Source organism: Vigna angularis, chromosome 8 (assembly GCF_016808095.1).
Source record: "Vigna angularis cultivar LongXiaoDou No.4 chromosome 8, ASM1680809v1, whole genome shotgun sequence".
Lineage (NCBI taxonomy): Eukaryota > Viridiplantae > Streptophyta > Magnoliopsida > Fabales > Fabaceae > Vigna > Vigna angularis.
The window spans coordinates 4,454,143-4,522,472 of NC_068977.1; the positions used below are offsets into that span (position 1 = coordinate 4,454,143).

General features: G+C 32.3%; 7 protein-coding genes across 10 annotated transcripts; 5 read left to right on the top strand and 2 right to left on the bottom strand.

Moving 5' to 3' along the window:
• Positions 1–1,323: 1,323 nt before the first annotated feature.
• On the bottom strand, positions 1,324–2,711 carry LOC108345231 (uncharacterized). The gene has a single exon (XM_017583814.2). The coding sequence runs from the start codon at positions 2,029–2,031 to the stop codon at positions 1,525–1,527; it is 507 nt and encodes a 168-aa protein (XP_017439303.1). The 5' UTR covers positions 2,032–2,711; the 3' UTR covers positions 1,324–1,524.
• A 12,141-nt stretch (positions 2,712–14,852) lies between these two features.
• On the top strand, positions 14,853–18,965 carry LOC108345736 (serine/threonine-protein kinase PBL34). The gene is made up of 6 exons (XM_017584460.2): positions 14,853–15,618; positions 16,267–16,637; positions 16,741–16,876; positions 17,054–17,190; positions 17,275–17,398; positions 17,879–18,965. The coding sequence occupies exons 1-6, from the start codon at positions 15,429–15,431 to the stop codon at positions 18,385–18,387; spliced, it is 1,467 nt and encodes a 488-aa protein (XP_017439949.1). The 5' UTR covers positions 14,853–15,428; the 3' UTR covers positions 18,388–18,965.
• Positions 18,966–27,880: 8,915 nt separating this feature from the next.
• LOC108346163 (hypersensitive-induced response protein-like protein 2) lies at positions 27,881–30,971 on the top strand. Of its 3 annotated transcripts, none has more exons than XM_017585185.2 (6): positions 27,881–28,030; positions 28,902–29,099; positions 29,429–29,549; positions 29,736–29,827; positions 29,957–30,053; positions 30,385–30,971. In XM_017585185.2, exons 2-6 carry the CDS (start codon positions 28,911–28,913, stop codon positions 30,747–30,749), a joined length of 864 nt encoding a protein of 287 aa, XP_017440674.1. In that variant the 5' UTR covers positions 27,881–28,030; positions 28,902–28,910; the 3' UTR covers positions 30,750–30,971. The 3 variants fall into 3 exon arrangements, with proteins under 3 accessions (XP_017440674.1, XP_017440675.1, XP_052722779.1); XM_017585186.2 differs by having other exon boundaries at positions 27,923–28,030; positions 28,886–29,099; XM_052866819.1 differs by lacking the exon at positions 27,881–28,030 and adding an exon at positions 28,059–28,157.
• A 4,231-nt stretch (positions 30,972–35,202) lies between these two features.
• On the top strand, positions 35,203–41,215 carry LOC108345964 (FACT complex subunit SSRP1). The gene is made up of 16 exons (XM_017584840.2): positions 35,203–35,479; positions 36,523–36,708; positions 36,906–37,011; positions 37,638–37,774; positions 37,974–38,057; positions 38,129–38,223; positions 38,362–38,470; positions 38,611–38,697; positions 38,780–38,872; positions 39,066–39,263; positions 39,361–39,506; positions 39,590–39,737; positions 40,000–40,098; positions 40,192–40,365; positions 40,505–40,583; positions 40,674–41,215. Exons 1-16 carry the CDS (start codon positions 35,426–35,428, stop codon positions 40,799–40,801), a joined length of 1,923 nt encoding a protein of 640 aa, XP_017440329.1. The 5' UTR covers positions 35,203–35,425; the 3' UTR covers positions 40,802–41,215.
• A 4,151-nt stretch (positions 41,216–45,366) lies between these two features.
• On the top strand, positions 45,367–46,837 carry LOC128193572 (uncharacterized). The gene is made up of 2 exons (XM_052867332.1): positions 45,367–46,294; positions 46,375–46,837. The coding sequence occupies exons 1-2, from the start codon at positions 45,368–45,370 to the stop codon at positions 46,678–46,680; spliced, it is 1,233 nt and encodes a 410-aa protein (XP_052723292.1). The 5' UTR covers position 45,367; the 3' UTR covers positions 46,681–46,837.
• Positions 46,838–47,397: 560 nt separating this feature from the next.
• Positions 47,398–52,466, bottom strand: LOC108344553 (uncharacterized). 2 transcript variants are annotated; one of them, XR_008244953.1, is made up of 3 exons: positions 52,313–52,466; positions 52,105–52,185; positions 47,398–47,669 (listed from the first exon to the last, which is right to left on the bottom strand). XR_008244953.1 is itself a non-coding variant. In XM_017582986.2 (2 exons), the coding sequence occupies exons 1-2, from the start codon at positions 47,914–47,916 to the stop codon at positions 47,409–47,411; spliced, it is 438 nt and encodes a 145-aa protein (XP_017438475.2). In that variant the 5' UTR covers positions 47,917–48,020; the 3' UTR covers positions 47,398–47,408. The 2 variants fall into 2 exon arrangements, 1 of the variants encoding a protein (XP_017438475.2); XM_017582986.2 differs by lacking the exons at positions 52,105–52,185; positions 52,313–52,466 and adding an exon at positions 47,740–48,020.
• A 2,195-nt stretch (positions 52,467–54,661) lies between these two features.
• On the top strand, positions 54,662–56,287 carry LOC108344552 (pectate lyase). The gene has a single exon (XM_017582984.2). It carries the CDS (start codon positions 54,799–54,801, stop codon positions 56,116–56,118), a length of 1,320 nt encoding a protein of 439 aa, XP_017438473.1. The 5' UTR covers positions 54,662–54,798; the 3' UTR covers positions 56,119–56,287.
• The last annotated feature ends 12,043 nt before the right edge of the window (positions 56,288–68,330 follow it).

A 68,330-nucleotide genomic window follows, 5' to 3' on the forward strand; every position in this document is an offset into this window, starting at 1 on the left:
TTGTCACTATGCGGTGGAGGGCGACTTCGAGGTAAAGTTTGTGGATGTTAAGTGCTACCTTGTTGAACCGTTTCACTAACTTTTGTAATGACTTCTCCTTTTCTTAGCTATATTAATCAAGGCTATAAAAGTAAGATGATAAGGTCTACTTATGGAAATTTGGGTTCCAAAGTGAGCGACCAAGGTGTTAAAGCAGTCTATGAAGAAGGGGGGGAGCTTTTATAAAAAAGTGAAGGTTGTGCCTTTAAGGAAAGTGGGTTTGCACATAACTATGTCTTTAGTGGAATACAAGTTAACCTGGGTAAGGTAGGCATGTATATGGTCGTCCGGGTCAGTAGTGCCATCATATTTGTCCATTTGGAGTGCCTTCCATCCTGAGGGAGAGGCGTCTCTATGATACCATCTATGAAAGGGTGTCTCCTTGTAACTAGGATCATTGTGGATGTGTTACTTGTGTCAATTGTGCATTTGTTTGTCCCATGCACTACTGTTTCAGAGTAAGTTTGAGGTTGGCCTCCTCCTTCTTTCTTCTCGTTCCTAAATCTCCTTTTTAATTATGGCTTCGATGTCTTCAGCACTACGCTTCCTCAATTCAGTCAATTCCTCTTGTAGTTTAGTGATCATCGCCATAGGGTTCAAACCCACATTCGTGTCATTATTACGTTTATTGTTGGTCATGTTGTTAGTGGACACATGCTTGACGATGCAACTCGGTCTCATAATGGACGCCAACTATTCTTGCTAAGTCGAGATATTCCTCGAAGTACACAAGTCTTCTTACTAGGTAAAGGTGCAAAAATCTCCCGTGTCCATTCTACTTATTTTTTCAGGTCTATGTGCCCTCTACCGTTGATATTGATGTGTTCTTTTTCAGTAAGGTGGGATGATCTTGGCGAGGAGCCAGCAAAGATATTTTGTCGCTCAAGTTAGTTGCTAGTAATAAAATAGTAAAGTTATACTAGTAACATACATCGTGAACCATGATTATATATAGTAACTGGATGAGCTATGGTCATTGGATCTAATGTTCGTAGGATTACCTTGTTTCAAGATTACTTAATTTATATAATTATCTTTAATATTTTTGCGATCTATCTTATTGTTTAGATGAGTTCGTAATATGAGATTATTATACCAATATTTGATGAACCTCTGGTATCGAACAAGATATTTTCGATATCTCTAGATTTTGAAAAGATGTCATTCACGTATCAAGATATCTCGATTTTTTCATGTACAATATATATATATATATATATATATATATATATATATATATATATATATATATATATATAAAATACAAAGTCTCAACTCATTAAATAATATTTATATAAAAAAATATATAGTATTTGTATTTATATTATAAAAGTATTTCCCTTGTTTTCTTTTTAATACACAACCAAGTAGTTGATAACACGGTATACACTTTTTTGCTTATAAACAAACACACGTAAAACGAATTTATTCATATCAAAACAGAGACATTGCTTCAACCTAGTTCACTCTCTGGTGGTACCTTTATCACACTTCATCGACAACCTTAACCTCTGTCAATGGTTTACGCTCACAACAATCATCACTGTTGCAAGCACTACCACCACTCTTCTCACTGTCCCAAATGAAGTACACATAGAACAGATACGAGTTGCCACTGATCACAAGGCCAAAGAAGAACACAGACTCAAGAAAGCCCATAAAAGTTGAAAACTCGAATGCAAACCCCAACATGATGGAACTGATCAAAACCCAGATCACGACCTTAATGTTGTGAGAAGATGGCGAAGATGGGGGAAGAGAGTGGTACAAGCGGAAGCAATAGTCCAAGAACAAGGATCCGAAGTAGACGAAAGCCACGAATACGATGGTGGGAGTGTCGTTGTTTCTGTGCGCGCTGTAGATCGTGACCATGCTGCTGATCGTCATGTTGATGAATCCAAAGAAGGGTAACACGCTTTTAAGCTTTTGGAGTGCTTCATCGAATGAAGAAGCTGTCAGAGGAAGAAGGTGAAGTGATGATGAAGCAGTCATGGTTTTTCTGTTTGGAGAATAAGGTTTAAGAAAATGGTAATTTTTAACAGTAGTATCAAGATTTTGGTAGTGTCTGCTACTGGAAATTTGACTGTAACAATTTCAAATTTATTGAAGTGCCTGCAACTACAGTTTCAGCTGTAGCTTGAAGATTCTTGAGATGTTCAACAGTGTCAAGATTTTGGGGTGTCTGTGACTGTAATCTGAATCACAGTTCCAATATCTTTGCAGTGTATGAGACTGTAATATGGATTACAATAATGTCAAGATTTTTGTAGTGTCTGATGACTACAATCTTGAATGTAGTGTTATGTGTACGTGACTGCAAATTTAACTGGAGTGACAAAATGTGGGGAAAGACTCTGAGTTCAATTTTGACACTGGAATCAAGGTTTTAGAAGAGTTTGCAAGGATAATTGACTACAATCATGAGCATGATATAAAAAAATGGGAAAAAACTGCAATTCAACAACAATTTGGAACAGTGTTGTGAGATGATCAGGGAATGGGGTTGATGATGTTGGTGACGGAAGATGTCGGAAATGAATTCACTTAAATTTGGGTGCAAAGAGGAATTTCGTGGAAAGTAAGGTGAGGATTGAGATGTTTCTCTTGTGTTTCTTGGAAACATTGGAAAACAGGTTCTGAGAAAGTATCTAAGAACTTTACGTAAGATTGACAATGCGAGAAAAGAAGTTTCTTGGAAGTTTCGGAGGTCCCACGTCGATTAAAAGTACTCAATTACAAGGTGTTTTTCTTGGGTAGGTTAGTTTGAATGAGACATACAGTAGGAATATAAATAGCTTACTCATCAAAGCTGTTCTGAATTTCTTAGGTATTTCCACAACTTGTATTAAATTAATTTTGATAAAGATAAGTCCACTCACATTAACTGATTCTTTATATAAATATACAAATTAAAAATAATTTATAAATATCTTGTTATATAAGTTTGTAAACTGATTTTTGATTTAATATCATGTTTTGATCAATTCTTTATTAACAAATCATCATTGATTATAAAAAGTATGAATATCGAATTTCACTACAATAAAGATAGCGAGTAATATCATTAACTTAAACTTAGTGTGTAAAAATCACCACACTATACTATACAAATTTATAAATTCAAAAGGTAAAAATGGTGTTTTACAAAGTGTAAAAATCAAATTTCACCATAATAAAGGTATTAAGTTGCAACATTAAGTTATACTTAAGATAAGCATGGTGTTGTACTCAATCAAGTAAAAAAATATTAATCAAAAGAAACTGTCCATATTTATTCCACAAATAAACATATTTGGACAAGCTTTTACGATTACACTTCTAAAAGAGAAAACAAAGAGAAAAAATATCTCCATAAGTTAAAAACTAACTTATACAGAAATAAAAATAAAGATTTAAAGAAATTGTATGAGATAATTCAATTAACTACGAAAAAATGATTTTAATTTATGAAAAATAGTTATTTATTTGTTTTTCTTAATTATTTTCTCCCAAAAATAACAACACTTAACGAAAATGCTTTTTTTCCTACTCAAAGAGGGTGCAGCTTCTAACATTATCAAAAGATATTTTATATTGTGTACATTATAATATAGAGATTTGTATTCAGAATATTTAAGGGAAAATAACAAACAAATCATAGAATAAAAATAGCGAAAAGTTGGATGGAAATTGCATGGTCCTACTATTGGGACAACTGGGCCAATTTGGGCTAGTGAGAAAAAACATACATATAAAATACAATATAAATAAAAGTGATTTCTTTTTGCACCCCATGTTTCTTTTTTTAGTTAGGTTTAATATTAATTTAGTTTTTATTTTCATTGAATTTATTCAATATGATTTTTTCCTTTTTTTTCCGTGATTAATAATATCTCAATTTTCGTTAATTTAGTCTTTTTTGTTAATGTCATTTAAATAATTAACAACATATAAATATGATATGTCATGTGTTATTTTTTAACTTTTCTTTTTTTTATATATATTTTTTTTTAATGGAAAAAAATTGTCCACGTGTCGAGTCAATACTGTGTTACATAGAAATAATAGTGTCACGTCTTAGTGTTTATGCTATATGTCAATCTCTTATATTCCATTTAGTTCCTATATTTGTTATTTTGATTCAATTCAATCTTAATTTTAAAAAAATGAAGCAATTTTGTCTCTTTCCAATTTGAGACCAAATTTAACTTTTTTATATAAATGTTATATTAATATTTTTATTAAAATTAAGCAATTTTGTTCTTCTCTAAATTGAGATGAAATTTATTTTTATTAAAATGTTATAACGATATTTTTATTAAAATTAACTATATTATTATAATATAATTATTAGATTTATGTAATTCTTCGTTATGTCAAAAAAATATGATTAGAGTTAGTTTAAAATTAGAATGAAATTTTTTTCATTATTTTTAAACCGACTCTAACCCTATATTTTACATGTAGTAAAATCAAGGCTTAATTACCTACTTAGTCCCCATGTTCAGAGGTAATTTGTTGTTTAGTACCCGGTTTTAAAAATGTAGGCATTTGATACCTATGTTTTGAAATTTGTATCAATTGAATCCTACCCACTTAACGCCGTTATAAATCTAACGTTTTTCTGACTGTGTATGTGATTTGTGGACGAGCGGTTATGGACGAGCGTTCGCTTCGTTGGACGAGCGTCCTCTTCTGCCTGACTGGGCGTACGCTTCGCTGGACGAGCGTCCTCTTCTGCCTGACTGGGCGTTCGCTTCGCTGGACGAGCGTCCTCTTCTGCCTGACTGGGCGTTCGCTTCGCTGGACGAGCGTCCTCTTCTGCCTGACTGGGCGTTCGCTTCGCTGGACGAGCGTCCTCTTCTGCCTGACTGGGCGTTCGCTTCGCTGGACGAGCGTCCACTGAACGTACTTGCGTCCACAGGGCGAGCGTTATCAATTGCTCGTCCAGCGAAGCGAACGCCCAGTCAGGCAGAAGAGGACGCTCGTCCAACGAAGCGAACGCTCGTCCATAACCGCTCGTCCACGAATCACATACACAGTCAGAAAAACGTTAGATTTATAACGGCGTTAAGTGGGTAGGATTCAATTGATACAAATTTCAAAACATAGGTATCAAATGCCTACATTTTTAAAACTGGGTACTAAACAGCAAATTACCTCCGAACATGGGGACTAAGTAGGTAATTAAGCCTAAAATCAAATATAAATATAATAATTATTTTATGATAATATAGTTAGAGTTAGATCAAAAATAATTCTAGAAATATTTAATAAAAATGAGAATTTTAATAAAAATATCAGTATAACATTTATGTAAAAATTAAATTTGGTCTCAATTTGAACATGGACAAATTTGTTCCATTTAAAAAATAATGGGATTGAATTAAATTAAAATAACAAATATAGGGATTGATTAAATATAAGACACTGACACGTGACACTACTACTGTCACGTTGCGTGATGCTGACTTGATACATGGACATTTTTTTGAAATTGAAAAAAAAACACAAAGTGACACGTATCATACCTTGTCCACATGTTGTTTTGAACTTTACTGACCACGAAAAAAAAATGACCGCATTGAATAAACTCAACAAAAATACGAACTAAATTAGTTTTTAAACCTAAATAATAAAATATTTATTTATCTCTATATAATAAGGTCTGAGTCGAGAGTAGAAGAAAAGATTACTTAACATTTTAAAGAGCTTATTTTTAGGTGAAAAATAAACACGATTTCTTATAGTGTTAGAAAATCACATGAAGACACTTAAAAATAAGATCACAAACCAACATGATTTTGTAAGTATACTTAAATTTTTCCACATGTTGATGAAAAATTCTTACATTGATATTTTTTAAATTAAGTATAAGAATAAGAATGTGTATATACATATTTGTCCCATCTTAGTCTTCATACTCTTGTCAATACATGTCATCATTCTCGTATTTATTTTTGTTTTAAATTATTAAAATATTTTTAATTTATGGTTTAATCATTTCGGAGGTCCATATTTGTGCAGATTCGTGTTAATTAGGTCCCCGTATTTTGAAAGAGCTCAATTGGGTACCTTTTTATGTAAACTTGAATCAATAAAGCCCCTACCGTTAAATTATGTGGACAACATTATATGTGTTTTCTGGTGGCATGGTGAAGTGGCATTTCATAACAACGTGGCACATAAATTAGATTGAACCAGATTTTGCCAAATAGTAATGGGTTCATCTGTAGGCGATTCGCGCGATTGGAGTTGCGCGAGGTGGAAGAAGACGTTCGCAATCTACAGTAGCGGCAACATTTAGGGTGTGGTCGAATCTTGGTTTTCTGCAGATCTGCTTGTGGTTTTCTGGTTATTGATGGTGAATAAGATGATCTCGTCGCTGTAGATGATGCGACGACGACGACGACAAAGTGGTTCTCATGGTGCGGCCTGGTGCAAGTAGTGGTGGAGGCGGCTTGTTGAGGATTGGTGGTGAGGATGGTGGCGATGCTAGAGTTTGGCGGCGTCAATGCAGGATTTGCGGTGATGGTGGAAGATGACGACGATTTGTGGTTTTTATGGTGATGGCCATGGAGGCTCGCGACTGGCGGTGAGGTTGAGGTGGTGGAGATAGGGTTTGGCGGTGTTAGGATGGACATTATGGCGGCTTTGTGACGCAAATTAGGGTTAGGCGGCAACCTTGCGGCAGCATAGGACGGTGATGGTGGCGGCACAGCGACAAGGATCAGGGAATTAGGGTTTTTGTGAAGAGGATGATGATGTGACAGTTGACATGGCAAGGATGATGATGTGTTAGAATTTAACTGGTTCATTATGGTGTGTTAGGATCTGGGACACTTGGCAAAATCTGGTTCAATCTAATTTATGTGTCACGTGGTTATGAAATGCCACTTCACCATGTCACCAGACAACACATTTAACGCCGTCCACAGAATTTAACGGCCGGGACTTTATTGATTCAATTTTACATAAAAAAGAACATAATTGAGCTCTTTCAAAATACGGAGACCTAATTGACACGAATCTGCACAAATAGAAACCTTCAAATTGATTAAACCTTAATTTATTGGATAATCTAACAAACTTTTATAACTTTGGTTAGTTTTCTAACTTATTTCTATAATAGATATTTGATCATCATTACTCTTTTTTATAACTATTTGATATTTATTCAATTATCATGCTTTTATTTTATATTTTCCTAATATTTGATCTAGGAAAAAATAAGATTTTTATTATTTTTACATTAAATACTATATAGTAACATATTTTATTTATTATAGTATTTAGTTTAGGTAAAAAATGTTTAATTAATGTTTGAAACATGTATGAAGATAATGAGAACAATCCAATACTGAGGATAAAACAAAAATTTTATACTCATTAGTTATATAAAAATGAGAACAAATATTTTAGATTGCACAATCTAAAAAATTCTCATCCCAAAACATAGTTCCAAATTAAATAATTTAAAAGTCATTCTCATATGTTCTACGATTTGAAAATTTTTGGATCACATAATTTAGAGTATCCACAAAACTAAGGTCTAAACTTAGGATCTTTCTTCCTGCACCTCCAATTTTTCTTCCTACAGCCTCAATTTTTTTAAATCCCTTAACTGACCCTTTATATTTACCCCACCCACCCACCACTTCATATCACTTTATTTTCCTAACCCTAGCATCACACTCTTTACTCTCCCACGTTTGAAGAAGGTCGTGTCCCCAACAACGAACAAAGTACACATTAACATTTACTATATATTAGGGATAATAGAAATTTATATGTGTTTTGTTGAAATGGATGTCGAAAACGTAGGTAAGAAATGCATTTGAGGACTTAGGGTTACGAATTTGAAAATTTAAGGTTAAATGTCGGATTTAGGATTATATAAGGAGAGTCAAGAGAAGAACTACAATTAGGAACGTACAAGGTTAAGTTTGTCTTTTAAACATTTCATGGGGTGCAGAAGGAACCATTGAGGTGCAAACAATAAATATTCATGAATATATATTTCGTTGGACTGTAAATGTGATCCACTAGAAGCAAAGTAGAAAATAATAACAAAAGGAAAAGTTCAAATAAATAATAATAACAATTTATAGGGTGTTGCTCCCTCCACCACCACACCTTTCTTCCTCCACCTCCCCTTTACTATTTTGCCCTTAAATAAAATTTTATTTTTAGGGTTAATTTTTTTAATTTTACCCATTCATAACCTATTCCACTAATAACCTATTTTAGTTCCTCCTACATGAGTAAAATATTTTTCTTTTATTTTAACATTATTTTTCTTCATCTCTTTCTTTTGTCGCGGTGAGATACTACAAGTTGTAAAGGTTGGTGGTAGTGGAAAGAATTATCAAGTAGTCTCCCTCTCGTGGTGCAGTGTCGCTCTCGTGATGCAGTGTCGCTCTCGTGGTCCAGTGTGTGGAGTGGTGCAGTGCGTGTGTTGCTTCCTTAAGGTGTGTTTTCGAATAAACCTTCAAATAAAACCCTAAAATAAAAAACGTAACTTTTAAACGGTGACATCCGTTCTTTCCATAAACGGATGTTGACATCAGTTCTTTCCTTAAACGGACTCCGAGTTACGTTTTTAATTTTAGGATTTATTTTATTAGTTTATTCTTTATTTTGGAAATATTTTAATAATTTAATTTAAATGTTTTGATTTATTATTTTTTAATATATTTTTAATGTATTTTAATAATGTAAGGAAAATGAAGAAGAAAGAATCGTATGAGGAGAAGTGAAACGGAGAAGACAAATGGAGTTGTAAAGTAAAACAGAAGACAAATTGTTAAACGAAATTGAGAGATGGAAAGATTGAGTGTAGGGAGTAAAATAGGAGAATTAGGTTTGGAATAAATTAAAATAATAAAAATAAAAAATTTTAATTTGAGGATATAATTGGAATTAAAAAAAATTGGGGAGGTGGAGGGAGAAAGGTGTGGTGGTGGAGGGAACAACACCCCAATTTATAATACTAATAACGATAACTAGATTAAAAAAAACAAAAAGGTAAATATTGATGTATGAATTGGATACTAAAGAATCGAAGTGGATAATAAAGAATCGAAGTTGCAACAATGAGTGCCAAAGGCAACATAGGCAAAATGAATAATGAAAACAATAAAATAAATGTAGGTAGCGTGTCTAAATTCTATGGGTGGTAGTGCTAGTGCTCCTAATAAGTTTTGAATTACATTGACCAAAACAATTATATATTAACCAATTGTGGTGCACCATCATAGGCTACCAAACCATATTCTGCATCATAAAACAATATTCTATTAATTATTTGTCTGATTTTGATGAAGGTTTTTCTCATAATAAAGTCAATCAAAATTACGTTTTGATTTATATAATTGAGATTTTTTTATTAATATAAACAAATGTTTTTCATTAGCTTACGGTAGTTGAAGGATTAGTTTTATATATATAATAGAATTTACTTTTTAATTGACATTATTGGAATTACTTTTCTACCAATTTAGATTAGAGACGTCAAACTTATTTTTAAAATATTAGTGAGGATTTTCTTAGCCAATGATGATATTAATTTTTGGTTAATGTAAACCGAATTTTTTATAGATATTTGAAATTATTTTTCTAGTGACGAGTGGGAAAACTTTTGATTACCTTTAACTATGACTATTATCAAAATAAATTCTTTAACCAACACTAATAAAAAAAGTTGACAAAAAAAAATATTGGTCAACAACATTAAAAAATTAATCTTAACTGATGTTAGACAAAATAATTGTAGCCGATAAAAAAAATGACATTAACTAATATAAAATGAAAAAACCCTTTATTGATACTACTTGAAATTATTAGGAATTTCGGTAAAAAGTAGTCTATATTAATATAATATCAACTAAAAACATATTTAAGCAACATTTTATAATTATTAAATATTCCTTTTGAAAAAGATATATTTGGATTAAAATGCTCAATTCAAATATAAAATATAATTTTAACAAATTTATTAAAAATATTTAAAAGTAAATAAAATTTAATATATTTTAATTTTCTTAAAATTATGAAATTATATATATAAACAAATATTTTCTTTGTTAGATAATAAAATACATTTGTTATAAATTGTTACATTTAAAAATTAGTAATGATTGATATGCAAGATAACCATGTATGTTAACTAAATGAATTAAATATGTTTTTGTTTTTCAACTATTACAAAAAATTTTAAATGGTCCTTTTTCAAAACTTTGATTCTGTTTGGTCCTTTTACTTTGAAAAACAATTATTTTAGTTTTTCATTTTAATAGCGTTAAATTTTATTTCATGTGACAACTGATGTTCTATTCAGGTTATCATGTAGAGTGACATATAACTGTCATGTGTTGAAATTTATTATTTTTGAAAATTAAATTATAAAATCCAACTCAAATTTTTTAGCGTTTAAAATTTTTTTTAACTTTCTTCCATTTTCTTCACCAACATTTTTATCTTCAATGTTGAGCACAATAACACCAAGAGTACACATTTCATCACAACTTATTACTTTCACTTATCTTCTCCATCCACTATTTTCATCACCAACATTTTTATCATTTCCATCAACACAACCGTGAATCAACACAATATCTTCCCTTTGCCCCTCCATCATCTTCATCCTTTTTATTCACACTATCTTCATCTCTTCATTTCCAACACCAATAAAATAGATAAAAAAACAGACACTCACAAACACACATTTTCTCTTCTTTACCTCTCAATAACCATCAATAACTTTAATTCAAACTCCACCTAAGAACTTCCATTTTTATTCTTTGTTTTCCTTTATTTTCATTCATCTTCTATACCTTTATTTCGCCAATTAAGCTCCACACATACACAATTTCATAAAGACCAAATTTCACCTCTCCATCATGTTAATCCTTTTTGTTCACGTTATCATTCCTTAGTTTATTCATCCATCACATTCATGTTCCATCTTCATCATCACGGGCACAATCTTCCCACACAAACACACTCTCATCAACATATAGAGAAATAACTTTCAATAGGCAACCAATTCTAAAAGTAATGAATTTCATTTAGAGATTTCATACATATATTTCATTACCCTCTCATTCAACAATTCAATATTCCAACCCAATACAAACAAAAAATTTCAATTTACAAAACAACTAGAAACACAAAAGGGAGGAGAAAGGTTGAATGGTGGTAGAGAAAGACGAGCCATTATAGTTGCAGTGTTAGCAAAGACCCTAGTTGTAGGTATAACAGTTCAGCTCGAGTGAGACTTGGAGAAGTGTGACGAATTCCCTTTGTTTCCCTTTAATATGAAGATATGGAGGTTTGGAGGAGAAGCCTTTGTGTGTGAAGAAGAGAAGGGTTTTGTGCAGTGGTTGATGCAGTTAATGTCGATGACTCCTCTGACAACAACCTTGGCAAGCAAAGATGTGCAAGGACGAGTTATGATTATAATGTTGATATCTCACACATTGGAAAGGAGCAAAGGAGGAGATCTCTCATTGATGTAAAACCCATGAAAAATATTTACCTTAATAGTAATAATTTCATTACTAGTAGTAATAAATTTATTTGTGAATGGAAAATATAATAAATTTATAAAATGTGGAAAAATTAATAAGAAATTTTGGTAGCTTCATTTGTAAGACTCATAAAAAATATTTATAATAGTAAATTTTAGCATTTTATTAGTAATAATAATTTTAATGGATAGAAAAATGAAAATTTTGGATATAAAATTATAGTAATTTAGAAGGAGAGGTTCAAATTTTGATAACTTATTTAAGAAATTTTTTTAAAAAATTGAATAGTAAAAAGTGAATAGTGAATAGTAAAAAGTGAATAGTGAATAGTAAAAAAAAAATAATAGATTAAGAATTTCTTAGCATGGAAGAAATTAGGATTCCTTAGCATGGATGAAATTAGGTTCAGATTTAATCAAGTGGCTAATTAAAATATTATTTTTAAATAATATTAAAATAATAAATAATATTAAAATAATTAATGAATAGTAAAAAATTTTACCTATAAATAGCCATGGGAGGGAAGGGTATTCTACACCAAGAAAAGAGGAATTAAGTGAGAGCTTGAGAAATATAGAAGAAAGAGTTAGGGAGAAATTTTTAGTTGCAAGAAGAGTAGAGGTTCTGAAGAGTTTTTGGGGAAACAAATTCGGAGCAAGAGATTAAGTCTGGAATAGAGGTAGGGGAGCTAACTTTTCTAAGCTTTTATATTATGATTTAGTACTGTTTTATTACTATTCATGTCTTGAAATTATGTGGGAATATTGGTAATGCTTACTGTATGTTTATCTATATTGAAATTCGGTGTAAATATTATATGTTGTTGTTTTGAATCTGTAAATAAGAAATTTGTTAAAAACTAGTTGAGGAACGCTTTGGCTAAGGAAAGATTTGGTACTTAAGTTGTCCATTGTGACGCACCTCTCTTTCCTGGAAGTCTACTCGACAAGTTTTTAACTTAAATCCTATTGAACAGATTATGTACTGTTAATTTATTTTGTGATATATTCAGTTTGTATGATTTCTAAAATGATTGGATTTTATTACATTTGAATTATGCATCTGAACATGGTTGTGAACTATAATGATGTGATTTATATGGGAAGTATGTGAATGTATGTGATATGTTGGATTCATTGTGATAATATGATAGTATCTGGTTATTCATGTCTTGGGTTAAGTTTCAAAGTGACAGTATGGTTCATATACGTAATTCCATGATCCTCAAGGAGAGGATACATGGTGGTGATTTGGGGGTGTATAGAATGATTGCATGGTAGCTCAGTTTTGGGGGTCATCCTGAAACTCCAATGGTCTTTCTTCTCATGTAGAGAGGATTGAACCATGTGGTGGGAGTAGCAGGAGGTCCTAGTCTTGGGTGCTTCCATATGATCCAAGGTGAGTGATAACGGATTAACCTCGTGACTGTGGTCGGGCGGTAGTGCCCAAGTTTCATAAGACGGTAGTGCCCAAGTTTCATAAGGCGGTAGTGCCCAAGTTTCAAAAAGCCACCACGAGTGCAAGACCCGCCATAGCTCGGTAATCATTCTAGTCCGGACGAGTCGGGGTATAAAGTAACAAGTCTTGTGATGTCATTTTATCATGTGTATCAAAGTAATAGATGAATATGTATGTTGTGATTGTTGTATGATGGTATGAGTATGTATGACATAATTATTATGAGGTTTGCATGCATGTTTTATAAATGATTGGTTGCATGTTAGCTCACCCTACTTGTTTGTGTTTGGGTATGTGCGATGATCGCATAATTCGTTATACGGGAGCAGATGAAGGAATGTCGCCTCACACAGTGCCAAGGAAAGGGAGGAGTAGAAGAACTATAATTAGAACCTTTTTACATGTATAGACTTATATCAACTAGGAAATTTTAAAGGGTGAGATTACGGGATGTTACCGTAAATGTAATGTTACATTAATGTGAGAATTTGAGATGTTACAATTGACACTGGCAAAGGCTACATTTGTCGACGACAACATCGCCAACGTCTTGGCTGGGTAAGATAGGCACTAGCGTAGGTGGAGGAGGTGTAGCTTCTAGGTGGCTGGAGGTTTCTTGTAGCACCATCTACTGTATCACCACTAAAGTCCTTCACCCATCACTCCACCTCTTCGTCACCAATAGTGCCAAAACAAATCACATCAACCTTCATGAGTTTTACCGTCGCGACATCTCGGTTGTTTTCGTTCATGGGTAGCCTTTGTTGTTACAAATGCAAAAAACCTTAATCAACCCTTGACAAAGAAAATTTGTTTTTTTCTTAAAGTGTTAATAAAAGTTTGTGTGAATTTGATGAAATATATAATTTTTATTCAAAATAATGAACTTCAACACATGGCAACCACATATCAGTGGATGTGATAACCTATGTGAAATGTCATTTGTCATGTGGGATAAAATTTAATGCTACTAGAAATGAGGTACTAAAATCATTGTTTTTGAAACAAACATAATCAAAGTTTCGAATATGATCTATTTACAAATTTTTGTGATAATCAATAGAATAAAAATATAGTTAACCTTAACCAACTTAAGAAAGATTGACTTTATATTTCAAAGAAAAAAAGGACAAAATAGCAATAAGAGATGGAGAAAGGTGAAAGAAGGAAAAAAAAAAACCAGAAGTAAGATATCTAAATTCTAGCTTATGAGATTGCAAAATTGCAAATGACATTAATGCTTGGAGAGATCAAATTAATTTTATTTAAAAAATAAAAACTTAAATAAATAAAATATATAAAAACATAAATAAATAAAATATATAAATAACTCAAACTTAAAAATTAAATCTATTTTTTTTTATATATTATTATACTTAATCATTTCAACCTAACAAACAACAAAATGTAATCATTAACTTCATCACAAATCGCACCCACAACCAAAAATGAATACATTTGATCTGTACTTTCTTACACCATAATATTTTAAATATTTTAAGTTGAAAGTTATATCTTAAATTACTCATCAAATTCATGCCTTTCAAGTTCTAGCTCCCTACGTGGCCTGAAAAATTTACTTCAACCAACCTTGATATTCTAATTAAATGAAATTATATCACACATTTTTTAATACTCAATTTAGAAGAAACCAGAAAAAGAAAAAAAAGAAAAGAAAAAAGAATAGTTGGAAGAGCATGTACGAAGCAAAATGAGGATAGCCTAAGGATGACCCTTTGCATAATGATTTTCCACAAGGAAAAAACAACGTTATCTGTGGAATAATTTAGAGAGCAAAGTGAAAGTCATATGTCGTAGGTTCCAATTTACCAAGTGGCACTGTTCTGTGCTGTTTTCAAAAAGCAAAAAGAAAAATGCCTGTCACTTTCTCTCTCTTGCCCGCACTGCCCCACTTCCCCACTTTTCACGTTTTCAAGCCTGCCCGACCTGCCCGCTGTGGAAAACCTTTCCCTCTGTCACAAGCACTCCCCGCTTTCCTCTTCATTCTTCAACACAACACCAACTCCCTCCCTCTCTTTCTTTCTCTCTATCTCTCTCTCTCTTCCACTTTGCTTTGGATTTTAGACTCACTTCACAACTTGGTTTTTGTTTGTGACTTTGTTTTTGTGCTGTGTTGGTCTCAGTCATTCATCTGTGTTCATGTGTTTGTTCATCTTTTAGAACATTTAATGCCATGCAATTGTTCTTTTTCTCTAGCTCCATATTGTTCAATCAGTAGTTTCTAGCTTTGTGTCTAACATTTTTTTGAGAGATTAGTCTCTGACTTTTGACCCAGAGATATATCTTGAGTTCACCCAAAGGAAAGTTGTTCAATTATTTCTAGCTTGAAGTTGAAGTGGCTTTGTATAAAAATTTTGAGACTTTGGTGTATGGAGAGTTGTTTGTGAGAGTTTTTGGAAGATGGGGTTTGGGAGCAATGCAGTTCAAGCAGGGAGTTTGGATGTGGACAAGTCAAAGGGCAGGAAGAACAAGGAAGGTGGTGCGAAGGAGAGAAAATGGGGGTTTAGATTTAGCATCTTTGGGAGTTGCATACCTTCAAAATCAAAAGTTGATAGCACAAAAGTTAGTGGCACTAGTGCCCGTAGTAATGGTAATTTTCTTTCCACATTAATTTCCTTAGTTTCACGAAAATATGTTCTATTTGTCATTTGTCATTAATTTTAGGTGGCCAACATTGGCTGTGTGTCTTTACTTTTTGGGTTGTACGATCTGCCCACCAAACCCTTTTTGTGAGTGTGAATCTGTTTTGAGAAACTAATGAATTCTGATTTCTGACAATAACACTGATTTGAGTTATTATTGTGCATTTTTGTTGAGTATGTTGAAGATCTAACAAATTCATTTAGAAATAATTAAAGGCTTTCAAAGACAGATTCTTTTCTGCATTACCTTTTGACCACAGCATGTTTTTTCTGTAACCACTGTCTGTACTTGATGTTGGGAAAAGGAGCCAAGAAATGTATTTTGTAAACGATATCTAATTGTTCTGACAATTGTGAGATAAGACTTTGTTATTGTTGTACCCTGAGAATGATTATCCAATGATTCAATCATATAAGAAGTTATAAAAGTTGCTCGGCTCATGGTTTATATTCTGACTGACACGAACAACTTTGCATTGATTGCATTTACTATATTGGTCTTATACAAGTGTAGTGAAATTGCAATGAAGTTGTTTAAAGTCAAGAATGGTATGATGAAATCATGTGTAATAGTGTTCATTTGGTCTTATTTTTAGGTGAAAATGTCAAGTCAGTGGTAACTGAATCAGAGGAAAACAAATCTGCATCTGATAGAATCACAAAGGAAACAGTTGCTCCTCCGGAGTCCTCTACCACAACAAGTGATGCAGAAAGTAACCCTTCCACTCCAATATTCAGTGAGGAGTTGAAGGTTGCTTCTTGCCTGAGAAAATTCACATTCAACGGACTTAAGGTGGCCACAAGGAATTTTAGACCAGAGAGTCTTCTTGGTGAAGGAGGGTTTGGTTGTGTCTTCAAGGGTTGGATTGAAGAGAATGGAACTGCACCTGTGAAACCAGGTACCGGGCTTACGGTTGCGGTCAAGACCCTCAACCACAATGGACATCAGGGTCACAAAGAGTGGCTTGTATGGAACTTATATATCCTTCTCAACTTGTACATTTTCATTTATGTTGTTGTTATAGCTCATATGATGCTAACATTCTCAATTTGTCTTTGCTTCTTCTCAGGCTGAGTTAAATTATCTTGGTGATCTTGTCCATCCAAATCTTGTTAAACTGGTTGGTTTCTGCATTGAAGATGACCAAAGATTACTGGTTTATGAGTTTATGCCCAGAGGCAGTTTGGAAAACCACCTCTTTAGAAGTAAACTACTAACCCTTTTTATTTCTCTGGTAAACCTTTTCTATTTCTATAGCATGCATATAGAAAACAAAAGCTAAAGTAAAATGGTTCTCTTCTCATAATGCATTTGTTCTTTCTGATAGGCATGTGCTCTGTGCATGATTGTTTTTCTGGTAACAACCATTTGTTTTGTTGAAGGACCCCTGCCTCTTCCTTGGTCTATCAGAATGAAAATTGCACTTGGTGCTGCAAAGGGTCTTGCTTTTCTCCACCAAGAGGCTCAAAGACCCATAATATATCGTGATTTCAAAACATCTAATATACTATTAGATGCGGTATGTAAGTCAACTGGTCAAGAAAGTATTTATTGTTTCATATTCATTCTCCAACACAGAAAATAAAAGCAAAAATGTTCATAGGAATACAATGCCAAGCTCTCTGATTTTGGACTTGCCAAAGATGGTCCTGAAGGGGAAAAGACACATGTGTCAACAAGAGTTATGGGAACGTATGGTTATGCGGCACCCGAGTATGTGATGACTGGTGAGTTTTGAGCCTTCCCTATTCCTTTTCAAGTGGTAACATTTCTTAAACTCAGTACTTTCACTGTATAACTTACTATGAAGATAGCTTATGTTGTCTAGAATTTGCACTTGCACTCTAAAAGCTTTTCTGTTTTATAAGTTCTTGGACTATCATGATTCCTTTATGGAGAATACCCTCAGTTTGATCCTTCAAAGTTATAGTCAAGGCCACATTACATGAAAATATCATTGAAATGCAAGATGTTCAATCCAAACCATCTAGAAGAAAAAAGGGGAAGGGGTCACCAATGATCTTTAAAAGTTTCATATTAAGTTATTGAATTATTTTTTCAAAATGTGTGATCTTTATCTTAAACTCAAGAAGTACCATGATGAAATAGAAAGCAAGATAGTTACCTCAGGTCTTGCCTACTACTCTAAATGATTGTATTGACATGTTTTGTGCATAGATGTATACTTACAGTCCAATTCTTATTAGGACATTTGACATCAAAAAGTGATGTCTACAGCTTTGGAGTAGTACTACTTGAAATGCTCACCGGCCGGCGATCAATTGACAAGAAGAGACCAAATGGGGAACACAATCTGGTGGAGTGGGCAAGACCTGTTCTTGGAGACCGGAGGATGTTCTACCGGATAATCGACCCCCGCCTGGAAGGCCACTTCTCGGTTAAAGGGGTACAGAAAGCTGTGCAGCTTGCTGCTCAATGCCTTAGCCGTGATCCAAAATCCAGACCCTTGATGAGTGAAGTTGTTCAAGCTTTGAAGCCTTTACCAAGCCTCAAGGACATGGCTATCTCATCTTATCACTTCCAGATTTCGCGAGTCGACCGAACCATGTCGATGCCGAATCATAAAAATGGCATCAGAACACAGATAGTATCTGTGTCAAGGAAGGGTCAACCTGTAAGGACATTGTCTAGTTCAAATGTTCCACACGGTTCTCCATACATTCGATATACCAAGTCTCCAAAACCTACTGGGTAAGAATCACAGTTTCACCATCTTTATTTTGATGATTCTCTATTCATTCAGTTCCCACAAATTAGTTCATCAGCTGTACATACAGCAACTGTTGTGTCCTGGAAGAGTTTCTCTGAAACCTCTGATGGAATCATTAAAGTCTTCTCTGTCATTACATAATCTCAAATAAGTTAACTGCATGAGACAGTTTCATGTTACGTGGTAATTTTAGGGACTTGTCATACACAGATTTCATGTGGGATAACTGTTATTCACTGAAATTGTATAACTTTTCCACCTTGTCTTGGTTTTCTTCCTTTCAGAATGTAGTTTTTGTAAAGAAGAAAAAAAATTGTGGTGTTAACTCATGTTAGCCATAGATTTTTACACTCTCATTGGACAATATACTTTTCGGCGAACACTCACTGATGTAGTCAGATGTTGTACTAGAAAAATGTTTGTTTTATTTTTTGTTGTGTCAAATGTGTTTGTTGTTAAGAAAGAGCTTTGTTTGTTTCTATGTACAATGTATTATTATCTTTAACAACTGGTATTGTAATAGTTATTTATTTTATTTAAAGTTGAAGTGTTCTTAGTTTATATTATGATGCTGTGAATGCAACATTTAGCATTGCATACAGTGTGTGAACGTTTCATTCAGAATATATATTTATGCTAATGAATATAGGGCAATTGTGTAAAGCAAGCTAGGAATGTTTTAATATTAGTGAAATATTTGAATAATAAAACAAAAATATGGGTTTTTGTTTTTGTCTTATTTTTTCTTTATTTTATTCAATTTGGATCCATTATTAATAAAAAAATCAGTTTTTTTTTTTAATTTTCAAAGATCAACCATGTGACCACTTTTTCTAAGATAGTGATTTTTCCAAACTAGTGGTTGAACATGTTTGCCTTAGGGTCACAACCTGGTCCCATTTTCTTGTACCTTCAAAAATCCTGATGCATTCCCTTTAATTACAGAAAAGGAGTTTCAAAATATAATTTTACAATTCAAAATGAAAAGGGTGTGCCAAATATTTTAAATGATACAAATTTATAACTTCTGTTCAACAACTATTTGGGGGTACATGTGGATAGGATAAACCTATTTTATCATTATCATAAACGAATAAAATATTTTATCATTTTTATTATTTAATGGATATGTTAAATGTGCATGCATTCAGTTTTTTTTATGCATTTTTGGGTGGTGTATAAGTAATTTCATGTAGTTAGTGTGTTAAGTGCTAAAATGTTTTTAGGGGAGAAACGTTAGTTTACAGAAAATTATTTAAAAAGGTAAAACTTTGTTGTTATTTTTCTAAGTAATTAATTAATTGCTACTCTGTAATTCATTAATTAAAATGGTAATTGCTAATTTGTTATTTTAATTAATTTAAAAGGGCAAAAGTTCTTTCAATTATATAAATCATCTAATCTAATCTATTTTTTTTTTCTATTAACTGAATTTGGATTTAATTTGCTATAAATAAACTGAATATATTATAGACAAATTCGACTTCTTCATCATGGTAGCATATATTTATTATTCGATGCTTTATTGAGACAATAAGAGTTTATTATACCTTTATTCTTATTTACTTTGATTATTTTCTTTTCTTTTCTTTACTTTTATCACCTTCTCTTCTCTTTATAACTAAAGGAGTTTTGAATTTTCAACTTTTGATTATGACTAAAGTATATAAACTCAGACTTAAATCCATGCATGCTTGTGAAAAAGAAAAAGAGAAAAGAATTTGAAAACTTATTATGCCAATATTCTCTCATCTTTAAAACTAAATGAATTTTGAACTTTTAACTTTTCATTTTATATATAAAAGAGGAACATAATTCAGTCTTAAAATAATCGAGTTTAGTACTTTATGAGGAAAATATATACATGCAAATAATCGAGTACTTTACAATGTTACCCAAAATGTTTTGTTTTGCATTAAGAAAATCACAGAAGTGTTTCTTTATTTATATTTAGTAGTAGCATTTAGGGTGTTGGATATAATTTTATTAAATATTAAAAAGTAATGGGTGTTCAGTAAATTGAGTTGGATTAAATTTAATTCAATCCATTATTCTAATTGAAATTAATTGAATTACGTTGATTTTGTGTGTTTAAAAAAATCAATCAACTCAAGCAATTAGGTGACAAATATGTTGAGTCAATAGAGTTTTGCCATTTAAATTTATTTTTAAAGTTTTTAAAACAAATTTGAAATAGAATAAAAAAATACCTTAAAACTAATTACTTTGTGTAAGTTTTACACTAACAGCAACTATTTTTTGTCTTTGACATAAGAATTCGTGGTTGCGGACATAAATTTGCAAAAATGTTTTTAAAGACTTTATTCAACCTTTAATTCTATACGGATATTTTGATTTTAATCTTTATTTTACTTTTGCTATTGCATTTTACGTGAAAAATAGCAACTCGATTACATAATTAAAAGTATTATTATAAGATAATGACAAGTTAACAACTTATTTATAATAAAATAAAAAGCTAAAAGTTGAATTTTATTTGATAATGTGAGTATGATGTTGTCTAGAGGAGTTGTATGTTAAAAATAGGTTTAATACTCAATTTTGTCCTCAGTTTAGTTGACAAATCTCAATTTAGTCTCTCGTTAGAAGAGTGTTTGAAATGAGTTAATGGAAAGATTATGTGACAATAGTTAGTGGTTACGTGTCAAAATATAATTGTATGTGTGTTGGTTAATTAGAGAAGAAATGTTTTATTAAGAAATTGAGTTTTTTTAATTAGGAATAAATTGCCAGTTAGGGTTTTTAACTAATTTTGTACGATGTAGGTGAAGAAGAACACCAACTACCCAATCCAAGCTCTACAACTGGGACGGATCTAGCATGAGCGTAATTTAAAGCAATCAGTCAAGAAGTATAATCAGTAGAAATCATAATTAATTAGTAAAAGAATAAAGATAACTAATCATTTTCTTTTTTTTCTAAACAAAACTATGATTAATTAAAAAAAGTTTAATTAAAAAAAGTTGTTAATTGACTAAATATCATTTTTAATATCAATAAAAATTAACAGCCACTCATGATAATTTAATTAAATTTTATTATTAAACATAAATTTATAATTGATTTAGTAAAGATACATTAGTATTAAAAAATTTGGAAACATAAAAAATTAAAATTTATATAAAACAAATTCATAAAATGAGTTAAATGTAGTTTGATAGATAACATGTATTATTTTTTAATAGGAAAGATGATATAAAATTATGCCTTGGTATACTTCGTTAAATAGAACAATTGTACTAAATAAATTACAAAACATTTTAATTTGAGAATATTAAATTAATAACTTACCCTAACATGATATTGTATTATAATTGTAATTAATACGGAAACAAATATTATTGAATGTTAAAAGAAAATCCCCTTAAATGTAGTTTAAAATACTAAATGTATTTTATCTTTTAAAAACCGATATGTTTTCAGGACAATTATTTAAAATATATGTATTGAGAGTTATATATATAGAAAATACATTTTTATTTAGTCTCATAAATCAAATACCATTCTTATTTTAATCTTATAAATATATTTATTTTAATGACATTCTTTCACGGGGATATTGAAATGTGAATTTTCTTAACATACTATTTTCTTACGTGAGTGATGATGATATTATCATCATTAAAATTAATGATGGGATCACTAATAAAAAATAAGTCATAAAAACTGAAACCAAAACACATCTATATTATAATACTATTACTATTTTTTAAAACGTTAAATCACATATGACTTTTTGAACACGTGCAGCGGAGATATTATCATTATCCACCGTTCAAAATGAAAAGTGTAATGAATTTGATTTTGTTTGTTATGTCGAAATTAAGTGGAAGTTTATTTTTCTACCAATTGTAAAGCACTTATTCTAAAAACTCGTCAACTCCAGAAATAAAAAATATCTAAGAGTGGGTGAGTGATGCAATATGTTATCATCTACACTTATATATAAGAAACAAAACTTTTTCTTTAGTATTTACATTTTTTTCTTTCTAAATTTATTTTTTAAATGTTTTTTTAAAATTAAAATAATTATTTTATTAAGTTTATCATGTATTGAATTTAACATTTTTCTAATCTCTTGGTTTTAATTAAAATAAATAAAAAATATTTTCACTAAAATTATAAAAAATACTTTTATTTAATTCCATAACTATAATAATAATTATTTTTTATTATCATAAAAAATTAAGGACACGTATGTTTTCACTAGCACAAAATAATATATAAAGTATAATAATTTTAATAAAATTAAGGTTATTGTTTCACTCAATTATTTTAATAAAAATATTTAAGTATAAATAAAAACTCATTAATTTTATTATTTTAAAATACATAAATTTTTTTAGAAATAATTTTTTTTGAGTTTTTTCATTTCTCTTATGTTATCTCACTCATGGTTTGTCTGTTTGAAGAAATAAAATTGTAAGATTATTCTTAATGGTGAGCTCTTCAAAATTAACCATTAATTTATTAATTTAAGTAAGTTGCTTTTCTGATTCTTTTGTAGGTTCAATTTATTTTTCTTTTTGCATGTGGACCTATCGTGTGTGCATGTGTCTTTAAAGTCATCTATATGATTCTCTTTTGAGTATTGGTTGTAATGACGTACCTTAATCATGTTTGTATTATTCTTAAGGGTAAATAGAGCTTCATGTGTGTCTCATGTTGTTTTAATGTTTGAGTTCTTAAAGCATGTTGAGTTGTCTCAAAGGTAAGGAAGCACAACTATTCTAAATTCTAACTTTTATCAATTGAATGACTACACTTGTGCAACAGTGATTGTATGACCAATTATGATGATTAATGTATATGATTTGTCTCGGGAAATGTAGAATCTTAATTTACATATTTAGGTTGTATAATGAATAATATGGTAAATGTGATGTTTTGGATTGAGTTTAACCGTTAAACATCCAATTGGAATGTATATGCTATGTTTAAAGCATTTGAATGGAAATTGGTAGGTCTAGATATGCATAATTGCAAAATTTCATTTTCTATAATTATGTATGTAGACTTGCTGAAGAGTAGTGTCATTGGACGACTCCTAAGACAAATAACCCTTAACTTGGTGCTCGTTGTGCGAGCGTATTTTTGTTGAGTGACTCCAAAGTCAAAAAGTTCATTGACTTGGTTGTTGTTGAGCGTGAGCCTTCGTTGGGCGATGATTAACATAAAAATTATTAGGAGCTCCAATGGTGTCCTTGTTGGATGTGTGCAATTTGTCTCGGTGTAAGAATCATCGGGTGAGACTTCTAATTCCCTAAGCGAGTGAGGCTTTTGGCACTACTCGATAAGCGAAACTAACAAAGTTTTTCAAATCATTTCCATGTTCAATGATTTTTGTGAATGTGAGTTGTGTGAAGATTGTTTGGATTACATTGATAATATAAATGTTTGGAATATGATGAGATATGGATTGTGAGGTTGATAGGATTTTCAAGGAAAAATCCTTGTGAAATATGTTTATTAGGGTATGCATTAATGTAGGAACTCGGATAAGAAGTTATTATCATAGATCATTCAGACTCATATAGAGGAGGATGGAGTAGGGGTTAAGAGTGACAAAAAGTCCTAATCAAGAAATCTTTTTGAAGTTCTAGTTAGGATTAACCTTGTGAGTGGATGATATCCATTACAAGTGCTAAAACTTCCTTATAGTCCAACACTAATGCGTTTATCAAGATGATTGAGTCTAGAAGAGTTTTGTTTATGTGACTTATGTTTTAAAGCTATATGTATGATTTTACTTTACTTGTAAAAGTTATTTGTTTAATGATTTTATGAAAAATCTTTTTTTACATTAGTTTATTAGTTTAGGACAACGATAATGCAACTTAATAATATTAAACTTTTGTTTATATTTCTTTTTGAAAAACTTAGCTGTTTTGTATAATTTTTTAAATATTTAGGAGAAAAATACACATTATTTGTGATAAAAGAAAGAAATTGGCTTGGATATGATTTTTATCATTATTTAATTATTTGTCTCCAAATATTTTTTTCCAGATTTTAGAATATGTAATTTTTATAACTTTTTTTACAATTTTACATATATGTTTTGATTATTGAATTCTGTACTTAACTTATTTGTTTAATAGATAATTAATAAATAATATACTTAATTAAAACATAAGAATAATAGAAATAAACAAATGAAAATTAATAATTAAACCAAAACTTAAGACTTTCTAACTATGAAGACGAAAATCACTGAAAAAAAATATAAAATTGAAAATCAAATATAAGAAATTAAACAGCAAAAGTTTTGTAACCTAGAAGGAAAAAAAAAATCATCATTTTCCACCAAATATTTTATAATCCTTGAAAATGTTCAAGTAGCTTGAAGCTGAAGCAAAATCCTTCAAATAAGTTTAATTTTTTTTAATTAAAGTGTATATATTTTGAAAAAAAAAATTCCACATATCCCTATCCATGTTATTAAAATGCTTTTCTAAAATAAAAAAGCAGTGACTTTTAATAGTTTTTTATTTTGTAAATTATGAAGATAATATAAGGACAGAGTCACAGGAAACATATTCACCACATGAAACTATACCAGATAAGCCACAAACAGGAACATTATTAATGATAAAGTTGTAATCAAGATCCTTTCAGACAACCTAACTAAATCCAAAATACATTGGTTTATTTTTTATCTTACTTTAATTCTCCTCACAGTATGGAAGACAACATACACATCAAAATCTCTAAATATGTTTTCAATTTTTCTAAAATGACATTTTAATAATTTGGACAAGTAATAACAGAACAAATACATGACATTGTTCATATTATCATTTAACATAATATGCACATCAATAAAAAAATAAAATATAAGAAATAAAAAATAACATGAAACAATAATTATATATTTAAACCAGATAAAAAAAATTACTTTGTAGTTATTATATATTTGAGATATCTTGTATTAGTGGTGGACAGATATTTAAAAGAAAAGTCAACTTTGAAGAATTTTGAGTTGGCAAAGCAACCAAGACTTTGGCGACGACTTGCTTTTGCTATTCAATTATCTAATTTTGCATATATCATAATAAATATTGATTGGTGTAAGTCATAATCAGTTTTACTAAAGACTTATCACAGAACATGAAAGTTATTTAGAAAATTGGAAGAATATATTTTTGCTTTACTTAAAGGTTTATTAAAAAAAAATTTGGAATTTTCAATATTATATATTAAATATAATATGAATTTTAAGATCTAAAGTCATCAATAATTTATTATTAAATAAATATTTATTAAAAATTACATTAAATATATAATAAAAATCACATTTCACAAAATATAAATAAACTATATTTGTTATAAAAAAATCTAAGCGAAATATTAAATTATTTATATTGTTTATATAAATAAAAGTTAAATTAATTAATCTATTAACTTAATTATTCAAGAAAAACATAAAAAAAAAATTGTATCAGTATATTAAAAATCGATATTATCTTCTTCCAACAACCACGCATAAATTTAGAAAATCATAAAAAAGTAGAGGTGTATCACTTTCAAATATTTTCTTAATCGAGATATTTATATTTTAGTTATTTTAAAGCATATTATAAAGCTAACTTGGGAAATGCTACATCATTGTTCTGCTATCATAAAAAAAATTGAAATTGTAAATTGTCAAACGCGCTTATTCCATTCACACCGCTTCTCTTTGCTCCGAAATTTCCCACAATGGAAAGCCCGTTTCGCTATCACGTAATCCAAACACACCACGCCAACTTCCTTTCTGTATAAATTACAACAATTAATTAATAATCACGTTATCTTCTATTTTAAACTCAAAACTAAGATTAAGGTTCCAAAGTGCAATTATGTGAGAAGTTATTTGAACGTCACGTATGGATTTTGGAAACAAACAAACACTATGGACAAATCCAAGATGTGTATTATGGAGAGAAAGTTTGTATTTACTAATTTTTTAAATGTTTATTTAATAAAACAAGTATTTTTTTTAACGTATGTGTTTAAACTTTTTTATTTGTTAAAAAAGAAGTTTTATATTTATTGTAATAAGTAGTTTTTTTTCGGTTTTTAAAATAAATAACCATTTTAAGTTTATTCCAACCATTATTTATGTTGTTTTAATTAGAGTTAAAGTTAAATCTCGTACTGTATAATGATATTTAATAAAATATTTTATTTTGTAAATTACCATGATAAACTTTTGAATTTATTTGAGATCTACATATAAGTTTTTATCTGAATTTTGTAGATTCACCAACCTAAAAATGCTTCAGACATGACTTTTTTTCAAGTGATAATTATAGAAATTAATAATTTTACCTTATTTACTACAAATGAGGTTAATTTATTTACGAGGACTCTCAAATCTCAGATAATATTATTTGATTTTGCAAACATTTTGTTGGTTTAGAAAAAGTTTTATATCTTCATGAATTCACATGACTTATTTTACCTGAATTTTTATTAGAAAAATGTATTGATGTGTAGCAAATCATACTTATGATGAAAAGTCGAATGAATATGAAAGTTAAAACTATCAACAAATATCCACCTGTTTGAAAATCTGTTATTCTACCAACATTTCGTAATCACAAAAACTAAATATTCCAAACTAAAAATAATTGAAGTAAATTCTAATTTATTTTACTTAAAATTTATAAGCTTAAAACTCCTAAAATAGATTATTTTAATATATTTATTATATATATATATATATTATGTTCGAATTAGATTATAAATTACTCAAATTAACTTATAAACTAGTAAAAAGCTTATTGATATTTCTAAATTAAAATTAAAAAAGAAATAAAACAAAACTATAACTTAAATTAAAAAGGGTTAAAATTTTGATAATATTAAGTATTAATATATTTTTAGAGTAGTCATCGTAAAAATGAATGAATTCATCGTAGATATAACTATTATCCGATGCCATACAGCAGCAATGTTAATGAATGATATTTTTCTCTTTACAAACAATAAATTCATTCACCCCGAAAGTCCAAACCGGTCTGACATGAACAGCCAATACACAAAAGTTTAATATAATGAATATTGGATAACAGACAAGTGGCAGGAGATATTTACAACCCAGAATGATAAGACAACATGTGGTCCCCTCTAACAAACAAGGAAGCAGCTATTTTAATCTTATATTAAAGGATTAACCCTACGCTATCTTCGTAATATTCTTATTCATCTTTGATTTTAAAAAAATAGATAATTTCGTTTTTAGATATTTGGTTATTTATTCTTCACGTAATTTTAAATTATTAAAATTTTATTAGTTTCTTTTTTAAAATTGCTTCTCTTCTAATATTAGAGTAATATTTGTATATTTATATATTTAAAAGGTATAAATACCTATCTCCATAAGATTCACCAACTCTTACTTAATTGTGTTTTAATATTTCAGAAATAATTATAAAAGTGAACCTGTTACAACTTTTCTCAATAATATATTTCTGTTTTTTCAAATAATAATAAACAAATATCTATAACTATATCTACATATTTTCCTTACATATATATAGCCTGCTGTATGGTTTGCACTCTGCACCTACTTGCTGCACATATTAAAAAAGATTCATTCCAGTGTTTCCCAGCCTAAAAGGTGAATTTCTGCTCTTTGTTTTTGGGTGCTGATAAAAAGAACCAGTTTTTGGTCTTTGAATTTTCTTATGCGTGATTCACGCGTTATAACTTTAAATTGTGTTCGCTTAAACATTTTTGTCAAAAGGGTTTGTATTAATTTTTGTGTTTGCTTTCTGGGATCAGCTCAAAATTGCATCTTTTTTGTTGGGTGGTTTGAATTTTCCTTGAAGTTTTGGTTTGGGAACTTTTAGGTTTCTTCGATCCTAATATTTGGTTGATAATTCGTGTCTCACTGTTTCTCACTTTTAGGGTTCTGTATTTGTTTTTCTGGAATTTTGTTGCTTTCCTCTGCTCGATTCTTAGGAAAACAGAGAAAGTGGAGTTCCAATCCAAATGAGTATTTATTATGTTGAAAACCGAGTTTTTGTTATTGGATGTGTAGTTGAATCTTGTTATGTTGTTGTTTCGTTTGTCTTTTGTCTTTTAATTTTGTTCCCCCTTAAAAATACAGGTATATTGGATAAACTTAATTGTAATTTTTTACTGTGGTGTCGTACTTAATCCATTGTCTTATTCTTTGAAAACATAAACATGGTTCACTTTTATTGCATTTATTTTCCTCTGGTTTGAGTATTTCTTTAGGCTGAGAGCCGTTGGTTTTTGTTGACTTTTTACCCACTGTTTCTTTACATTCATATTTCTGAAATTTTGTATTTCTTCCATCCACTATATCCGCTTTCTGTGGTTAAGCGTATTTTTAGATTTTACTTTATCACTTTCTTGGTAAACTGGGGATGGGAATTCAGAAAACTAAAGCAGATTTGTGGAAGCAAAATGCTAAATTTCACTATGTTTGGTCTATTTTGTTGAGTAGTGTTACTCTATTGCAGAATTGAAGAATGGGTCAAGCATTCGGTTGCTATCAAGTTGATCAGTCAAATGTGGCCATCAAGGAGCATTTTGGAAAATTTTCTGATGTTCTAGAACCTGGATGCCATTGTCTGCCTTGGTGTCTTGGGTATCAGATCGCTGGTGGTTTGTCACTGCGTGTGCAGCAACTTGATGTTCGATGTGAGACGAAAACAAAGGTATCTGCTGCTTCCTTTCCTTCACCTACGTTGTTTCATGGTGCTGTTCATTATTTTGTTTATATCATGAAATTGTTTGGTACATAAATAACAATTTCCAACAAAGTTTATCTGTGTATTTCTAATAACTTCATATCATAGTTCTAGGGAAAATATTTTGTCATTGGTTTTCATTGATCTATGCAATGTATAAGTTTTTATTGATCAATTTATGCTATCAATATTTTGTTTTACCAATATTTGGAAAAGATTCTTCTAAATTGTTTGGATGTTTCCTATGTGATTTTCTGTGATATGTTATTAGAGTTTGACTTCCATTAACTTGTTAGGATAACGTCTTTGTCACTGTGGTTGCGTCTGTGCAATACCGAGCTGTTGCTGAGAAAGCATCTGATGCATTCTATAGGCTTACCAACACAAGGGAGCAGATCCAATCATATGTTTTTGATGGTACGAACGATGACTTTTCTATTTGAAATTCCATGTATATGTAATCATTGCATTCAAAGTTAATAATGAACTTTGATCATTTGTGATTGTCGTTTGTGAAGCAATATACCTTTTGGGTATTGTGTCAGCATAATTGATAACTGTGGCCAACTTCTTTAACATTGCTAATATTTTTCATTTCTTCAGTTATCAGGGCCAGTGTACCAAAGTTGGAGTTGGATTCTGTCTTTGAGCAGAAGAATGATATAGCAAAAGCTGTGGAGGAGGAGCTTGAGAAGGTAATCATTCTTTCCTACAATTGCTTTGTTTCTCCCTTTTTTTCTTTAAAATATTCATCTGCAGATCTTTCAAGGTCATAACTTGTAATCACCCCTATTAACAAGTTTATTCAACCTTGATGTTTATAGGCCATGTCAACTTATGGATTTGAGATAGTCCAGACCCTCATTGTTGATATTGAGCCCGACGTTAATGTCAAGAGAGCAATGAACGAGATTAATGCAGGTAACATGTTTTATGACTATATTTAAGTTGCAGTTTCCTGTATCAAATTACTCTTACCTTGCATAAGAGTACATAGAGATGTTATACATACTGTTTCTGAGTTCTTGCGTTGGTTTTGGATGGAACTCACTTTGTGTGTAAGCATTTTTGCAATATGGTTTGCTTGGTAGCTATAACTATGTTTTCAGCCAGAACACAAAAGTTATAAATTCTCTGATAGGATAAAGTAGTAGGAATTACAAATTGCAGAACTGCATTCTTACAAACTTCTGTACCTTAACAGCATGTTTACATAAGTATATCCTCATTCTTTTCACTGTCTTATCCGCAGCTGCTAGATTAAGGTTGGCTGCAAATGAGAAGGCTGAAGCAGAAAAAATTCTGCAGATCAAGAAAGCAGAGGGAGAAGCAGAATCTAAGTATCTGTCAGGACTCGGTATAGCTCGCCAACGTCAGGCCATTGTGGATGGACTGAGGGACAGTGTGCTTGCCTTCTCTGAGAACGTGCCTGGGACAACAGCTAAAGATGTGATGGACATGGTCCTGGTGACTCAATACTTTGACACCATGAAAGAGATAGGGGCATCTTCGAAGTCGTCGTCGGTGTTCATACCGCACGGCCCTGGTGCCGTGAAGGACATCGCCGTGCAGATTAGGGATGGTCTTCTTCAGGCTAGTGCTTCACAGACAAATTAAGCTTTCTCGGAGTTGTAAATGACGTAGTGTGTATGTTTTCTTCTTTTGTTTGGACTTAGAATGTCTGCATATTTTCCTGTTCCTATTTTGCATGTGTTCATAATACATCTTAAGTACTGATGTGCAGTTTTTTTAATACTTGTGTTGAGGATAGTTTTGATGACAAGGTGTTTGTGAATCCTATTATTGGAGGATATGCTATATAAGAATTACTTTCCAAAAGATGTGTTCTTCTTGAGTTCTATCTTGTAAGTTGTAAATTGAATGTGTAAAATTGCAGTTCTCTATATTTACTATTTTTGTTGCACATGCTTTCATCCTTTGTTTCTTTAAAAAATTTGAAATATTTTATGATAAAACATATTCTTTCAATGGAAATACTTTTAAAATTTTATGGAATTAGGACAGTAGTTTGAATAATTATTAATGAGATTATTTTAAATTTTATCTAAAAAGTAAAATTTTGAAATTCTTTATATCTCACTCTTTGAATTTCATGTCACTTATCATATTTTTATCTTCAACTCATTGGTTTTTCTTCAATTTAAATGTTGGATTAAGTGAGTTGTCATCGGTTTGACATGGTTAATTTACTAGTTATGTGACATTCCATTTTAGTAAGATAAAAATATCAAAAATAAAACATTACATAAATTTTAACTTACAAGAATCCACCAACTATCAAAATATGGATCACGCTTGGTAGACTTTTTTGTTTTCTGTAAGTTACTTTTTTTTTGAATCTTTCGTCTTCATTTTGTGTAATAGAGGTATCATAGATGTCATTGCAAGACAAATAATGCAAGTAACTTTTCTTTTATCACCACTCTACTTCTAATGTCAACCTCTTTAAATCATTATTCGACCATTTGAAATTCACATTGAATGGATAACTCTAGCTGAGATTTATTTGATACAATATTTGAAATACTTAACCTTGTCCACATAAAATGAAATTCAGCCAAATGAATCACACCAGGGTCATAACGTGCTAATTCACACGCACATGGGACATGGTACATTTGTCTCAATATGCATCCACATCTTGCACTATCCAGTCCTACATGTTGTACTTGTTGTAATTTTTAAGCGATGAGTCCCAAAGCATAGGTGGATATTTGTACAACAACAATATTAACAAATATTAAATAAAGTAATAAAACATTAAAACATACATGTTCGTTGTTGTATTCCCTAAATTTGTCAACACCTTTACAAAGTATGTATTGTATGAAATGATCCAAGTATTATTGACATATTCAAAGAATAAAGACCATGAACGACAAGTGTATTCCAGGCGATTGACATAGTCATCAAACATAGACTAATCTTCACAATCCATGACGTTCTCCTATGCTTCTATTACCACCTCCTCCTATGCTTTGATACAATCAACTAATATCTTGCACATCGCTTTGACATTTTTAAGAATATGGAAGCGACATAACAATTGATATGAGTCAGAAAACACATTGTCGATGGAATTCATCAAAGACAAGTCTCTATCGCTGACTATAACTTGTGAACTGCCCTTAAATGTCGGAAATAAACCTCTCAGCCTTTCAAGAGCCCAAGTGAAATTATTTTGGCGTTCACTTGATAAGAATGCAAATGCCGCTTAGTAGGTTAACCCAGTAGATGTCACACCAACAATCTCTAGCAACGACAACCAATGTTTATTTGTTTTGTAAGTTGAATCCATCAACAAAATAATATTAAATGTATTCAATAATTTGATTGCATTAGGATGTGTCTTGAAGAGGTCACTGACAACCTCAGATTCCTCCACACATCTACTCTAATGAATGTAGTTGTCACGATCCAACATCATCATCAGTTGTTGCAACTCAGTTCTCGACCATCTCAATGACCATTTATATGTATACTTTGTTATGTAAACTTGTTTTATTGTAGTGACATTACGATCATTATTTTTTTTAAGAATCAACAAAATATTTACAGGTGTTACTTGAGTTTTAGTCATATCAATAAGTATTGTTTGTTTAATAAGATTTAACCTACCAACAAAAGGATGACCTATTAAGTTTCTAACAAATTATGGTTATGGTATCCACATATCACTTGCAATACCCACCTTCGCCATTACAAGATGGTTTGTTCCTTAACTTAAAAAGACACTCACATTTTCAGGTGTCGTATGTACTAGGATGCACATCCGGTTTGTATTTTCTATATTTTCCACCTCTTTTACATCTTAACAACACAAACGTCTTCTTTCTAGGTTGACCCGTAACTTTATCTGATCTTTATAGTTACCACAAGAAATCCTAGATCATGTGCAATTATTCTCACCCATTCAATTAAGTTTTCACGAGGGAAAACTATTTCATTTATTGTGAAATGATTTGTCAAATCTCCTTCGGCAATCTCATTTATAAAAGACGAAAAATATTGTAGCATGCTTGAATTTATTTGAGAATTCATCCCATAAGAATATTCTTCCATTTAGACTATAATCATCTATAACATAAAATTCATCGTTCAATATCTAATATGATTTATAATAATTTAAAAACATATAACATTATTTAAATAATCTAATAAACTTAAAAGAAACACTTTTAATTTTTTTACATCATAAAAAACAAAATAAAAAACTAATACAATAAATTAAACATTTATAATTAAATTATGAAATAAAAAATTAATACAATAAATTAAAAATTTATAAATAATATAATAAACTTAAATAAAACATCAAAATAAAAATACTTAAAATTATCGAAAAAATTATTTAATTTTTTCATATGAATTTTAAATAGCAATTTTTTAATAAATTAAAAAAATCATACAAATTATTTTATATAAAAATTAAAAAAAAAATTAAATATTTAAAATAAAATTATAAAATTATATTCGAAAAACCAAAAATCAAATATCGAAATCCGAATGGTTCTCATCAGATCTCGAAATCCGATTTTCTTTTTATTGGATTTGAAAGTTCGATAAAGGGAAAATCGGATTTCGAGATCCGATGGAGTGTCATTCGAATTTCGATAACCGATATGTGGTTTTTGACTCTCGGATGTCGAAATCTGATGAAGGGCAAATCAAATTTTGATATTCGATCATAATTTGTTATCTGACTAGATCTTCATTGAATTTCAAAATCTGATTAAGACCTGTGAGCTTTGTGATGATTTCATGTACATGTTTGACACGAAAAGCTTGAAAAAAAATCCCCCCGACGCCAATGGTAACCACCAACACAACCACACCTCCACCATGTGTCTAGAATACTTCTCAATGAACAATCTCTCTCAAATCTTTCTCAAGGACCACCACAAAGTAGAAAATAAAAAGGGGGTGCAAGGGAGATAACATAAATGAAACAAGATGTAAGTAAGGATGACAACAGGTCGGGTCGGACATGGATAGTGCCTACCAACAATCCATCCCAAAAAAAAAAATCCACCCGCTACCTAACCCGCATAGATGCTCGCTTAAAAAATATCCACAAATATTTTAAAACTCGTGGATACCTACAGATATTTAAAAGAATATATTTTTATTAATTATTAAAATAAAATTACAAAATATATATAAAATATAATGAAAATTAAATTAAATATACATTAAAATTTAATTTGAATTAAATTTAACCTTATAAAATATAATTTAATGTTAATTTTGATTAAATTAAATTTAATAAAATATAAATTTAATTTTTATTTTTATTTTTTACGGGTAGCAGATATCCGCGAATACGAATAGTATAATACCCGCACCCGACCCATTTATAAGCAGATATTAAAATATCTGTTACCCGTTATTCGCGGATAGTAAATGTTTGTCGATACCAACAATCCGTTGCGGACTTTATCTGTGGACTCAAATTTTTTTTATCATCCTAGATGCAAAGGAGGAAAGTATATAAACTTCCACCCTTATTCAAGTTTGGTCAACCATTTAATTAGGTAAAAGAAGGTTACTCTTCACTAACCTCATTAATCACAATGATATTTGTGAAAATTAGTAGTACATGATGTAACCCTTGGAGATGCAGAGTTAAACGTCCTCACAATAAACAAAAATTCAAATTAATAAATTTTTTATACAATAATTTTAGAAAAAATATACTCACTACTAACACGACCATTTAATGAAAAAATATCAATAAACTATAATACCTTGACAATATTAAATGAAATACTAAATTAAGATAATTTTTAGAAAAAAAGCATACTTTATAAATTTATTGGAACTAAAAGAAAAAGAAAAAGTCTATTCAATCTTTAACGCGTCACTTTATAAAAAAGCTCTTCAGTTAATGGATATCAGTTAATAGTAAGAACAAAATTAAAAAAAAGTTTGATGAAGAAATGGAAGAAAAAAAATATTGGCAACTATAAAATATTTTTTGTAAATTTATATGGGAGAAAAAAAAATGATTTAAGTTATAAAAATAATATTTTGGAGCAGAAAGAAGTGTTGGGAGTGTAACAAGCAATTGCCCAGAAAACTCTTCGTTCTCTTGTTTGGCCCAATTTATTCCTTCTTTCTTTTGCTCAGAAAATTTATCTGCGTTCCTTTTTATAACAGCGTTTGGTTCCTGACATATTTGAAAACCGAAAACCGCGTTTTGTGTCTGCAACATCAAACACACCCTTGTTCGTTCTGTTCTACACTCTCGCTCTTCGCCGTTCGCGTCAGCCATGTCCGACGGCCATCTCTTCAACAACATCACCCTCGGAGGCCGCGGAGGCACGGTAATCTCTCTCACACGATTTTTCTTCTTCCTTCTATCCTTCGTTTCTTTGTTCTTTCCCAAACCCTAGGGTTTTAGTTTTGCTTCGTTCAATTGTGCTTTTGCTTTCAACCTCTCGATTTCACTTAGCTTTTGTCAGTGACATTTGTGGCGCTGTCAAGTGGTTAGATAGCTTATATCAGGATTTTGTTCTGCGTTTTCTTTTCTTATGTTTTAAACCCTAATTACTGTTGTTACAATTGACGTAGTGTTGTTGTAGGAGATTATTTATTTGTTATAGAAATTCGTTGAAATTTTACTTGTTTCTTTAGTACTGACTAGGGTGGGATGTTTGTGTATTAGTGGTTTTTGTTTCGCTCTTAAATCCCTAAGGAAGTGTTGCTTTGGCCGAGTAGATGAAAACTGGGACAATAGAAAACAGGGTTTTAAATTGCAGTTGTGGCTGCTGTTTTATCGCGGTTCTTATATTGTGTGGGAAATTTAGGGCAAACATGCTTGTTGTAGTCCTTGATATCGTGGGAGTCACGAAAAAATATGTTTATTGCGGTTTCTGGTATTGTGGGAAAGTACTGACAAACATAGTTTATTTAGTGGCAATTGCGGTCGTGGAGATCTCAATCGCGACAATTGCAGTTGTGGAGACCCCAGAACCTTAACGCCCAAAACATCTGTTATGCACATTTTCTCAAAATCCTGGATGGAAAATAGACAATCCACAAAAAAGGTTTTCTTTGTGTCATGTTTCTAGTTGTACCAAGCAGTTGAAAAGTTGTTTTGGTTACAAGTTTTATACTTGTACCAGTAAGTATTGGGTTGTCTTATGCGCTGTTTATGTAACATCTCTAGGAATGAACTGAATATGCTGGGCATATACCCTACCCAGAGTTGTGCTGGCCGTCCCATGTATAGTTTTTGTCTATTTCGTTGTTATTTCAATGAAAAATTAATGATAGTTGTAGTTGAAGAACTAAAAATTTTCAGTGAATGAGACTGAAATTAGCAATGGCGATGTATAACACTTCTTTTTGTGTAATTGGGTTGCAGAATTCTGGGCAGATAAGGATTTATGCTGGAGGAATTATATGGAAGAGACAGGGCGGCGGTAAATTAATTGAAGTTGATAAATCTGACATAATGGGGGTGACATGGATGAAGGTTCCAAGGACTAACCAACTTGGGGTTCAAATCAAAGATGGGTTGTACTACAAGTTCACAGGATTTCGCGACCAGGTTACTCTCTCTACCACTTCAAATGTGCATTGTCGTACAGTAGTCATTGAAAAAAGAATTCAAACTTCTGGTTTGGTTTTCTTGTATTTTGATCAATTCATTAACACTTTTGAAGATCTAAATATTGAGAATCTGTGCTTGAATTTCTATCAAATGCTGGTTCTGAATTTCTTATGTTATTTTATAATATTTTGCAGGATGTTGTAAGTTTGACCAATTTTTTTCAAAACACCTGTGGAATATCAGTAGAGGAGAAACAACTTTCTGTTAGCGGACGTAATTGGGGAGAAGTTGATCTAAATGGTTAGTGTCTTAGTGATAATATTACACGAACTGACTTATGTGTTGTAGCATGTAACTGACCTTCTGCGCATGATGTGTCACGTATAACTCAAACATTACTCTTTGTCATCCTTAGTTACTATAATTTTAGTGTTTGGGGAAAAAAATTACTGTTCTGTTTGATAGCACACGAGTAAATGGTATGTAATATCCCTACCACAGGGTTGAGCTCTCTTAACTTGAAAGAAATTCGGTTGATATCATCCAGTTTGTTCTTGGAGAGCATTGGTTTTTCTTGTATACTTATTATGTGCTGCTGCTTTTCTCCCTCCTTAATTTTCATTTTAGTGTACTTAAATGTCAAATGCATTAATGAACCCTTACTTCCACTTGGTAATCACATTAAGTGCAATTTTTTAAGTGAAAAATAGTTGTTAAGAGAAGGAAGTGGTTTTATTTGTATATGTGTATGACTGTATGTGTTTGGAAGGTGAGGGTGGTGGTTGACTTCTCAAGGAGAAACTTCATCTCATTCTTGTTTTCTTCTTTTGTAAATCAAATCCTGCTGAATAACTTGACTTGACTTCTTTTGTAATTATGCTACTAACTGAGTAGTGGATGTGCTTATGTTTCTGTTTGCATTTCAGGAAATATGCTGGCTTTTATGGTTGGTTCAAAGCAAGCTTTTGAAGTTTCTTTAGCAGACGTCTCTCAAACACAGCTTCAAGGGAAGAATGACGTGATCTTGGAGTTTCACGTGGATGACACAACTGGAGCTAATGAGGTATATGTATACTTTCATTCACTTGTATAGTTTTGCATGCTTAAGCAAATTCATAGAGTTTTGTCAAACTGGCAGCTTTTTTGCAAGAAAATTGTTCTCATTCATCATTTAGGTTTTACAGTATTGAAGACTCTAATTATTAGGTTCAATTTGATTGTGAAATTTTTATGGTCTAATGTAGTTTATGTTGTGATCTCAGAAAGATTCATTGATGGAGATAAGTTTCCATATACCGAATTCCAACACCCAGTTTGTTGGTGATGAAAATCGTCCTCCTGCTCAGGTGAGTTTGTTCACAGATATAAAAGATTTCATGTTATAATAACTTCTAGGTTAACTGACATTTAATATCAGGTTTTCCGTGACAAAATAATGTCTATGGCTGATGTTGGTGCTGGAGGTGAAGATGCTGTTGTTACCTTTGAGGGTATTGCAATCCTTACACCAAGGTAATGTATTAAAATGCACATAAAATTATTATGCAAGCATTTTTCGCATGGTTTTCTTTTATATATTTAATATTTTTGTACTTTCAATAAATATATACACATTAATGTCCATTAACAGAAATTTTTACTTTTATGCAGGGGACGATACAGTGTTGAGTTACACATGTCATTCTTGCGGCTTCAGGGACAAGCTAATGATTTCAAAATTCAGTATAGCAGTGTGGTTCGCCTATTTTTGCTTCCTAAGGTTCATTCCCGGGTCTTGTGATATTTGTTTCCATATTAAGTGATTAAGGATGAATAATGCCATTATCCAACCATGTCTTTAAATCACTGTTTTTCTTTGGGCCTTTTTAAATTTGCTGACAATTTCTCGTGTATCTGTAGTCTAATCAACCACATACCTTCGTTATCATTAGCCTTGACCCCCCTATTCGGAAGGGACAAACTTTGTACCCTCATATTGTGATGCAGGTTTGCTCAATGGTTTTTGATTTTCCAAGTTGAGATTTGTATTTTACATGCTTCTAACATTGTTTTGCTAATTTCTGTGTAGTTTGAAACTGATTATGTTGTTCAAAGTGAATTGGCAATAACTGAAGATCTTTATAACACAAAGTATAAGGATAAATTGGAGCTGTCTTATAAGGTATTTTGGTTAAACTGTTGATAATTGATTCATACATCTGTACAACCCTTGAGATTCCACTCTTCAAGGATTTTTTGGAAAAATGGAAAAAGGGCATCTTGCATATTTTACATGATTGAGTGGTGCATGCTTTTTGTAACTTTCTGCATATTGTGTGGTTGCTGACGTATTTCATTTTCAATTCAATAATCAGGGACTTATTCATGAAGTGTTCACCACAATATTACGTGGGTTGTCAGGTGCCAAAGTGACTAAGCCTGGAAAATTTAGGAGTTGTCAAGATGGTTATGCAGTGAAATCATCTTTGAAAGCTGAAGATGGAATTCTGTACCCTCTTGAGAAGAGCTTCTTCTTTCTGCCTAAACCTCCCACTCTAATTCTTCATGAAGAGGTAAAGACTGACTTTGATGACTTGATCAATTGTCAATTACTGGTTCATATTGGATATGATATTAATGGAGGTTTTAATTGTTGATCTTTCCTATTAGATTGACTATGTGGAGTTTGAGAGGCATGCTGCTGGTGGCTCCAATATGCATTATTTCGACCTTCTTATCAGACTGAAATCTGAACAAGAGCATCTATTCCGTAATATTCAGAGAAATGAGTACCACAATCTGTACGAATTTATCAGGTAAATGTTATCCCATTCCCATTGCCTAATTTTACATACAACTGATTGTCATATAAACAATTTGTTTTGGCCTGCACATGCAGTTCAAAGGGCTTGAAAATTATGAATTTGGGAGATGCCCAACCCACGGTTGGTATTAAGAAGGTTCTTGAGAATGATGATGATGATGCTGTTGATCCACATCTTGAGCGTATTAAAAATGAAGCTGGTGGAGATGAAAGTGACGAGGAGGTGATCGAACAGATCTTTTATATAATTTTCATCCCTAAGCATGCAATTGGCCTTTCTCCTATTTTTTAAGTGTCTATCCATTTTGTGTTTTCTAGTGTTTATGTGCCTTTCTTCTGTACTTCTGCTTTTGCACCCATACACACACATATATAACTTGACACTATTTAAATTGGTCCACTTTGGTCTTTGGGGGCTTAGCTTGGCAGTTTTTTCCCGCACTTGTTTCTGTATATATACATTAAATGGTGGTAAATGTCTACAGGATTCCGATTTTGTTGCTGACAAGGATGATGAAGGTTCTCCTACTGATGATTCTGGGGCAGATGATTCCGATGGTAGTGATAGTGGTGATGAGAAAGAGGCAAGTGGTTTTTTGTTGCCTTTTTTATCTGTGATAATTCTCTACTCTTAAATCTAAGGCTCGGCTGACACCTTAATAGTGATCAATTTTCAGAAGCCTGTCAAAAAGGAATCAAAGAAGGACCTGCCTTCTAAGGCGACTACTTCAAAAAAGAAATCTAAAGATGATGAGGATGGAAAGAAGAAAAAACAGAAGAAGAAAAAGGACCCAAATGCACCCAAGAGGGCAATGTCCGGTTTCATGTTCTTTTCTAAATTGGAAAGAGAGGTGTGTGTTCTATCCTGTCATATGGTTTTGGATTTGACTTATAAAGTTTACCAGAAACGGTGTCTTGTGAGGAGGGTGGTTTATACAAGTTTAGTTTTTGTTACATAATATTTCCTGAAAGTATTTTTTTTTTTTGCAGAATCTAAAGAAAACTAATCCTGGAATTTCATTTACGGACGTGGGAAGAGTACTTGGAGAGAAATGGAAAAAGATGTCAGGTATGGCTGCTGTGTCATTCCTGATCTGAGCCTATTACGTTTATATATAAATCCACTAAACTGTGTATTGTTTACCTATTGAATGCACAGCGGATGAGAAGGAACCATACGAGGCAAAAGCACGCGAAGATAAAAAACGTTACAAGGATGAGATCAGTGGCTACAAGAATCCCCAACCTATGAATATTGATTCTGGAAATGACTCTGACAGTTCTTAAGGCTGTTTCTCAACACTGTCAGTTAATGCAGTTCCATAGATACGTGTTGTCATGCCATGCAAGCTAATGTAAGTCCGGCTCCTTTTATTTCTTACCGGTGATGGCTTCTACGCACATGCTCCGTAAATTGACAAAAGTTTTTCCTCTTTGAAATGGCTTGATAACTTGTGAATGAGCTCAAGGGTTTTGTCCTCTGATCCTGGTTTGTCGAAGATAGAGGAAGGACGAGCTTAGTGCGTTGATTAGGTTCCTATGCTTAATTAAATCATTGGTCTGTGTTGAGACCCAATTTCCTAATATATTGCCTATAAAAGGATAGTCCCTTGGGTTTTTGACCCACCGATGTAGGACTTGTAACATATATATACCTTCAACTTTTGCATGAATAGGGTTTAAATTGTTATATTTAGCTTACTTTATTCATTGCATATTGATACTGAAAATCGTCTTGTCTTCTATTTTGTGTAAAACCAGGGTTATTAATTACTAGAAGACCTTTTCTCTTTTATTTTTTATACTATTATATTTTGGACAACCATTACTAGTTAAGAAAAAGTAAATCAAGAATAAAGAAGATAGTTTAACTTTGAAAATGCTTACATATTGGAGGTCATTTAAAAGATTATTTTTATTTGACTGATATCCATTCAACTTGTAAATATATGTAATTTTTCGATACAAATATTGATATGAAAGAAAACTATCATCAAAGGATTTGAGCCACAAAATGCAAGTTTTGAGTGAATGGGAGATGACTCAAAAGATTAATAACTTGTAGGTGGTTTAAGTCAAGTTATTTTGATAGAGATTTATTTATATTATTTAGAAGTGATTCTCTTATTTGGAGTGTTTGTTTATGTGTATATATGTGTGTGTATATAAATATATATATATATATATATATAATTTACTTTTACTTATATTTTAAAATAAATAAAATTGAATTATACAAATCTAAAAAACAATTACACATAAATAACAAAACAAATTCGAAATATATTCCAAATCGTTTATTACTTTTATATAATATCACAAATTAAAAGGATTAAAAGTGAGGAGCCAGGAGTGTATTTTTTCCACTCCTTGTTATTATATTATAAATTTGAGTTTATAAAAGAGAGGATTTATTAAAGAGATTGTAAGACTAGAAAAAATTTATAAAATTCGCATAGTAATGTAAGTGTTTTCTATTTATGATGCTTATTTTAGTAATTGAATTAGATTGTGTACAATTGTCTTTTTATAATTGTGGTATGTAATATGAGAAAAATAGGTAAAAGAAAAAAAAAGGTAGATGATTTTAAGGTGTTAACTAGATCTTATTTCTAAATTGTTTCGAAAAAAAATGTATTTATAACTTTATGAATTATTAGATTAGATTATAATTTTTACAAAGTATTATTGAAATTTAGTTTTCTAGTGGAATTTACAAATAGAAGTTTGTATTAAGAGAAATAAATTTTGCACTTTTGGTGGTGGAATTTACAAATAGAAGTTTGTATTGTAGTATAAAAGTTATGTTTCTCCGTACAATTCAGTTTTGAGTTATATTGATAAAATTTTTATTTTTGTTTCATTAACTGTTAGATTGTGATGATATTTTTAATTCGAGTTCATAAAACATAGTTATTTCATTTTGATTGTTGCATTTTTATTTAGAGGTCTTTTGTCAAAGGAAAACATTTTTATAATTTGAACTAGCGTCACATCTTTTTTTAGTTATTTCAGTAACAATTAAATTTTAACTTTGTTAATAGTTAGATTAAACTCAATTTTATAACATTTTTATGATAGTATTCTTCATTTTAATCATTAGACTTAGATACAGAGGTTTATAATAAAAAATATCATATTTACACTTGGAATAAGATGTGAAATACTATGAATAAATATTAAAATATTTAAATAGTGAAGGATAATGTTATTATTATAAATAAAATATTTAAATAGTGAATGATAAATTTATTAATTTATTATTTCAATAATAAATATTTAAATAATATTTATTTATTTATATATTATTATTTTATTAGTGAGATTTTGATAACCTTTTTTCTATTTTATTTATTGTATTATTTTTATTTTATCAATGAAGTATTTATAATCCACTTTTCTAATTATTAATATTTTATTGATAAAGTGTTTATAACATAATTTTTTTTTGGGTTAAATATGTTTTTAGTCCCTAAACTATGGGCCATTTCTGGTTTTTGTCCCTCTTCCAAAGTAAGGTACACTTTAGTCCTCATCCTTTTCGAAACTTTGGTTTGAGTCCTCCAAAACTAACACCGTCAAAAATATGCTGATGTGTCTAACGTCTCTGTCCACGTGTAATTGGTTTTTTGCTGACGTGTTAAGTCAGCTGGGGATGGAAGTGATTCCTCTTTAATTTGGAACGAAATTGGTACTCAAAATCAGTTGCAATTGGTGTTGGTGTTGCTGTTCTTTGTTTGGGTTTGGTTCGTGGTTCATCTGCGCGTGCATCTTCGTGGTTCATTGAGTTTGCTTGGTGAAAGAAAGGGATTTCTTTGTCGTTCGTTGAGGTGGTTCGTTCAGCAAGGTAATTTTTTAGTTTAAGTTGAACTTGTTTTCTCTGTGATTCGTTGAACAAAAAAAGCAATTGTGTGTGTAATGGGCATTCCGCTGTGCATTGTGAGTCTAATGTGGGAAGTTTTCATTTGACCTTGTAGGAAAAATGGTTTTTGATGTGTGTTTGTATCATATGGGGAAGTTCATGAAGAACAAGGGTCTACAATACGTGGGAGGAGAGATACATGTTATTAGGGGAATCGATCCCGACATGTGGTCATACTTTGAAGCAGTGGGATTTGTTAGAGAATTCAAGTACTCTGGAGAGTTCAAACTTTGGTGGAAGGGTTCCAAACAAAAGGAAATGAACAACCTCAGACCACTGACAGATGACAGAGAAGCCATTTTGTTGGCTAACTATGCAGAGGCAAATAAGGAGGAAGTTGAAATCTATGTTCAACATGGCCAACCCAGTCAGGCAGAGGAAATTAGTTTTCTTACATTTGGTGAGGAGGCAGAGGAAGTAAGAGTACAACAGATGGAGGAAGAGGTTGTTATGGATGAAGAAGATATTGGTGGGGTGGAGGGAAATGTTGAAGTACAAGACCTGGTAGTAGATGACGAAGAGGAAGAGGGGAATGTTGAGGGAGAAATGGTGGAAGAGCAAGTGGAAGAGCAAGAGGAAGAGGGGATTGTTGAGGGGGATAAAGAGCAAGATGAAGAAGAAGAGGAAGAGGGGAATGTTGAGGGGGATGAAGAGCAGGAGGAAGAGGGGAATGTTGATGACAGTGAAGAGGAGAGAATGTTGTTGAGGAGTGAAGACGAAGGGATGGAAAATGTTGATGAAAGTGAAGAGGAGAGAATGGCAAATGGTGATGATTGGTTTGGGATGGACAATGTGTATGTTGAAGAAGAGAGAAGAAATATTAATCCAGTTTTGGATAGGTGGAAGAGAATGAAAAACAAAAATAAAAGTGTTAGGAGCAGATATGGAGAGAGTGAGGGGACATTTGTCATTAACGAAGATGTTGGAAAACATGAGATAAATGAAGATTATGATACAGAAGAGTTGTCCTCAAATGTAGATAGTGATGAGGATGTGAGGGACAATAGAAGCCACTTTCCAACGTATAAAGCAGAAGATATGAATAAGGGATTCAAATTTAGATTGGGTATGGAGTTTAAGTGTTTGAAGGATTTTAAGAGTGCTTTACAGGAGCATAGCGTTTTGAATGGAAAAGAAGTAAGGTTTGTGAAGAATGATTTGAAGAGGGTAAGGGCAGTTTGTAAGAAGGGGTGTGGTTTTGTTATTATGGCTAGCAAGGTAGGAAGCAGGGAAACCTTTAGACTCAAAACTCTAGTTCAGCACAAGTGTGGAAGGGGTTTTGGTGGCAAAAGTGCAAATGTAGAATGGATTGCACAGGTTTTGGTTTCCAGATTTGTCAATGTTGCAAGCATGACAGTGAAACAAATCATAGATGAAATACAAAAGTCATATAGTATTGGAATAACTCATTGGAAGGCTGGAAGAGCTAAGAGAATTGCAATGGATTGTTTAGTGGGTGATGGAGAACGACAATATGCTCGTTTGTATGACTATGTGGCTGAGTTATTAAGAGTCAAGGCTGGGACCTTCAAGGTTAAGGTCAATCAACCCGAACCCACCTTGCAACCAAGGTTTGGGTCATTTTACATGTGTTTGGAGGGCTGTAAGCAGGGGTTTTTAGGTAGTTGCAGACCATTTATTGGTGTAGATGGTTGTCACTTGAAGACAAATTATGGAGGTCAGTTGTTAGTTGCAGTAGGAAGAGACCCTAATGACCAGTATTTCCCACTAGCTTTTGCTGTGGTAGAAACAGAATGCAAAGACACATGGATGTGGTTTTTGAGACACCTGCTTGATGATATTGGAGGAATAGATTGTCAAAGGTGGATCTTTATTTCGGATCAGCAAAAGGTACATTAAAATTTTTAGTTTAGTTAGAAATTTATTTTGATTATGTTATACTTATTAGTGTATTATGGTTGCAGGGATTAATGTCAGTTTTTGATGATATCTTGAATGGAGTGGAACACAGGCTGTGTTTACGCCATTTATACAACAATTACAAGAAAAAATTTGGGGGAGGCTTGCTGATTAGAGACCTTATGATGGGGGCTGCCAAGGCAACATTCTATAAGGAATGGGAGAAAAAAATGGGTGAGTTAAAAAATGTGAATGTTGATGCCTTTAATTGGTTGATGGGTATACCAACTCAAAGTTGGTGTAAGAAAGCTTTTAGTGCTTATCCTAGGTGTGATGTGCTGATCAATAACTTGTCAGAATCATTTAATAGTACTATTTTAATGGCAAGGGACAAACCAATAATTTCAATGATAGAATGGATTAGGTCATACATAATGAGTAGGTTTGCAAGTCTTAGAGAAAAAATTGACTCATATCCTGGTGATGTTATGCCTAAACCGAGGAAAAGGCTGGATATGGAGGTTGAAAAGAGTGGCAATTGGCTTCCGGTATGGGCAGGGGGTTCACAGTTTGAAGTAACTCATGGCTTTACCATGGACAAATTTGTTGTTGATTTAAGTAATCACACATGTACTTGTTACTTGTGGGATTTGGTAGGAATACCATGTAGACATGCAGTTGCTGCCATTCATTACAAATCAGAAAACCCAGAACATTATGTTCATCCTTACTATAAGAAAGATGCCTATAGAACTTGTTATGCACCAATTATAAGTCCTATCAATGGACAACAACTTTGGCCTACATCTGAATCTCCACAACTACTACCTCCCATTTACAAAAGACCTCCTGGGAGGCCAAAAAAATTAAGAAGAAGAGAAGTTGATGAATATGTGAGCCATGGAAAATTGTCAAAGACCAATACTGCTATAAGATGTAGCACTTGCAATGCATATGGACACAATGTAAGGACATGTAAAAAGAGCCAGAAAAGGAAGGTAAATCTTCTTGGTAATGTTATTTACAAGTTCATTTATTTACAACTATTTGTTATTTAACTATCTTACTCCTTTCGTAGGACAAAAGGGGGGCTTCTACATCAACACCTGGATCTGCATCAACAAGGGCTGGATCTGCATCTGCATCAGAAGCTGGAAGGGGGGCATCTGCATCTGCATCACAAGCTGGAAGGGCTGCATCAATTGCTGGAAGGGGGGCATCTGCATCTGCACCACAAGCTGGAAGGAGATCAGCCACAGTTGCAGGGGCTGGGGCTGCATCAGCATCACAAGGTGGAGGATCTGCAACTATGCGTGAAGGGGCAAGAAGAACATCCACAAGATTGGCTGCACAAATTGTAGGGTCTCAAGGAAGTTGTAATTGAAAGATGTAATTTCAGACAAATTGTAGTGGCTGTAGGCTGTCAAGGAAGTTGTAATTAAAGTAGTGGCTGTAGTGGACCACTTTTTTGTCTTGTACTGTCTGTAACCCTTTAAACTATGCTGGGACCACTATTTGAACATCTTCTTTATTAATCAATATGGACCACATTGCTTTGCTTTTACTTATGTTGTAATTCTTTAATCTGCTGTTTGCTAAAGTGTGCTTCATTATGTTCCTGCTAAACTGGTTTAAATATTTGCAGTTTCTGGTATTTTATACAATTTGGTACAAGTTTATGCTTTGAGTCCCTCTGTTGGCTGCTGGAACAACCAACAATTTCGTGCTAGTTTCTGCTTTTAGTCCCTCTACAAATTTCCCATTCTAATCCACCACTTTAGGTGCTAAAGACCAACTCATACACTGATATTTTCATCTCGAAGCTTTTAGCCTCTGCTGGCAGTTAGTACATGTCAAATTTGGTCAAACAAAGTTGCTAAAATCATCACATTAACATTCCAAACTCGTTTCTGCAAAATTGACATTTAAACCCCCAAATTTTAAACACTTTTTCTGATAACTTGCAGAATTTGGTGATTTTAAACACACCTGTTAATATTTCCAAAGTATATAACACAAATGCACATAACACAACCATCAAGGCACAATTGAACTGAACTTCCACAGTTTATTGAATTTAAAACTTCCTTGTACATCCACATCACAACCTATCTAATTACAATTAACCTTCAACACAAACAGAATACAAAACATGGCAGTTAATGCCCATGACAATACAAAAAACACCAACATCATTTTGAAATTTTTTCTCTCTTCCTCTAATTTCTTCTTCAACTTGTCCTTCTTCTTCCTTAGCTCCAACACAACATTTTCAATACACACTTCAACTTCTTCACTCTTCCTTTGTAAGCTTCCTTCCATTTCGAAATCTCCTTCATCAACCCATTCAAAGAAGTTACAGCTTGAATTACTCTGCAAATGAAAATTATAAATCAGCAATGCAATATTCAACACAATAAATAAAGCTTTTATTCTCACTTACTGCCCAATTTCTACATCTATAAAATTGTCTCCCTTTGTTCTTCAATGTAGTTGCCTTCAACAACAACAATCTTTCCCCACAACCACAGTTTTTTGAAGCTAAGTGAGATGATCCACAACTTTGGGACATTCCAGAACCTATGCTCCTTGGTGTGCAACCTCCTCTGTCACCTTTCATTTCCCTTCAAAAGTGATTAACAAAGAAACTCAAGTTCGAAACCAGTACCCTTCAACAAAACCCTACATCCCCAAATCCATCCATCATTTTAAACCAAAACAAAGACAAATGTGAACTTACGTGCCCAACTCCACCAACGCCCAAGAAGGTGATATCCAAGCTTCAACCTTCTTTCCACTTTGTCTTTGCTCGAATCCTTCACACAACACTTTGCAATGAAACTAATAAACCAAACTTCACCAACGCTGGATTAACTTTGCATTTTAGCTGTTTAAACACGTGGAAAGAGACGTTGAACACGTGGAAAGAGACGTTAGACACATCAGCATATTTTTGACGGTGTTAGTTTTGGAGGACTCAAACCAAAGTTTCGAAAAGGATGAGGACTAAAGTGTACCTTACTTTGGAAGAGGGACGAAAACCAGAAATGGCCCATAGTTTAGGGACTAAAAACATATTTAACCCTTTTTTATTATTATTATTTTTTTATTTTGTCATTAGAGTGTTTTTAATCTTATAATATTTATTTATTTATTATTATTATTTTATTAGTGAGGTGTTTATAAACTTATTTTTATTTATGTATTATTATTATTATTATTATTATTACTTTTATTAGTGAAATGTTTATAAGTTTGTTTTCAGTGATTGACATTGAGTTAAATTTGAATTTCTTACTATAGCCGTTTCTTATTTCTATGTTTTCTTAACGAAAGTAAAAACTAAAAGTATCAATGGTTGCAGGAAGATGGAACACATGAGGCTGTTCCAGGAAGTGATTTTGTGATTTATTTGTGTAAGCATTTTATATTTGTCCAACACTTTATTAGCATTCTTTTGCTGCAGGATGTGAAGAATAAAGCAGAAGCATACATGTTGAAGGAGTTGTCTGTTAAAATGACAAGAGAAAGCTACAAAGTAATTTATTCTTTGCTGTTCATCACTGTATATATTTTTTGAAAAATCATAGTAAATCCGTATATGTTACAGTAATAACTTATGGTGATTGTAAAAGGAAACTCTCTAATGGGCTTTGCCTCTATCATTTCCTTACAATTTTCTGCGACCATATAATTTGAAGGGTCTTTGTGATTAGTTAAAAGGTGAAGGACTGGACAGAACAGTTATTGTTCTTTGTTTGATTTTGAAAGAGGTAATGGAACTACATGAAAAGGATGAAGAACCACACAAAAATAAATAAGTTTATTACATAGTAAACTAAAGATCAACATTTGTCTAATGGACAATGTAGAAAACAGTCCGAATGCTCTACCTACTTTGGTGTTCAATCACTATACTAACTATTAGAATGTTGATTGAAGTCCAATTCAATTTCATGCTTGTGAACTTATTCAGTAGCTATTTCGATTTGAAAGCTTATGCTTCCTCTGCACTTAATAAAATTACCCTTTCTGCATATGAATGCTCAGGATTCATGGAGAATGCACTTATTTATTTCTATTGAATTTGAATTATGATACATTTGTAGGGCAGAGTTTTATGTTTTCTTGTTATTGGATGTTTAATAAAAGACTATTAATTTAATTGGCAGCATATAAAGCTTTTAAATATGCTCAAACAGATGGAAAACATATCAGAAACAATTAAATCAAAGACTGCAAGCGTTAGACGGATATAAAATAGTGAGAAACAATTTTATTGAAAAGAAATACACTGAAAAGAAATCAACCATCACTAAAATACACATCCATCTACACATCCATCTCCTTAAAAGATATAATCAAAACATAACTAACAAATAAAGCTTAGAACTACTTGAGAAACTACCTAAAGCTACGGAATTTCTCCTAACTCCATTAACCACCCTTCTCTAGTTACCACGTCACATCCTAGAGGAGGGAGAAGGGTTATTTTGAAGCATACACAAGTATCTTTGGGCCTCTTTCAGCTCCCTCATGGCACAGTGAAGACGATCCTCTTCCAACAACTGTCGAGCACGAAGTGTATGGCTTTTTGCCATATTCGCATAATTCACCTTTTCTTCTTCACTCATGGCTTTCAAGCTCTTATTTTTTGGTTCCATAATGTAATCACTCTATTTTGAATAAATGTTTCTCTTTTTCAATTTTGATTTTGAATTTAAACATAAAAAGAGCATAATCATATTATTTGCATGATTGACAAAATGTCATTCAATTCTAATTTTGAATTTGAACATAAAAATAGCATGGACATATTATTTGCATGACTGACAAATTTTTTATTATTGAAGTTATTTATTTTATTATTAATTAATGAATATAATTTGATAAACATAATTATAAATATTATCTTATAGATATAACTATAAATATTATGAAGTTTTTTAAAGTGATATATATATATATATATATATATATATATATATATATATATATATATAAATTGATCAAAGAAGATAAGATTTGGCCTAATAAATTATATGTATGATAAAAAATGTAAAAAACAAAATACATAAAAAAAAGTTATCTAAACAAATTCGTATTATGTAGATTACAAATATAAATCTATATTTTCAAGAAAACTGAAAATTACTCATTTGTAATATTATAAGAACATAAATATATATTAAAAAGATAAGTTATGTATCCCAATTGTTATAGATAATAATAATAATTATATGCTTGATTTCATTTTTATTTGTCTGTGTTAAGTTGCTGCACCTTATTTTGTTTTTATTTACTTTGGATTATTGAAACAAAAATTATATCAGACCTATAGTAACTTAAGATTTTTATCACTGTAACTAATATTTAACTAATTGATAGCAATATTTTAAATAATTAAAAATAAAAAACATACCACTGATTGTAATTTTTTTTATCTTTAGTTTTAAGAGTTGGGGTTCGCTAATAAGCTATTATTTTTTTAATTTCAGTTAAAAATTAAGTTGAATTAAATTTATTATTATATTTTTGAAATTAAATAAATTTTTAGGATTTTTTTTTTCTGAATTAAGAAAAACAAATCTAAGGTATAGTTTAAAAGTTTGAATCAACTAAAATTCAAACACAGTGTAGCGCCATTTTTTTCTAATTTTATTTTATTCACAAAAATTACATAAATAGATGATTTATCTTTTTTTCTTAGTATATTAATTGATAACTTTAAGAATTGCATCGAAATTATATTCTTTCCAGTAAAATAGTTTAAAAAGGTAATAGTAATTAATTAAGAACAATATTAGTAAACTAAATAATTAAGAATTTGTGAATAAATTACAATAAAATTTTAAAAAATATATATTCGCATAGCGCACCAGCTCGCACAGCGAATTACTAAGACAATGAGCACCCTCTACAGGGTCTCACTATGCGAGACAAATCGCATAGCGATACTGCATAATCTACAGAACGCAAATTCTGCAGAACGCGAATTCTGCAGAATCACACACTCACACTAATCCTTACCATTTCTAGGACTCTTGGCTAACTTCTAAGGCTTCTAATTCAAGCTGTGTACCTAATTGAACCTTTCTAGCTGATTACAATACTTTATTAACATGGTTCTAAGGTGAACAATACTCAGATTGAACTTAAAACTCCAATTTCATTAACCCAAGAACCCAATTTCAATTCTACCACATTGAACATGATTTTACTCAGTTTTAGGCTTCTAACCAGTTCCATTGACTCATCTAAACTAACCCAACTGCCCAATTGGTCACCGGAGAGGAACCCAATGTCTGAAAGCATCAAACTCACCTTGACGCCAGCACATATGACTAGTCACAACTGACTGGATCAGACCAGGACTGCTCTATGATCAGGGATGTGCCAACTCAGGTTTTTAAGGTTCCTCTATCCTACCAACAAAGTGCCCTCAACAAGTCACAAATGATCCCTCTAAACTGTTTCAACACTGTAAACTCATCCTAGACCTTTGTTACTCAGAATCACTATGTCACTTCCCCTAAATTGACCTAGACTACTACCAATTTACTCAAAACAACGCATACTTACCTTACCTTCCATATAACCCTCCTTTGACAGAACCCAAACCTTAAACATATCAAATTTGAAATATCACTCAGTCCAACCAAAACCACAGTCACCAATTTTCATCATACAGAGTTTATACATAAAATCTCAAAAACACAATTTCAACTCAAACAGCATGGTCACACAAGGTTCAACACATTTACACATTTCATACAAATAGACTTTAAGAAAACCTAGCTCCCCTTACCTTGAAGTTGAGCAATATAGCCAACTAGAATGCCCTAACCGTGCCTTCACAGAGAGAACCCAAACAGTGCCCTACAACTACCTAAATGGTGATGAAAACAACTCTTAGAGCTAGAATAGGCAGAGAATAAAAAAGGAGCACCACTAGTTGCATGCAACCAGTAAAGTTGCATGCCCTAGGTTCAAGAAGAGTGGAGAAATTGACTTACCCGTCCAAATAGAAATATAATCGGATAGAAGGGAAGCTCTCAACTTCGTGAGCGAAAGAACACCACCTAGTTGAAAATGCAACGGTGGAAAGTGGTGGAAAAGTAGAGAGAAGTCAGAGCAAGAAGAGGAAAATGAAACTGAGTTTAGAGAGAGAAAGAGTAACTGGATGAAGAACTCAGAGTTGGAAACTGAGGCCTCTTCTGAGGTCCTAGTGCCCTTAGCTTCTTGGGTCAGGCTGTAGGGCCCAATAGCATTTCATTTTCAGGCTCTTACAAAAAATTAAATTATACTCCTAATTATCTTTTAAAACTTAAATTCATATTATTATTTTTTGTTAAAAAAATTTCGGGTGAAAGAATGGTCCTAAATATATATATATATATATATATATATATATATATATATATATATATATATAAATTGTTTTAGCACTTATAAAATCTAAATATTGTAATTTAGTTTGATAATAATTCGAATAAGAGAATAATATATTTAAACTAACAATGAAAAATAATTATCAAAATTAAATTATTACATTATTAACTATTGAATATACTAGGGTTAAATATGTTTTTAGTCCCTAAACTATTGGCCGTTTCTGGTTTTCGTCCCTCTTTCAAAGTAAGGTACGATTTGGTCCTCAATCTTTAAAAAACGTTCGTTTTAGTCCTCAAAATTTTGTTTTTAGTCCTCGTTTTAGTCCTCAAAACGTTCGTTTTTTCGACTAAAACGAACGTTTTTTAAAGATTGAGGACCAAATCGTACCTTACTTTGAAAGAGGGACGAAAACCAGAAACGGCCAATAGTTTAGGGACTAAAAACATATTTAACCCAATATACTAATTTGATAAGAAAGTGAATGTCACAACTAAATTAATATATTTTCTATATATATTAAGGGTAAAAAACATTATTTTTTATATAGGTAGGTGATTAATTTTATAAAATACAAAAAGCTAATTTAATCCTTTGTATTTGGTATGTGGCATTTGCGAATATAATACCCAAATCAAATAAAAAAGATGGAGATTATATACCTTCTCAATTATTGGTACTCCAATTATTTCTTTTTTAATAACGGTTCAAATCCCTTTTATACGAGAGTTTATTCCTTTTTATATTTTCCTTCTCTCTTTCTATGTTTCTATTATTTTTGCACGCTTTTCTGTTTATTTTTTTTTATGATAGGATGCATATTTATATATACATATAATAATTTTGTTTTAGTTGTAAATTAATTGATGATGGATAAAATAGGAAAATAAATCGTCTTGATTGTAATATATTTAAAAAAAAGTTAAATAATATATAAGACATTGATTATATTTATGGTTAAAATTTGTCAATTTTTTGGATCATATATTTATTTTAAAAATAAATTAACGCAATAAATTAAGTATAATACCAAAATATTATTTCTAATTATCATTATGAATATTGTTTAATATTAATTCAAATTATTATCATATTAAAAAATCATATCTTTATCCAAAAATCAATATTTTAAAAATATTTTTTAGTGTCGAATATAAAAAACAAGAAGGAATAAAGATATGAACAACGATATTGAATTCTTGAACTAAATTAAAGTTTGAAAATTATATATATATATATATATATATATATATATATATATATTAAGAAAATTTATTTATTTATTTTTTCTTTATCTATCATTAATTATTAATTTTTTTATATTTTTGTTTTTTATTTTTATTGGGTGTTGAGACAAATATATATTAAAAAGATAATATATATTAAAAAGACAAGTTATGTATCCCAATTGTTATAAATAATTATAATTATATGCTCGATTCCATTTTTATTTGTCTGTGTTAAGCTGCTGCACCTTATTTTGTTTTTATTTACTTTGGATTATTGAAACAAAAAATATATTAGACATATAGTAACTTAAAATTTCTATCACTAGTAATTACTATTTAAATTTAATCAATTAATATTATTTATATAATCTGAAAACAACCATTGAAATTAAATAATAATAATAATAAATAATAATAATAGTAATAAAAACAAGAATTGTTTTTATTTTCTTATAAAATAAAAGTTCTGTAGATATAGTTTAATGTTTTATTGCTGATAACAATCTATCAAATTAATTTAGTATAAAAGTGATGAAAAATAAGAAAGAATGTTTTTTTTTTGTTTTTCAAATATAAAAATAGCATAGTTTTGTGGGTGAGACTTAACAGAACTATTGGCATGCCACATTTTTTGTTCCTAAAGTTGGAATCATACGCACCATTGAAGGGTGACCGTTGTCTTATTAAGAAGTTGTGTGCTATAAAAGGGATGAACTCATGAACCAATATGCCACAAGCCAAACACTTATCTCTTCTCTACTCTAACTGGCACAGGCTTGCCAAGGTCTTTGTTGGGTTCTTTGAGATCTCCCAAGACCTTGGACAACCTTGTCACACAAAACCAGAAAAAGGAAAAACATCAACAGAGGAAAACAATAAACATGAGAGGAAGTAGTGCAAAGGTTGTCTTCACCCTGTTGGTCACTCTGGCCATCATCATCCCATGCCTTGAGGCTGGCATTGCTAAATACGACGACTTTCTGAAAGCTCAAGCTGAAGAAGCCCACGAAATCGCTCTCGAGTCCTATGTGCCAACTCCTGAATTGGTCACCGGTGAGCTCAATTACCACGTTCATCGTGCCTTGAAAAACAGAACAAGGAGGGGACTGAATGAGGCCAAGAACCCTATTGGAGGGCGCTGTGACAGCAGCAACCCCATTGACAATTGCTGGAGGTGCAACAAAGACTGGGCCAACGACAGGTATCGGTTGGCCAGATGCGGAAAAGGGTTCGGAAGACGCGCAGTGGGTGGGCTCGGTGGACCCATTTACGTTGTCACCGATAACTCCGACGAGGACATGGTCAACCCTAAGCCAGGAACCCTCCGATATGCCGTCACCCAAAAGGGTCCACTTTGGATCATCTTCCAACGCAGCATGATCATCACTCTGAAGCAGGAGCTTCTCATTTCCTCCGACAAGACCATCGACGGTCGTGGTGCCAACGTTCAGATCAAGGACGGTGGTGGCCTCACCATACAGTTCGCGAACAACGTCATCATCCACGGAATTCGCGTTAAGAACATTGTGCCTAAGGAGGGTGGCATGATCAGGGACTCCTACGACCACGTTGGACTGAGAACGAGGAGTGATGGTGATGCCATCTCCCTATTCGGAGCCTCCAACGTGTGGATCGATCATGTATCTCTCTCTAACTCTGCCGATGGACTGATCGATGTGATCCAAGGCTCCACAGCCATCACCATCTCCAACTGCCACATGACGAGACACAACGATGTGATGTTGTTCGGTGCGACTGACTCGTACACGGAGGACAAGATCATGCAGATAACAGTGGCATTCAACCATTTCGGGCAGGGACTGATCCAGAGGATGCCAAGGTGCAGATGGGGATTCTTCCACGTTCTTAACAACGATTACACTCACTGGATGATGTACGCCATTGGTGGAAGCGCAGGGCCTACTATTCTTAGCCAAGGAAACCGTTTCATTGCTCCCAACAACGACGCTGCAAAGGAGATCACACACAGAGATTATGCTACACCGGACGTCTGGAAGAACTGGCAGTGGCAATCCGACATGGACCTTCTCATGAACGGTGCCACTTTCAACACTTCCGGTGCTCCCATCAAGATTACACACAAGAAGGGTCTCATCATGAAGCCAAGAGATGGCAGTCATGTCAGCAGACTCACACGCCATGCTGGCGCTCTCAACTGCTTTGTTGGTTTGCCTTGCTAGGAATATATATTTATATCTATACATCTATAGATATACATACATGTGTATGTATATGCGTACGTGTGTGTGCTCAGTTTTTCTTTGTTATGCTTACTGAGACATCACACAAGATGTATGGTTTGTGCGGTTTTTGTTGGAGGATGAGTAGACTTGAGTCTGAGTAGCATTACATTGATTCTTTACATGATTCTTTATATTGATTCTTTATATTTTTTTATGCTGTCCTATATCGAAGCAGTTAAAATACACTTATGTCGGTAATTTAAAATACTTTTTCATATATTTGAAAACATACACAGCAGATAAATAAGTCAGACAAAATCAAAGGAGAACACAATTTCTATGTTGACTTGAAGTTACCCACCAGGCGTTTATTAATATTTTAAACAAACGTTGGCCCATTTGAGTAGTACTTGAAGGGTAATTAAATCTAAAGTAACGGATAAATACACTTTTATATTTATTTAACATATAAGATTAACATTATTATATATAAAAGAATAAATTTTTATAATATTTTTAAGAAAAAAAAAATAGAAAATAAGAAAATATAATGTTAAATAAATGTACAAAGTTTATGTATATTAAAGTATAATTTTTCGTAAATCACTTGCAATGAGGTTTCGTTTGCTCTGTACGTGTTTTGGTTTCCCATTTTCCATTTTGGAATTTGAAGATTGTGATTTCGTTCGTCGAATACTGTGAGGTGGAAGAAGTTGTGTATGTCTCATGAAATCCTAAGTTATTATGTGGATTGTTTTTTGCAGTTTGTGATTTTGTTTGTGTTTTTGGTGTTCGTTTGTTATGGTTTTCTTGTTTTAAATTTTAGGATTAAGGGTTGTTCGGAAGTAGGTGCACAGTGGAGGGTGTTTGAACGTGAAGGAACGTTCAAATACTGGAAAAAAAAGAAGGGTTGCTTGATTTTAGTTAAAGGGTTAAGTATATATAAGTAGGAAGGGTGGAAATCGTCTTCATCGCTGGGTATAGCACAATTTCTTTACATAAATTATCTTTCATTTTCTCATTATTTCATCTTATATGTGTATGATAATTATTTGAATAAATACTTTTCACATGAATTTACAATCTTTTTTTGTGTGACTATTGATTCATCAAACTAAATATATATACATACATGGATACATGATTTTGATTTCTTTCCTTATGATTCTGATAGTATATAATTTTAGAATCATGAAGAGAATTAGAGTGTATATTTCATGCATACTTAAGTGGTACGTATAAAATTTATTTACATTCAAATATATAACATTTTAAATGAAATATATTTTAACGTTTTGTAAAGTTAAGAATATAATATGATAAATTAAACTATAATTATCACCAAGCCTTATTTATTTTTTATAATTGATGGGCTTTTGCGATGGATGAATTATTTGTAATATAATTTTAGAAAGTGAAAATGTTGGACACATACATTTTTGAGTGTGTCACTAGTGTAAAAAGAACTTTAGACGTATGTTATTTTGGGCTTTTAACGTCTGATCTCTGTCCGACGTCTATATGGGTGACGTTAATGAGACGTCGGACCCTTTAGATCAGATGTCTCTATAGACGTCAGACATATATAGGTCTGACGTCTATATAGACGTCCGATCCATATAGGTTAGACGTCTCTAAGGTTGCTCCTGACTCATGGTGATTCGAGTTTACAACTTTATATTTTAGTTGAAGAGAATGTATTGTACATTTTTTTTATTGGATGGTTTTAAAAACGTAGTGGAGGGAATTGGAGGAGTACAAAACGCAAGAAATCACCGCCATAGAACGCAGCCTAAAGACACGAGAATAACTGCACCAAAACCCAACGAAAACACATTTTAATCGGTTCAAATGAAAGATAATGCATCAAAGAGTGATGTAATCAGAGTAAAATTAATTTAAAACGGTGCAAAAGTGAGAAAACGAACTTGAAAAGCGTAACCCGTAGAGAGAAAACGCGATGAAGATGATGAACAATGAGTGCGCGTAACGGCTGTCTCGCGTTCACGGTGTTTTAATGCCAAAATTTGGACGTCGGTTCCCCCAATTAACATAAGTCTAAAGTGCTTTAGAAGTCGGAGTGGCGGGATCGGACATTTAAATAGAGTCAAAAAGTGACTTTTTAAGTTTTTGGATTTAGGGTTTAGACGTCGGTTCCCCCAATTAACAGACGTCTAAAGTGCTTCAGAAGTCGGAGTGACGGGATCAGACGTCTAAACGGAGTCAAAAAGTGACTTTTTAAATTTCTGGATTTAGGGTTTAGACGTCGGTTCCCCCAATTAACAGACGTCTAAAGTGCTTCAGAAGTCAGAGTGGCGGGATCCGACATCTAAATGAAGTCGGTTCCCTCCATAACAGACGTCTAAATAGAATAAAAAATTATTATTTTTTAACTTTTTCGTTTAGTTTTGGCGTCTATTCAGGAGAGCCGACGTATATGAGTATTTAGACATCGGGCCCTTCCATAACCGACGTCTAAATAATTGTTTTATTTACGAAAAATGCCACCGGTCATTTTTTACATTGGATATTCGAGGGTCAGACGTCTAAAGGGTGACGTTAAAGGTCTTTGACATTTTAAATTTGAATGTAATAAAATGTTTATCTTTAATTCCTTACCATATTCTAATAGTCATATTTTTTTTAAAAAAAGCTTAATTGTATGCATAAATGTATGAGTACACATTTGTGTTAGCGTATTTGACACATATAGTAAAAATACTTTGTCTAAAAGTTTATAGTGTAGTTTATACATTTGTATAATTATATTTTTATTCTCACTATACATAAGAAGTTGTATCAATATTGCATTTGACATGATTTGGAATAAAGAATCTTATCATTTATTCTTTTCAGTCAAACACAATTAACACTAAAACGATCATTTTAGATATACCCAACAATGTACAATAATATAATATCACCAGTCACAATTTCATACATTATAATCCAATTTAAAGACAAACACTAGCTTCTCTTATCTTACACCAAAACTAGCAAACTTTATACACGTCAAATCCTTACTTCAAGCTCAAGAAATCCTAGGAATGCCTATAAACCTCGGAATTAAGATCATAATAAATTATTAGGACGATTGATTGACAAAGAACGATGAATAGATAAAGGAGAACACATGCAACAACCCTAAAAATCATAGATTTTAGAATAGAACAGCAAAAGAAAAAATGAGCCGAAACTTACTTGCTCTATTGAAGAAATCGATCGAGTAAAAATGTAGACCTTATTACCGTGGTCGATTAGGTACCTCCTAATTGTCAAAGGGATGACTTAGGAGTTAAAACTCTTAGAGAGAAGGTAGAGAACTCTAGAGAAGAGGTTTTTAAAGAGATGAAATATTTAAAATAATGAAACTCGTTTATAACAAAACTATTTATAAATAAATCATTTAATATTAAAATAACCGAGTCTTACTATTTTTAGACTACTACCACCTCTAAAATTGGGATTTTACATAATTTAAAAAAAAATTGTTTTTGAAATAAATATTTTGGAAAAATTAATTATTTAAAAGTATATGTAATTCATCTTATTAAAATAAGCTTATTAGAAAAACACATTAAAATAGAAAATTATTTATTTTAATAAAATCTAGTGTTTGTCGATTTTTATTATTACTTTAACGAACTAATTAAATTGGATGTAATTATTGAAGTGGAGGATGCCATGAAGGACTTGTATCCTCACTTATTCCCGGGTAAGTTTTAATTTTCGAGGACGAAAATTTTTGTAGTTAGGGGGAATGTCAGACCTCGTAAATTGCACCCAAAACCCCTGCTCAGACTCATTAAAAACACACTCAAATCCCTTGCGCAGACGCCAGGTGTCAATCACCGAACCTTCTGAAATCAGATAGTGGAAGGCAGGTGTCGGCAGGAGAGCGAACGCTCGTTTGGACGTGGGAAGAAAATGATTGTTTCTGAAATTTCCGTCCCACTCTCCTCTGCATGCACCCTTCCTCCCAAACTCTGATATTTCATTTTCTCCCCCTTCTCACTAGAAACCCTACCTTCTCTCTAAGAAAACTCTCCCTTCTTCTTCTCCGATCACCATTCAGGCACCGTAGGGGCATTTTCGGCGTCCCAAGCTTCACTTTGAACCGAACGATTCTGGATTCTGAAACTGGTAAGTTTCTCGTCTCTAGCTGTTCGTTCATATGAGCATGCAAGCCAAGCTTTGGTTGCACGCGGTCACCTTATCTGAACCAATCTTGGTTTTCTGTAATTTGTTTACTTTGAAGAGTTTGGTTGAGCGTCGTGGGTAGAAGAAATCTTATTTCTGCGAACTGAGTTTTAGTCTGAAGAACGTACGTTCACACTAGAGGTAAGGGAAACTTATTTAATTTAATTTGATTTGTTTGCTGTTGAACTGTCTGAACGTTCGTTTAGTTGATTGGATGATTTTGATGCATGATGGTTGAAATGATTGTATGGAATGAACGTTCGTTTATTGGATGAGATGAAATGAAATATGAATGAATTTGGTTATAATGTATGAAATATATGAAACTTATATGATATGTGCTGTATGAGATATGAAAATTGATTATGATAGGAATTTTATAAAGTTCTGAAGTTATGAAGTTATAAGTTAAGAAAAATGAGTTTAATGTAAAAGATTCTGTATATGAGATTTCACTATGATAAAGTACGTTCGTTACTGAACGGTCATTGACCGTTCGGTTTTCCTAGTAAACCTAGTTGAAACGAGATTCTTTCATTTGGAGAGAATCCTAGTATAGGACGAGCGCCTTCGTGTGGTAATACTCTGCTTGAGCGTTCGGCCAAGCATAGTGGGGCCTAAATCTAATGTGATAAACCTAATATATGTATATGTACTTGTATATTCCCGTTGTTCGTAAACACCACTTCAATAATAACTTAATATAATTATCAACCCTTTTATTATAAGTTATTAGTGCTCGGTCTCACACCTAGCGCTCGTAAGGAGTAGTGCTCGGTCTTATACCAAGCGCTCGTACCCCTTTCTTGTATAATCAATCTTGATGAAATAGCGTTCATCCAAATTTTCAGTAACATATTCTTACCATGCTCGGTCACTGACTGGCATTCGGTTTCTGTATATGAATGATTCTAAATATGGTCATTTAATGTTCTGACGTGTCTACCTTTATTGGATCCGGCCTTGAGCCCCTGTACTTAAATTATTGCTTGAGTATGAGTTTGAATTCACGGTAGTCAGTTCATTTAACTGATTCACTATGTAAATAACGTCCGTCATTTATGGTATATTGTTGTACTTGAGCTATTCTCAAACATAAAAGTAATTCTCTTGGTCTTATTCCATTATGGAACGAGAGGTTTTATCTGTCTCGTTTCTACCGTTCGTCCTCGATATGAAGAGGGCGGAACGTTCGATATTTTACGTATTTAAGAAGGATGACGAAAATGACACCTAAGTGAAAGGTTATAAAGGATGAAGAGTATATGAGATTAAATTAAAGATTTTGGATTTGAACGAGCGTTCCGGGGAGGAACGACTCATGGATGAATGTTGAAATTTGGTAAAGTATGAATGTGGCAATGCTTAGCTGGTGGTTCATCTTGATGTTCCGTGAGTACTCGTCCTCAAGTAGAGGAGGGTAAATCATGTGTGGGAACGACAGGAGGTCCTAGTCCTTAGGGGTACTTTGGACGGAACGGACTAACCTCGGGTGGCAGCTGATGAGAATTCCAGTTACTACATCACCCGGGTGCAAGAACGTCGTAGCTACACAGAATTCATACAGTCTGAACGGTCAGTCTAGTAGTAGGCATTGTTTGTATAAATATGTTGAAATGTACTTGATGTGTTTGAATTGATAAACGTATGTTATTTTCTTGAATTAAATTACATAAGCTTACCCTGCGTTTTCCTTGTGTTGTCTTGTTGTACGTTCATCTTGTTTTGCAATGATCATCCGCGTGGATGTGAGCAGATGGAAGCGCGCTACTTGAAGAGGCGCTGGAAGAAGAAGTTTTGGAAGACGCGAACCTCGTAGATGTGGAAGTGAAGGCCAAACAGTAGGACGTTCGGTTGTAGTTAGTAGTTTAGCATGAAGTGACCGTTCGGTCACTTCCTTTCCCTTTTGATTATTTGACCGATCGGTAATTTGACTTTTGTAAGCCGTTCGGTCATGTTTCCCTTGAATGTTGTACAGTTTACTTTTGGCAAAGCTATGTCAGGCCGTTCGGCCAAAATCGTGCTCTTGTTTAGTATAAGACTGAATTGGTTTATCATTAAATGTAATTAATTCTATTATATGGTGTTTACTGTATTTTTGGGATGTTACAATTATTACGTAGGATATGTATTTTTTAATATATATATATATATATATATAAAGTGAGTGAACAAAACAATAAAATAAAGTAATATTTACAAAAAGTTAATGTAATTTAAAAAAAAAATTAAAGTATGTGTTTTTGAAATAAGTAGTTTTGAAAACTTAATTATTTAAAAGTATACGTAATTCATCCTTATTAACATAAGCTTATTAGAGAAATACATTAAAAATATAAAATTATATATTTTAATAAAATCTAGCGTTTGTTGATATTTATTATTATTTTAACCAGCTAATTAAATTGATGTAATTATTGAAATATTATTATTATATTTATTTATTTTATTATTAATTAGGAGATGTATTATTGTGTGTGTGACGAAGATTATATGTACCTTTCTGGTAGTGACGGAAATTAAAAAGTGGGAAATTCACTAAATAAATGTTCATAATGCATTTCTCTGTAGTGATTTGGTTGAGGAGATTTACATCAAAGTTCCTTTAGATTTTCAAAACTCTAACTTTAGTTTGCAGGTTTAAAAAGTAACTGTACAGCTTAAAATAAGCTCCTCGTTGTTGGTTTGCTAAGTTACGAACGATATTGAAGCGGTATGACTTTGTTCAATTGTATTCAGATTATTCACTATTTATATTGTACAGGAGAGAAATACATCTTTTGGATTAGCTATGTGGATAACTTCAACTATACATTTTTTTTAAAGCTTACTTAAGTTATTATTTTCATTTGAAGGACCTAGGCAGTCTTAAAATATTTTTTGAGATTGGAGGTAGCTCGCAATTCTGAGGGGTTTATCTATCAAAGAAAGTATGTATTAGAAATCATCGAAGACACATGTTTATTAGGTGTCAAACCTGTAGATTTTTCAATGGAACAACATCATAAGATCCAAAACCTATTGAAGATTGATTGGATGATTAATCTATTTGTCTGTGACTAGACCACATTTTATCTCAATTTATGTAAAATCATCGTAAAGAGCATTGAGAGGTAGCCTTAAGAGTAGATATTTGAAAAAACATTTGGGACAAGGTATTTTACTACGGTCTGATAGTAAATTGGAACTACAAGGATTGTGTGATTGAGATTGAACGGGTTGTCCACTTACAAGATGTTCTTTCACTGGTTGGGTGGTGCTTCTTGGTTATTCTCCAATATCTTGAAAAACTAAGAAACAATCAATCGTCTATCGTTCTTCTATAGAGGTTGAATATTACACTATGATAGTGAATACATGTGAGTTAAAATGACTCAAATAATTACTTGATTAATTGAGAGTTTATGATTCTAAAGGGATGTAGTTGTATTGTGATAGTTGTAACATCTCAAAAATACAGTAAAACCATATAATAGAATTAATTACATTAAATGATAAACCAATTCAGTTTTATATTAAACAAGCGAACGATCTTGGCCGAACGGCCTTACATAGGTTATCAAAAGTAAGCTGTACAAGATAAAGGGAAAACATGACCGAACGGCTTACAAAAGTCCTATTACCGATCGGTCAAATAACAAAAGGGAAAGGAAGTGACCGAACGGTCACTTCATACTAAACTACTAACTAGAACGTCCTACTGTTCGGCCTTCACTTCCACATCTACGAGGTTCTCGTCCTCCAAAGCTTCTTCTTCCAGCGCCTCTTCAAGTAGCGCGCTTCCATCTTCTCACATCCACACGGATGATCATTGCAACGACAAGACGGACGTACAACAAGACAACACAAGGAAAACGCAGGGTAAGCTTATGTAATTTAATTCAAGAAATAACATACGTTTATCAAATTCAAACACATCAAATACATTTCAACATACTTATACAAACAAGGCCTATTACTAGACTGACCGTCCAGACTGTATGAATTTTGTGTAGCTACGACGTTCGTGCACCCGGGTGATGTAGTAACTGGAATTCTCATCAACTGCCACCCGAGGTTAGTCCTATCTGTCCAAATTAACCATAAGGACTAGGACCTCCTGCCGTTCCCACACATGACATACCCCCTCTACGTGAGGACGAGTACTCACGGAACATCAGGATGAATCGACAGCTTAGCATTGCCACAGTCATACTTTTACAAATTCCACGATTCATACATGAGTCGTTCCTCCCCGGAACGCTCGTTCATAATTCCAACACATTTCATTCACATCATCTTCTTATTTCATACATAATCATTCTCAATTCCATCTTTCATTATCACTTTTCTCAAATTCATCTTTTATAATCTTTCACTTTAATATCATTTCCATCATCCCTTCCAAGGACATAAAATACTGAACGTTCAGCCCTCTTCATAATGAGGACGAACGTAGGAACGAGACCGATAAATCTCCCGTTCCAGAATAGAATAAGACCGATTACAATAATATACCCTATATGACGAACGTTATTTACCACGTGAATCAGTTGAATGAACTAACTCTCGTGAGTTCAGACCCACACTCAAAGAATAGAGTAAGTACGTAGGCTCTAGGCCGGATCCAAATGAATGTAGACACATCAAGACGTTAAAGAATCATATTTAGAATAATTCAATTACAGAAACCTAATGCCCGTCAATGACCGAACACGGTAAAAGGATTTACTGAATTTGGATGAACGCTATTTTTCATCAATATAGATTATATAAGAAACGAATACGAGCGCTAGGTGTAAGACCGAGCACTACTCAGTACGAGCGCTAGGTGTAAGACCGAGCACTATTTAGTACGAGCGCTAGGTGTAAGACCGAGCACTACTTAGTACGAGCGCTAGGTGTAAGATCGAGCACTACTTAGTACGAGCGCTTGGTATGCGACCAAGCACTGTTCAATACGAGCGCTTGGTATAAGACCGAGCACTTACGAACGACGAAATTATACCATTATATATATATATATATATATATATATTACTTTATCAAGGGATATTCGGATACAACTATGCTTGGCCGAACGCTCAAACATAGTATTACCACACGAGGACGCTCGTCCTCAACTAGGGTTCTCTCCAAATGAAAGAATCCCATTTTTACTATGTTTACCAGGAAAACCGAACGGTCAATGACCGTTCAGTGACGAACGTACTTTTTCATATGAGACTCTCATACCAGAATTATTTCTTTCCAACAATCATTTCTTAATATATATACTTTCATAACTTTATACATTCTTATCAGATTCAACTTTCATACTTCATACAATTCATATCACATAAATCTCATATAACTCATACATCATACATAACTCAACCATCATGTCAATATTCATACTTGATACATACATTCACTCATTCAGCAACATGCATTCATTTTCAACAAGCGTACAACAACATACAATTAAATTAGATAAGCTTCCCTTACCTCTAGTGTGAACGTACGTCCTTCAGAATAAATCTCACTTCACGGAATTAAGATTTCTTCTACTCTCAACGCTCAACCAAACTCTTCCAAACTAAACCAAACAGTAAGAAACCAAGATAACTTAGACTACACCCTCGTATGAAACCAAAACGTGGTTTGCATGTAACAAAAGAACGAATGACTAAGGGGAGAAGACTTACCAGCTCAAACTGGAAACTCAATCGGTTCAAGATGAAGCTTGGGACGCCAGGAATGCTTCCATGGTGCCTGAACGGTGATCGAAGTAGGGAAGGGTAAGTTACAGTAGAGAGAAGGGAGGGTTTTCTAGAGAGAAGAAGGAGGAAAATGAAAGATCAGATTTTGGAAAGAGGGTGCATGCAGAGGAGAGTGGGCAGGGTTTTCAGAAAAATCATTTTTGTTTACCCCACGTCCAACGGATATACACTCTCCTGTCGACACCTGCCATCCACTAACTGATTTTCGGATCCCCTTCGCTTGACACCTGGCGTCCGTCATCTGAGTGTCAATTTCCCCTCTTGACACGTGAATTCCCACTAAGCGATACGTGCGTGGATTTCTTTTCTGGTTTCAGACTTTTAATTTTACTGGTTCTGACACTATTTATCAATATAATTATGAACATCATTGGCTTGGATGAGCATAATTATAGGTATTATTTAGTAGACATAATTATTATATATTATTATGAATATTAATTATTTTACAAACATAATTATTTTTTATGAACATTATATATTTATATTACTTTGATAATTAAAGAAATGAATGCAAATTACGAATTTTAATTATTATGAAAATGATAAAAAAAAGTATCATTACACTAGTGCAGAATTGACTTTTAAGGTCACCCTGTAAACGTCAGACCACAAAATAACCAACGTAAATTATTGACCGGTGACATTTTCGTAAATAAGTTGGGCATCTAGACGTCGGTTAAGAGGGGCCCCGACGTCTATAATATTATAGACGTCGGGGTCCCCCTACCCGATGTCTATATGCCTGAAAGGTATAGGTGAAAAGTCATTTTTCTCCGTCATATAGACGTCTGATCCCGCCATCCCCGACGTCTATATGCGATTATAGACGTCGGTCCCTTGTAAAAGACGTCTATATGGCTGACAGGGTAGGTGAAAAGTTAACCCAGAATGTGAAAAGTCATTTTTTTCGCCATTTAGACATCAGATCCCGCCACATCCGACATCTATACACTGCGAATATTAATTTTTAAATCGAATGGACGTCATATTAGTGAGGTCCCCGACGTCTAGTCGAGAATAGACGTCGGGCACTAGGGGCACCAATGTCTTGATTCCAGTTAAATCAGAAATCGCGAACCTGCGGTTACGCACACTTCATCGTCTTTCTCCTCGCCTTTTCTCTCCGCGGCATTGCATTTTCAGGTGCGCTTTATCTCTTTTGAACCATTTAAATTTACTTTTCCTCCGATTAAATTAGTCTTTGATGGATTATGTTCCATTTGAACTGATTAAAATGAGTTTTCATTGTGTTTTCGTGCAGTTATTCTCGTGTCTTTGGGTAGCGTAGTAGCACCTTCTCCCTTTGCTAGTTTCCTCATAAGAAAAGTTTACGTCTTTTGTATCTCTTATAGCATTTCAACCCAAAATCAAACCTGGATCCTTGTCTAGTTCTCATGTCACCGTATTCTTTTTCATTGGCGGTTGAAATGAAACTAGACAAGGACCCAGATTCGGTTTTCGGTTGAAATGCCACAAGAGATCCAAAAGACACAAGCTTTTCTTATGAGAAAACTAGCAAAGGAAGAAGGTGCTACTACGCTACCCAAAGACACGAGCTACTGTAGACGTCGGTTAATGTCATGTCTGACGTCTAAAGTGCCCTTAGACGTCGGTTAAAGGCATTAACCGACGTCTATAGTGCCCATAGACGTCAGTTAAAGGCATTAACAGACGTCTATAGTGCCCTTAGACGTCGATTTTGGTGTAATCCGACGTCTTTGATAGACGTCATTAACGTCACCCGTAAAGATGTCGGATCGGGATCTGACAGACGTTTAAAGCCTTTTCTGCACTATTGTTATAAACAGTTCCTTAAAAGTTATGGAAAATAAAATAAAAGAAATTGATTAAAAAGAGATAAGAATTGGCATGATAAAATAAGTTAAAAACAATACATAAAAATGTTATCTAAATCAATTCGTACTACAAAATATAAATCAATATTTTCAAAGAAAACTAAAAATTACTTATTTGTAATATTATAAGAAAACAAATATATATTAAAAAGATAAGTTATGTATCCCAATTGTAATAGATAATTATAATTATATGGTCGATTCCATTTTTATATGTCTGTGTGTTAAGCTGTTGATTTTATTTACTTTGGATGGCTGAAACTATTCATCTGTTACTGAAAAAAAAATGATATTGGACATATAGTAACTTTAAAATTTTATCACTAATAATTAATATTTAAATTTATTCCACTAATATTATTTATCTAATCTAAAAACAACGATTGAAATTAAATAATAATAATAATAA

What these genes read in the sequence shown, in the direction of transcription:
- LOC108345231 (XM_017583814.2), bottom strand. Translation starts at nt 2,031, where the DNA reads ATGACTGCTTCATCATCACTTCACCTTCTTCCTCTGACAGCTTCTTCA.
- LOC108345736 (XM_017584460.2), top strand. Translation starts at nt 15,429, where the DNA reads ATGGGGTTTGGGAGCAATGCAGTTCAAGCAGGGAGTTTGGATGTGGAC. An exon ending in AGGGTCACAAAGAGTGGCTT is followed by an intron (nt 16,638 to 16,740) that starts GTATGGAACTTA and finishes GCTTCTTCTCAG; the next exon opens with GCTGAGTTAAATTATCTTGG. An exon ending in CTAATATACTATTAGATGCG is followed by an intron (nt 17,191 to 17,274) that starts GTATGTAAGTCA and finishes AAATGTTCATAG; the next exon opens with GAATACAATGCCAAGCTCTC.
- LOC108346163 (XM_017585185.2), top strand. Translation starts at nt 28,911, where the DNA reads ATGGGTCAAGCATTCGGTTGCTATCAAGTTGATCAGTCAAATGTGGCC. An exon ending in GATGTGAGACGAAAACAAAG is followed by an intron (nt 29,100 to 29,428) that starts GTATCTGCTGCT and finishes TTAACTTGTTAG; the next exon opens with GATAACGTCTTTGTCACTGT. An exon ending in AATGAACGAGATTAATGCAG is followed by an intron (nt 30,054 to 30,384) that starts GTAACATGTTTT and finishes TCTTATCCGCAG; the next exon opens with CTGCTAGATTAAGGTTGGCT.
- LOC108345964 (XM_017584840.2), top strand. Translation starts at nt 35,426, where the DNA reads ATGTCCGACGGCCATCTCTTCAACAACATCACCCTCGGAGGCCGCGGA. An exon ending in ACACAACTGGAGCTAATGAG is followed by an intron (nt 37,775 to 37,973) that starts GTATATGTATAC and finishes TTGTGATCTCAG; the next exon opens with AAAGATTCATTGATGGAGAT. An exon ending in ACCCTCATATTGTGATGCAG is followed by an intron (nt 38,698 to 38,779) that starts GTTTGCTCAATG and finishes ATTTCTGTGTAG; the next exon opens with TTTGAAACTGATTATGTTGT.
- LOC128193572 (XM_052867332.1), top strand. Translation starts at nt 45,368, where the DNA reads ATGTCAGTTTTTGATGATATCTTGAATGGAGTGGAACACAGGCTGTGT. An exon ending in AAAAGAGCCAGAAAAGGAAG is followed by an intron (nt 46,295 to 46,374) that starts GTAAATCTTCTT and finishes CTCCTTTCGTAG; the next exon opens with GACAAAAGGGGGGCTTCTAC.
- LOC108344553 (XM_017582986.2), bottom strand. Translation starts at nt 47,916, where the DNA reads ATGAAAGGTGACAGAGGAGGTTGCACACCAAGGAGCATAGGTTCTGGA. An exon ending in ATAGATGTAGAAATTGGGCA is followed by an intron (nt 47,670 to 47,739) that starts GTAAGTGAGAAT and finishes TTTCATTTGCAG; the next exon opens with AGTAATTCAAGCTGTAACTT.
- LOC108344552 (XM_017582984.2), top strand. Translation starts at nt 54,799, where the DNA reads ATGAGAGGAAGTAGTGCAAAGGTTGTCTTCACCCTGTTGGTCACTCTG.